Here is a 72,089-nt window from a genome sequence, read left to right as displayed (position 1 = left end):
CACTGTTAAACTAGCAGAGGAACCCAACAAGCCCTTGAGAATACCTACTGTCTGAGATGTCTTTTAAAACACCGTCTGAAAAATTAAATGCGAAAAGCAAGAAAATGATTCCAAAGTCTTCTTCCCCTTTGTTGTGTGTTGTAATGTTATATGCGATCGGCACTGCTCCACAGCCAAGCACAGAATTTACTGTGCCTGCTATTTATAACGAAGAAAGCAAAAGTAGATAGAGCCATTCAGTCTGTAGAGAAAAAAAGGCATTAACTTTTTTTTTTATATATGAATATATAGTCAATTAACAGCATAATTTACAGGCTTTAAAACGATTTGAGAGTTAATTTGTGCTTTTGAAAATGATGGGAAAATAACATAACCAGAACTGTTCTATATGATTTCATACTGAATAAATTTCCTTTAGAGATAACTAATTAAGAACATTGTCCATTTCTAATACAGAAGACAAAACTGCCCTGTGTTTTTATTCTGTTTTTACCTGTTAAAGATATTGCAGAAAGTAGGATTTTTGTTCGGTTTTAGTGATCCACAAAACTAATTACAAAGTAAATGCTTCTTCCTAAATCCAAGAAGATACTCACTGCCTTATTTTTGAGACTTAAGGAATCCAAGAGCTCATATGGACAATGCTGTGAATACACACCTGAGTCACATAATAGAGTTCCTGCATGATCTGCCTCAACACATGTAAACTACAAGTAATGATAGCATACACTATTTTTACAATATCAGCACTTACACAACTGAAGGCAAGAAAGCTACATTACAAATAAAGTGGCAACTAAAAGCTCTAGCACTGCTAGATAGCTACACCGTTCTGCTAGATGCCACACATGCACAAAAAAACCTATTCTCTAGACTAAAAGGTTCTCAGTAACTGAATAGACAAATATGAAAGATATAGGGGAAAAAAAACAACCAAACAAAATTGTCCCCATTTTGCAAGCAGGCTACACAGACACATATGTACAGCCCCTCTCTTCTCAGGAAGATAACAGAAACAAGAATTAAACAGAAAGGTCCCTCTGAAAGTAGTGATGCTAGAGGCTACAGGAATTTATCCACAAATTCTACCTGGGAGCACACCACTGAGAAGAACTTTCTTTTCTCCAGTTGAAACCATTTCACCAAAGTAATTTGCAATTTTTGGTTCTTCCAAACAGCCATTTCTGGTAAGTTCAGTATTCACTGGAAAGACTCCCTCTGACTCACTGGCCATTTCGTCATTGGTTATTCTTCAGGTTCCACAATAAGGGCCTATACCAAAGGCCTTCTACTTCAATTATATGAAGAGACAAAATTAAAATAGATAAAACAGGAACATGAAAAATAAAAATGAGTTGGCAAACAGCAATATGTGAAAAAATCTGTACAAAAATGAGCAAAGCTGTGCAGAACAATGACAGAAAACAACATACATCATGTGTAAAGTCAATGTCCAGAAAGAAAAATATGCCAGGTTTTGAGTGAAGGGCACTCACCTACCAATTTGTCAAAAAAGAGAACCATTATCCTTTAATATAAACCATGGGAAGTGTACTTTGTCACAACACAAACAGAATATGTTACTCCTGAGTTTATTACTCTTAAACATCATCCTTTTCTTGTTTTATCTTAATTTTATGTCATTTTGCACATGGAAGGCTTATGACAACTAACCAATAGTAGAGAAGCTCAAAGGCACAAACTAAAAAGCTATCTGTGTACATAGAGAAGTGATGGAAGAATGTATTTTGGACATGCATTTTGGACTCCATTAAACCACGTTCTCATGGCTCAAAGCAAAACTGAAAGGCTTGAATTTATGCGGAAGACAGCATTCATGAACAATTTCTGCTTTGCAGCTTCAGTGGGCTAGGAACACATGGATGGTCAGCTATCAGCTAACAAGCAGCAAATAAGCAAGCCGGATCTGACTGCCTGCACCCTCTGTTACAACAGGAACATGCAACACCCACGGACGCACCCAGACATTGCTGAGGTGGGGTAAGATCATAAGAATGAAGTATCATAGGGAGGATTGTAGCTTTCTGACATTGCGGACAAGTAAGCAGCAACACATAACATAAATGTGTCACTCTCCCCTGCAAACTATCACCTCTATCATTTTGACATAAACCTTGAAAACTAAATTTATGTAGACACTCAACCCTGGCCTACCAGCTATAGTCACACCCAGGACAGGAGAGCAAACACAGTCACACAGGTCACAGATAAGTGCACCTAAAACCCAGCCTATCTGCTTTGTGAGACTTGGACATCTTCTCTAAACACATTTTGGCAAGGATATTCTTATATTCCCAGTTCTACATTAAGGGCCACGTGGCATTTGGCAAGGCTCTCTTGGCTACATATGGCCAATATACTTTTATCCTACTAACTGTAGGAATCGTTCATCCTTAACATGAGGTTGAACGGAGGGAGTTATCCTAACATCCTCTGCATCTTACTAAAAATCCCAGGACAGTTTAGAGGAACCGTTTACATGCTGATACTTTGCATAACAGCATATTAACTGAAAAGTAGATAATGCAGAGACTATTTTAACTGGAAGTAATTACTATGTTACCAACCTTACTTTGATGTTGTTCACCACAGTATTCTCAGCCACATTATATCTTATGTTCAGCATTGGAAATTATGATGATTATTAATACTGTTACCAAATAAAGGTTAACAAGAAATAGTTTTTCTGTCTCTGAACATTTTTGACATATCAAACACTTTTTAATCCTGAATTTGGAGACAAAAAAAAAAAAACAGAAAACTAAAAAAACTTAAAAATAATAAATTAAAAACATCTGAGTGACTCAGAAGACTTAATTTTTGTTTTGAGCATGACTACTTGTAACACTGCAAATAACCATAATTTCATACAAAGTTGTTTCAACATGAATAGAGGAACATTTTAATAACAAATATTCAAATGGGATATATCTATATATTTTAACTGTTATTTCTGAAATAGAAACCTAATGAAAACTTATCCTTTTCTACAAATATTTTTGATTTCCCTACCTGCTCTACTGCTGGTAAATCTAGCTCCAGACTATGGAGTCAAGTGTCAGAAGTTTACAGAGAAGCAAATGCTGTACATGAAAACTGTTGCTTCTTTGAGATATTGTTTCTCCCTTCTAAAGGAGGACATCAAATAAATCCACTATAGATTTGCTAATGCTTTTAGCTAATGCTATTAGCTGACATTGCCACAAGAATTTAAGATTAAATATCTACATTAAGCTCAAGGAGACACAGGAAAGTCAAAACAGCACACAGTGTGAAATAAACAGAGGGGAAAAAAAAAAAAAAAAAAAAAACAAAAACCCAACAACAAAAACACTACAATCCTAAACTGTTATCATGGAAGTAAAAGCACAAGACATACTTAGAAAATTTTTGCACAAGTAGATGCTTGTTAAGTATGACATAATCTAAAGGTGTAACAAATAAGAATTCTTGTTTTCTTGGTGCTAATGCAAAATGGATATAGGAATACTCACAGAATGACTGTTTCTCTTTGAGCTTATTTCCCTAATCTTAGCAAATAAAAAGTGGAAGGGTGTAAAGATTCCAAACAAGCCATGACAGTTCATACAAAACAAAACACTTCCTTCAAAGTTTTTTCCTTGCATTCATCACTTTTATAGCTATAAAATACTAGTTATGACACACATGAAGTAAAAACTAAATATCTAAACTGTCAAAATGCAGGAAACTGCACATTTTTTTAAAGGATTTCCTTCCAAAAAAGCGGGTTTAATTAGGAAAAAAAGCAAAACAAACAAACAAAAAAACCCCGTGTATCCTAGCCCCAAGTGTGGAAAAGGGGACCAAGTTTGCCAATCATGATTTGTAAAAAGAGCAGAGAACATCCTCAAATACTTTAAAAAAATATATAAAAATAACAACCTGATAGCCTGGATAGTTATACAGTAACAATATCTGGAGTTAATCAAAACAATTTAGTGTATTTATTTTTAGACACTCCCTGTTCAGAGAAAGAAAACAGGCAGCATATTTACACAAGCTGTTTCACAACTGTTTATTTCATGATGACTCTTTTGCCTTCCCACAGTATCCTGTAAAAGGAGGGTGCTCATTAGCTCTGCATACCCTGCAGTAAGTTAACTTGAATACTGCTATTCCTATTTATTGGCTAGAGCTCCCCTAAAGTTTAATCATTTAAAAAGCTTACAGTAAACAAACAAAAACAAATGCAGAATTTACAGTGTAATTTTAAAGCCCAGGTAGAAAAGAAACTCTTGTTGGGCAAAGGAATTTCCTCCCTCTCCACCTCCCCTGCCCTGAATATTGAGAAGAATCCCAGATTAAAAACCGAGTTAAGTTTTTTCTGGGAATTTCATGACAAGTCTCTATAAATACTATTATGTATTTTCAGGCAACATTTTTAAACAAGAGTTAAGCCTACTAATTACTCATAAGCAAGCCAAACAGGCATTCTTTTGGTTACGTGTTACAAAAACTAGCCTGTAAATAATTACTTGTATTACATATTAGATATGTTTTATGTTTTGATTACACCCATGGCCAGATCGCCAAATACTCTATGTCTATATAGCTTCAGTGACTTATAGTAATGTAATGATCTGTCTTGTGTGAACAGAGGAATAAAATGTCTTAAAAGAGTCTTTTTTTCCTGCTTCAAGTGTCATACCGAATTACCCTCTTGCACTGTCACCATTTAGTGAAGGAATCCAAAATGAGCAGTAATGGCCAAAAAACAATATTGTGCAGTTGTTTTGATGAAATAACTTGCATGGACAACTAGGGTTCAGACATGGTCCTCATGCTGCCAGACAATTTTCTTGCTTAAAATACTGGCCCTGGGGCACTGCCCTTCCACACAGATTCATGCATCACCAATTCCGCCTGCGCAGCTTCACTTTGATGGAATTCTGTTACTTTTTGAATAACTTGGAAAATGTGTTGAGGGGCTATACATATAGTAATATGTTCCCCTACACCATTTAATACATTTATCACATGATTGGGTTGTCTTTGTCCCTTTTTTCTTTCCTCCTTTAAATCATCAAATTGTCATTAAGAAAGCTAAAACAGAATGCTTCTATTTTGCTTACAATAATGAAATACCATAAAATGTTCAAAAGGAAGCAAATGAAATAAAAACTGCAATTCATCTGCTTATATTGCTTTCTCTGATTACAGCTGAATTGCTATACTAATTTCTCTAACACATGTTATCTTGGAATTCTCCCCAAATTTCAGTTCTTTCTTACTTCCCTTTCCATTTCCTTGGAGAAACAACTAATGCTTTGTTAGACTAGGTGTCATTTCTTGATCCTGACTGATTAATCTACAGTCCCTTGACTCAATAAAAGGTAAAGCCCATACTTAATTCCCTCATTGGAATATATATGCTCCCTCAGCATATAACATCCAATAAAGCATCTCCATTCACAAGCTACTTTTGTATCAGTTTGTGGACTACAACATAAATTGACAGAAACATGTAAATAGTATCACGTAAATGTAATTTGCCACTGGTTTTTGATCAAAACTACATACAAGTATAATAAATGACTATAGAAGTCACTGCATATTTGGATAACTACAAATGTCATTATAGTAATTTCCAATCACATGCAAATTTTTCTAGATGTTGTAGATTATTAAGATCTTTATTTTATATTTCTTTTTAAGCATTACAGACTGCTTAGGCATCACACATCATATCTGTAAAAAGTTATCAGTTAAGCTGTCACACCTGCTTCATTACAAATTAGTACACTTAAATCTTTCTACTCTAGAGCGTATAATTTAAAAAGGTCAATTACTTCCCTAAAGAGATTTCATAATTTGTTTTGTATTTTCAGAGAATATCTAAGCATTACTGCTTGTTTTTCTATACACTTATCAGCAGCATTTAAGTTCTTCACTAATCAGTGGTATACACATCCTTCAGCTATAGAAACCAATATGAGATGTAATTTCCATAAGCTCTTAGTACGGGCTCACTGCTTCATTGTCCTTCATTTCAAGTCAATGGGATTCATGGTCTGAACATTCTACCTATGCTGTATGGGAGCCCTTGCTATTTGCTCTTTAAAATAGCATTTCTGTTTTCCATTTTTCCCTGTTCTGCTTCACAAAAATCCACTCCGAACAGATCAATGCTATGTGACCACATGGAGATAGATCTATCAGCAGGATTTCCAGGACAACACGGAAGCTTAGGTTATCAAGCAACAAATGAACAGATGGTCCTGTCATTCCTTATTTCAGAAAAGGTGATTCCAGTGATAACATCTGCTAATAAGCCTTTCTTGAGTATCCTTTAGAAAGTCAGCAAGCTATGGTGTTAGAAATGAAAGATCAAATTGGGTCAGGCATGCTCTTCTCAAGGTGCACTGTAGCTTTCATAAAGGTAATAGCAAAATGGATTGAATGTTCACTCCACATCAGCTTCTTTTAAAGGACTAAAAGTATGCCAAGGATACAGCACATAAAATGTTCGGATTGGAAGTGGGGAGTACTTGGACTATGCAGATTGCACATCATCATGGAAATGTCCCAAAGTTTACTTTTTTTTGTGCTGTCTCAGGTTTTTTTGTTTTTCATTTTTTGGGTCAAGTTTAAAATAATTTTCCTACTGCAGGAATAACTGATAAATAAACAGAGAAATCTAGAAATCTGAACACCAGTTTTCTCTGTAAATATATTGAACTAACAGGAATTGAATGCATTTTCTTTTTATGCTATTTGATGTGTATAAAGACAACAGTCTACAAAATATTACAAAAGCCACTGATATAAAAAAAAAGTATTTGAGAACAGTGGCTTTCATTTAAAATTTAGTCTATCAGTGACTATTTAATAGACTTTTCTTCTTGAAATTACAATACGATCAGACTTTTAGGGTATTAGACAACTATCAGATGAGCACCAAGTAAGATTTTTCAAAACTCCCAGATACTGATTTCCATAATTTTCCATGGGCTTAGGCAACTATGTACTTTGAAACCTTGATAGAAATTATTTAGGGCTAATTTAAAATATCTAGATATCTTTAAATATTTGACCCAAAATACTTCTCTGTATATTATCTCAGGTGAAATAATACGAATTCACAAATTCAGTGGTGGTTTGTTGTGGGGTTTTTTTCTTCATTATTCAAAGGAGACAAAAGGGATAGCTATAATATTCTTAATTTATTCTCCCATCCAGGAGACAAGCCCTAATTTTATATCGTCTCTTCAGTAGGACTCAAATTTCAGGACAGCTGGGTCTTTGTAATCAGGTTATTCTCTCTGCTGCTTAGGGAAAGAGTGAAAGAATTACAATTGAGATAAAAATCAAGTAGAGTTCATTTGAAATTCTTAAAAACTTATACATAAAGAACACTGAAAGGGCCTCTGCTCATTATTTTCACACAGATCTTCTATAATGTTTATGTTTTAATACAGATTTTTTTGTAAATCCAGTATTAGTGCTTGAACTCATCTGCCAGTAGAACCTAAGGAAACATATGTGAGGTCATGCAAGCGTGCAAGTCCTCGTATTCTGCCATGATCTTCACTTGAGAACAGAACTAACTGTTTCCAGAGAAATCCTGTCTGTCTCTGGTTGCTTCAGTAAGACAACTTGAATACAATCCATGTGATTTAATCACTGTCATATTTCAACAGACTGAGTGATTCTACTGTTATCTCAAGAATGTAGCTTATGAGAGAGCACAAATAGCCCCCAAATAACTTTGAATATCAAATTAGATTCATTTCTTCCTGTCATTTGCATGTCCCTCCCAGCCACAGACAGTAGCAGAGATCTTCTACTGAGCAACTTCCACAAAAAAAACTTTTTTCCTTTAGCATCAGTAACAGTTTAGCATCTACGGAGAACTGAAGTAGTAGCAAAAGAGATCAATACTCAGTGAAATGCCAGAGATAGAAGGACGCTCAGATAGACTCCACAGACTTCTAGAATAGAGTTCATAGGTGGGTGCAAAGCTCAAATAATGCAGAAGATTGATACTGGAAATTCTGAAGACTATTCTTTAAAAGATAAGTTTTAAATTAGCAAAGATAAGTGATGGGTTTAGATGTTCTCCCGAGGAAGAAAAATAGAAAGCCTAAAAGACAGAAATAGGACTCAAGCATTCTGAGTCCATCCACCAAAGCAAGTTTCCGGTACACTGTCAACATTAGTAGCTTAATTTATGTCAAATACCAAATATGAGGATGAACTATCTAAGAAAGATTTGCAGAAAAATTACTAGCAACAATTATCAAGCATGTCTACTTACTAACACTGTGTAAAATAAGATGACATTCACACAGCTTGCAATTAACAAATGGCAATACTAACTGCACCTTATTTCTAAACAGTGGTTTCTGTTTCTTCACACAGAGCTGTGTTCTTATTTATGGAAAAGAGATAGTGGGGAACAGTCATCAGTGGTTGTATATGTTTAACTGAATTGTTTACAGTAAAATTCATCTGGTGACTTTAGAAAAGCAGCACTGCTTTCTATAAGCTGAAGCTGAAGGTCTATATCCTCTTGTCAAATTAAAACAAGTACAACTGTGTAATTTTAACGAACAGACCAGGAAGACCATTATTGCTCTATGCCAATACACAGTTATTTTTGAAAAGGTTTCTCATATTGTGTCTACCATAACCAATTGCTTTTATTGATGAATTATTCTCAACATGTCTGCATTCAATTTTATTTGATTAGGAATTGTTCTTATTATATGGGTGAAGAACCACTGGTGAATTTCAGTTTTTCTTGTTTGTTTTTTAGTGATTAGGATGTAGTTTACAGACTAGCTAACCTTCCAGTCTGCTTATGCTGTATGGCAGAGAGAAGGTTAATACAGATATTTTTGCTGAAATATTTTAAATACAAGGGAATGAGTTACAAGCTTAGTTTTATTTAGTTACCGCAGCTTGTGGAGGCTGAGAAGGAAGGCTGCTGAGCTTGTTTGTGAGATCATAAAAAATGAAATGGTAATAAGTAAGCTCATAATCTGTTATTCTCTTTACATAAGATAGGGAAGCACAGGATGTTCAGTGAGTTGTGAAATATAAACACCAGCAGATATAATATCAAAAGAGGATATTTTTAAGAACATAGTTTCACTTTTCCATAACTGTTTATAGTGCATTCATGTGTTCCGGAAGACAAATATGAGTATATAAAACAGTGTGTCATTGTTATGTTACACAACTTTAAAAAAAAAAATAAAAAGAAAAGAAAAGAAGATGGAAAATAGACTACTTTAGAATTCTGTTGAAATACTTTTCCTGAATGTTAATACATTCATGAATATATATGTAAACAGTCAGATATCATGAACTATTTATAAAATGATAATACTTTACTAGGGAAATATCATCTTGATTATATTACCATGAAATGCAATCTGATTAATTTATTTACTTAATAACCTCTTTTGGAATTAGGTACTTCAATTACAGTCATTACAATCCAAAACAACAGGTAAATAAAGCCTAAATAAAATATGTGGGTCCTAAATCAAGCCTCAGTGATAGCAAACCCAGGTTCCCACTCCATGAAATACCTGGAAAGATGGTGGTTAGAGATGGGCCTGTCAGACCAGAAAGCCCTTCAAACCCAGAAAGAGAGCAAAACCTAACAAGGCAACGCAGCAAGAAGCAAATCTCCAGATTCTTCCCCGTCAGGGTGGTGAGGTGCTGGCCCAGGGTGCCCTGAGCAGCTGTGGCTGCCCCCTCCCTGGAAGGGTTCAAGGCCAGGTTGGACGGGGCTGGGAGCACCCTGGGCTGGGGGAAGGGGGCCCTGCCCGGGGCAGGGGGGTTAGAAGTAGATAATCTTTAATGTCCCTTCCAGCCCAAACCATTGTATGATTCTATGAAATACCAAGAGCAGCTATTCATTCACAAGCAATAGCTGTCACGACAAACACTCCTAAAGGTGCTCTAAAATGTCACTGTAGTCACCCAACATAGTCACGTTTCCATGTTGACCATATCACTGCTAGGTGTGCTGACAAGTATTCAAAGCTTTCTGCTGAGCTTCTACTTCTTTAATCTACTATATGTTATAACTTTAAAAAAGAATGCCAAAGAGACTGATATATTGTGGTGCTTATACCTTAGAGATACAGTCACACACTTCACAGACAACAGAGGATCATCACTATTTGGACAAATGGGAACTAGAGACTATTTTGGAAGTTGAGTGCAGCTCCAGAAAAATATGATGACATACCCTCTGTTCACTAATCTACATAAAGTAAGGACTGTTTTCATTTTATTGGAATATGCAAAATCTGAACTGAATTAAATTGAAAAATGGAAACAGGCATTTTCATACAGCTTGCACATCCACACTTCAGAGTTCTCATATTGGAGTGGATTATCAATCAGAGACAAGCAAGTCAACCCTCTTTTTAGATGAAAAAATCCACAAAATATTGGAGATTCTAAAGCACTACTTGGGGCAGTTAATCTTATCTCTACTATCCCATACATTTCAAAAAAGATAAATTCTTTACCAGCCTATACTAATAGTATTCTATTTGCCTTTTAGGGAATTTCACTTAAAAGTTTCACATACTGAAAGACATGGAAGAAAATATGGTTGCTACTTCTGTATTATGCTTTGCCGTAGACTAATGGGAATAGAGATTTCAGACTTTTTTTTTTTTTTTTTAATTTAATATTTAGATAAATATCTTCCAATCTTACCATTATTTATAACATGAAGTAAATGAAGATTGGACACTGAAGCTAGGAAGTACTGAAAGTCATTACAATATATGTTCATATTTGAGAATACTTTCACCTTAGTAGTAGCAATTTTGTAAAGAATCTTCAAGTCACTAATTAAACTGTGCTTCACTAAATTATGTTAAAGAAATAATGGGTCACAGTACACATTCAAAGCATTTTGAGTCACTGATCAAACTTCTGACACATTTCATGTGCTGAGCATCTGACCATTTTCAAACTTTTTTTGCGGGGTTGGTTTTTGGTTTGTTTGGTTTTTGTTTTGGTTTGTTGGGTTTGCTTTGTGTGTCCCTAAACAGTGTATGAAATTTCCACAGATAAAAAGCCTCATATTTCTTTATCTACCTTCCGGGAAAAGGAAAGAAAAAGGCTTCTTATTAATCACTAGTCATTGTTTGGATACTTTTGATTAAAGACCATAGGATATCCCAGAGTTTAAACCTCTTATGTTTCACTATTTCTCTTTATGTTTGAAAACCATAGCAACAAAACAGACAAGAGGTGTGACTACAGTAACATGGCATGTACTCATCACAGGTACAAGGAAACTCTCCCTGAAAAACTGTCACCCACATTTTCATTCTGACTTTCCTTTGTGGTTAAAAAAGAAAAAAAAAAAGTCAACAGTATTCTTGAAATAGAGCTATACTATATATCACCGTAATTGCCTAATTAACCTAATTTTGATAGACATAAAGTAAATGAATGGGAAAGTGAATGGACAAGAGACAATGGGCACAAACTGAAATACAAGAAATTCCATGTAACTCAAGAAATAATTGTGGGGAGTTTTGTTTGTTGTGGTTTGTTTGGGATTTTTGGTGGCTTTTTTTGGGGGGGTGGGGGAAGGGGGAGTGGGGGGGGAAAGGGTAAAGAAAACAAGGAAGTAATCTCTTTAAAAAAAAAAACAAACAAACCATGATTTAAAGATGCTCCAGGACACCTCTATATACAGACTCCCTAGAGGTTACTCCGCAATTCCATATCACAAAGGAAAATGAATTCTACAAGTCATGCTCAAAGCTTGTAAAGCACACAGGGATTCTGTATCTTTAATAGAGGGCCTCAGTCACAAATATGTACTGAAGATCCTTAGAGAAATATGTTTCAAAATAATTTTGTAAACAGATCTGTTACTGAAAGGATTAGACACTTTGTAAATCTATGCTTTGTGCTACATCCTGCTACCATACTGCTGATAACACATACTATACCATAAAAATAAAATAAAACAAACAAAAAAAGCAACAAAGCTTATAATTAATGGAGACATTCAGTGACTGAACATCAGAATGTGCCTTTTTTTCCAGTTAAAAAAAAAAAAAATATTTTAATGCATATCATACTGTTCATTGAGATGTCTAAGAGTGCAAGCGAACACAGTTCAGTTTCTGGGATGGAGGTAGGGTTTGGGTTTTTTTTTTGTTTTGTTTGGGGTTTGGGGGAGGTGTTTGTTTTTTTTGTACATGGAAATACAGAAGATCTGTCACAGGATGTGTCTCCTTACTACATGGTCTCCGACCTTCAACATCGAAACAGAGGAAGGATATTCCTGATGCTAGGACTTAAACTCTGAAGCTAAATTTTCAGGTGAGCTAGGAACTTACATGCAACTTCAGAAGTGACAAGTGCTGTAATAGAAATGGTCTCTACAGAATTTATGGCATTATGCCTCTGAAGTGCTCTTCTACAAAGATGAGATCACTCAAAAACACCCTACATCTCTATATATAGTATATATATAGTATGTACTGTATATAGTAATATATACAGTACATACTATATATTATTTTAAAAGTTTAAAGATAAATCATAATTATATCCCTGATAAACACACTACTTTTATCTCCAGTGTTGGTTCAAAATGGCCTGCCAAACTAGGATTATTAGTTTTTAGTCTCATTCCACCAAGTACAAGAAGAAAATCTTAGTGAGTTTGGCAATGAATATTGAGCAATGTTCTGGGAAACAGAATGCTTTGGTGCGAAATGGAAACAACAAAAAATGATGAAACAAAATATAGGAATGGATGATCTGCAAATGAATGGATGATATCAAATAAATACTGTAGCAATTACTGAGATTGTTACTACCAACCCAGTGTTAGAACTAATAAAATAATCCCTTGAATGGCTTGCTCCAGTCTGCTCCAACTTTTACCTTTAACCAAGAAAATGCAAACATGAGTTTATACATAACACTGTATGTAAATGCAGCACCACAAGTAAATTCCTTCATTCTTTCTTACAACAGAATATGTGCATGCTACACAGGGTAATCTAGAGAGATCCCCAATTAATAAGACTCACATATTTTGTAAGACAAAAGACTAATGTTTGTCTTCTCCGTTCACTCTTTAATTTATTAAAAAATGCAGTTTGATATGATTCTTGGACTGTAACTCAATCTGACTGTGTCAGTACTCTAACGGTACTTAATATACTTTTCCACTTAAAGTCAGAAATGTGCTGAAGCACTTGGCTGAACAGGGGCCAATATACAATAATCAATAACAGATCTCATCAGTACAGTCTATTAATAAAAGAGTACTGAAGTAGAATGGTAAGTATATTACTCTGCTGCTGTGTGTTATTAGCAGATTTGGGTCACATGAAAGACTCTTGGAAAATGGAACAGAATAAACACAGCTATAGCCTAGATACAGATCAGAGGAGAAAACACCACAGGCCACCTGCCAGAAAGTATTACTTCTCTTTAAACATTTTGCCATTCTGGCCAAAATGCCATGGCATGGGCATTCTATGTACTATTTTTTCAAAATGCTCTTGTCATAACCACATCATTAAATAACGAGGTATATGTATGGAGAGTTACTTTTAAGTGCAAAGTAGATATTCATGAGGCTTGATTCCAAGGTAGTGAAAAAGATTTAGCTGATTTCTCGAATATTCTTCGAGAGAATATAGCACCAGCAATAGATTTGGAAACTCTGTTGATGGCTCCTGAATTAAGAATTTAGAATGGGATTTTTAAAAGATCCTGAAAGCTAGATATCCAATTCAAAAGAAACACTTGAATATCCTAGTAATAACCTTTTGCACTAAAAAATCCTACATTTCAAAAAGAGTTAGGACTGCAGTTGGACATTTTAATGTCACCTAGTACTGCTTAAAGAAAACATTTCTATGGTTCATCCACATCAGACAAATTGGTGAATGCTTTAAGTGTATCTTTCAGAGAAAACAATCATATTTCTCCTGTTAAAAAGAATTAATATTACTTATAATGAAAATTAACAGATGCAAGACTCCAGTAAATTTTGTTTGAAATGTTGTCCTAGATTTAACAGTAAATTCTCACAAGAATCACTTTTAGAAAGGCAGAAATATGACAGGACGACAGGGCAATAGAGTGTGCCTAATTCATTCCAATTCACAGAGTAATGCATTTCTATTCACACAGTGATGCATTCTGGTTTCCAACATGAGAATCCAATCTACTTGATGTTTAGTAGAGTTGAAACAAAATCACAGCAGCAGAAAACTGACATTGTCTATTTTTCTAAATAGAGAAGTATTTTAAAAATGGCTTTTCTCTGTTCTTAAACAGTGTTGGGCTTTATTTATCAAAACACATATTATGACAGTAGATCTAAAGTATTCACAAAAAATACCAATATTCAGCTGTACCTCTCTTTTTATTGACAACCATGTTTTAGTTTGTTATAACTTGCACATTGGAAAGCTATTACTCTATGACATCTGTGGACTTGTCACTGAGATTTATTTTTTTAGTTTTGCTTCTTATGAGATTTTAATACATATCTGTTTGTTGTGATGTGTGCAGACTAATCAATATTCAAATTTGTGTTGGGTTTATGTGTGTGGTGGAGGTTTTTGGTAGCAGGGGACGGGGCCACAGCAGTGGCTCACTGTGAGAAGCTTCTCGAAGCTCCCCCAGCTCCAAGTCAGACCCGCCCCTGGCCAAGGCCGAGCCAGTTAGTGACGTTGGCTGCCCCTCTGTGATAATGTATTTAAGAAAGGGAACCTGGGAGGAGGAGTTGACTGGAGGACACCTCTGCAAACACCAAGGTCAGTGGAAGAAAGTGTGTGTGGGGAGGTACACCACAGCAGAGACCCCCCTGCAGCCCGTGGTGAGAGGGCAGCCTGTCCTATCCCCCTGCATCATATGGAGGTCACCAGTGGAGCAGACGGAAACCTGAAGTCTGTGGAGGACCCTATGCCAGAGCAGGTGTCTGTGCCTGAAAAAGCTAGGACCCAGTGGGAAGCCCCCACTGTTGTAGTTCAGCGCTGGAAGGACAGCAACACAGGGAAGAGACGCATGCTGGAGCAGTTCAGGAAGGGCTGCAGCCCATGTGAAGGACTCATGTCAGAGAAAATTCATGGAGGACTGTCTCCTGTGGGAGGAGAACCATGCTGGAGCAGGGGAGGACTGTGAGGAGTCCTCTCCCTGAGGAGGAAAGAGTGGCAGGATTGACTGCACACACGCACCCAATTCCCTGCCGCTCTGTGCCACTTGTGAGCAAAGCTGAGCTCGGGAAGAAGGGAGGGGTGACGGGAAGGTGATTTTAAGATGTGGTAATACTTCTCACTGTCCTACTCTGTCTGTTAAGTGTTGTTAATGTCTGAAGTAAATAGATGCTCTTCTTCTCCTAAGGAGTCTGTCTTTTGCCTGTGACCGCAATGCGTGAGTCACCTCTCCCTGTCCTTATCGGTATTCCTGAGCCTCTTGCTTAATTTTCTCCTTCCCATTCCTGAAGGGGAAAGGGTGAGTGAGCAACTGCATGGTGCTTAGTTGCCCTCTGGGCTCAAACCACAACAGTATTAAAAAAACCCCAAAATTAGTAGGTTACTTTGAATTGTATCGAGAATGCAACGTTTTTTAATAACCATCCACTAAAATTTTTAATTACAATATAACTAAATTACCTTTATATTGACCCATCTACTCTGAAGTTCAGTATAATATAGCTCCAAACTGCCTGCATAATGCTATTCAAAGTTATCTGCTGAGTGATTTCCCACCTGTCCTTTCTGCATGCTGAAAATAATATATTCTTAGTATTTAGTCTATTAACAGGTATAAGCAGTCTTTCACCATACACAGGATAGCACTTCTTAGCACACAAATATGCATTGTTGGTATTTTACGATCTTGCTCTTCAAGTCCATGTGTGGTGTTAGCACTGAGCAATTTACAACTTCCCAAAAGGTGTTAAGGCCTTGAAATACAACATCATTTTGATAAAACAAGATCTAAATATGAACAGAAGTGGAATCACATGTTCATTGTGGCATGAACTCTCCCACAAAAGCAAAGATGTCTGTGTCAGTGAATTCAAGTCAGGATTTACACCTCATATTTCTGCATATGCCTACTGTAAAAGCAGATTTGCTGTGTAATGGTGCAGGATCTTGTATTTGGTTTGCATGGCAAGGTTTTGGTAGCAGGGGAGCTACAGGGGTGGCTTCTGTGAGAAGCTGCTAGAAGCTTCCCCCATGTCTGACAGTGCCAATGGCATCCAGCTCCAAGACAGACCTGCCACTGGCCAAGACCAAGCCCATCAGTAACAGTGGTAGTGCCTCTAGGAAAACAGGAGCCAGGAGACATGAGTGAAAATAAGTGAGAGAAACACCTCTGCAGACACCAAGGTCAGTGAAGAAGGAAGGGGAGGAAGTGCTCCAGGTGTGGGAGCAGGCATTTCCCTGCAGCACATGCTGAAGACCATGGTGAGGCAGGCTGTGACCCTGCAGCCCATGAAGGTTCATGGTGGATCAGATCTCCACCTGTGGCCCACGGAGGACCCCACGCTGGAGCAGGTGGATGTGCCCGAAGGAGGCTGTGACCCCATGGGAAGCCCGTGCAGGAGCAGGTTCCTGGCAGGACCTGTGGCCCCATGGAGAGAGGAGCCCACAGTGGAGTGGGTTTGATGTCAGGACTTGTGACCCCATGGGGGACCCACGCTGGAGCAGTCTGCTCCTGGAGGACTGCAGCCCATGGGAGGGACCCATGCTGGAGCAGTCTGTGGAGGACTGTCTCCTGTGGTAGGGACCCCATGCTGGAGCAGGGGAAGAGTGTGAGGAGTCCACCCCCTGCGGAGGAAGGAGCAGCAGAGACAATGGGTGATGAACTGACCTCAACCCCCATCCCCTGCCCTTCTGCGATGCTCTGGGGGAAAAGATAGAGAAATCAGAAGCAAAGCTGAGGCCAGGAAGAAGGGAGGGGTGGGGAGAACGTGTTTTTTAAGATTTGGGTTTATTTCTCATTACCCTACTCTGATACGATTGGTTATAAAATAAGCTAATTTCTCCAAGTCGAGTCTGTTTTGCCTGTGACAGTAACTGTTGAGTAACCTCCCTGTCCTTATCTCAATCCATGAGCCTTTCATTATTTTTTCTCTCCCCTGTCTAGCTGAGGAGGGAGAGTGACAGAGTGGCTTTGGTGGGCAACTGGTGTCCTGCCAGGGTCAACCCACCACAGAGATAAACTGGGGAAGTGCTGTTCTTTTCTAAATGGTGCTTCTAGATCTCCATATTATTGCACAGCAATGCTAGAATAAATACAAGGACTAAAGGGAAACAATTCTAAGGAAAAATATTGCCTTATTTATTAATTAATTTCTTAAGTATTATAGCTTTCTCCTGTGCTGCAAGCTAGAAGTCAATTTCTATATAAAATAAGATAAATGTTTGTAATTTAACTACGCTATCATATTTTGCTCATTAGATGAATATGCATTCAAACTAATTTCATTCTTAAGTAAACCCAGTTCAGCCCCAATAACATAACATTCACATAGCAATCCACCCAGAATATCTTGCAATTAGAACACTGAGCTTGCCTGATCTTAAACTATCCTATCTTGGGTCACAGAAGTGACTGAAACACTGAAATTCACCTTGAATATTACTACATTACTAGCCCTTTTTATGACCTGACATTTTAACAGTACAATCTAAATGCTATCAGTAAGTATTAGTGAAAGTGTATCCTTGATCTGCACTTATTTTAGTTCACTAAAGGTCCCATTTGTTTTTATTGAGGTTAATGGATCTGTGAATACAGATCCATTAACCTCAGAATTTTTAAATGTTAAATCAGCAGCTTTAAATAAATGTTAACATGAGGCAGCAATTACTGATACCATAATACCAACTGGAGGGCAAAGTTTGGAGCATGGACTCCTGAGAATATGTTAAACAACCCAAATTCTTTTATTAGTAAGATTAAAGAAACAAAACCAAACCAAAGCAAACCAAACCAAACCAAACCAACAATACACAGCTGAATATTCTCTGGAGCTACAAGCAATAAAAACATATTTCCTTGAAAAAAAAATAGAACCATGCAGCTTTTAACTGAAGGCTTACATATCTGCTAATTCATCTGTTATTTCTGCTTTGAACAATTGTCTTAATGTAAAAACTGCATCCACAAAGTGATGATTTACACACTCACCCTGTGGGTATTATTACTTCCAAAATGAACATGTCACAACCAGCACTTAGGAAAGAAAGTTTGTTATCCCCAAAATGGTGATTATATAGTGTTTGAATAGTTTGACATTCAGAACCAGAGTTCATTGTAGACCAGCTATTTAATATCCATGGCAAGTGCTGTAGGGAAGAACTGCTCTCAGGGAAGTTGGTAAGAGCTTTATCATTAGTGAGAACAGTATTGTCCAGCTAAGGTAGCTGTAAAGCTGTTCGGGAATTCCTGAACAGTGATCTGCTGGCATCCCATCACAGATTCCCCCTGTTCTCAGCAACAAGAGAGAAGGGAGTTGCCACCATATTTATGATTAGATGGGGTTATTTTAAATGTAATGACAAGGTAGTTTTTAAAGGAATACACCTGCTTTTTAGTTACTAGAGATCTCTTTTTTTTTTTTTTTTTTTTTTTTTTTTCTGCTACCAGGCTGTTTTAACTTGATAATAAACACAAAGATATTAATGGCTTTTCCTAGAGACACATTTTGAATCAATAGGTTTTTTCAGATGAGATCTGTGCAACCTACAGAATTTCAGTTATAATCACCATGGTCAATGGGCCAGAGGGCCAGAGCCACAGTAACAGACCCACAGACTATCTCCAGTCCTCACGATGGAGGACAAACACATATGCAGACAGTGTAAGGACTGACCAAGGATAGTATGTGTGAAGCACATAAAATTCCACTAAGCAGACACTTGGAGGACTGTGGGTTTCTTTGCCCTTTATTGTCATAGGTTGAAATTGTATTTAGAATTATTGGAACTGCTTAAAATGTGCCCGGGTTTTTAAATGTTGGTTCCATCCAAACTGTCATGCCTTAGAAAAAGCAAACACAATAAGCTCTTATGTTTACTCATCCTAACTTTATGGAACCCCTGTTCATCAATCAGCTGCCAAAATTGACAGTGGGTTGGAAAAAAAGGCTCTTTTAGATTCTCACCTGCCTGAAATACTAATTACACTAAGTTAAGACTATTGTAATTCCACTCCGTTTATTACACTGATATCAACCTGTCACCTCAGGGATAATGATATCTGCAGAGTTTAGAACAGGATTTTTTCTACTCCATTTTGAATAAAACAACCTGTTTCAAGATTAAATCGATGTACAACATCAAAAATAGGATATACTCTAAATAGTCTCCCAGACCTTGCTGAGAGTGAGATGTTACGCTCGTAACAATATTCAATAAGACATTTAATAGAGTAGATAAAGAGCAGAATTTCTAATTTTCTTTAAGATAAACACATTAACAGGCCAAAATAAATGTTTACTGGGTTAATGTACTTTTACGAACTGCAAATGGTGCCAAACATAAAAAGAAGAGGAATTAATTGTTAACAAATGGCATCTCCACATTATTCTATTATATCTAGCACAATCATCAACCTGCCCTCTAACATCATCTGTCAGTATGCAGTACTAGTACTTCAGGTTGAGTTTGCCTTCATTCCTGGAGATGGGGAGAATGCTATTTGTGCAAGTTCAGATGAGGAGTATGTTTCCAGGCAAATTCTTGTGATGGAAGCCTGTAACTGGTCTCATAGGTTTGTGCCAGACCCCTCTGCCATAGATTTCATTCAGTCTACACAGCAAATGTTTTGTCTCATGCCAGCTTTCTAGCATTCCACATACCAGTGAATCAGTCCAACAGTATTTTGCAATATAACATCAGGTTTTGTTTCTTTTAGTAAGTTACCTTGTCAAAGCTGCCCAATAGACTGTGGTCCTCCACAGTAAAAATGTGATTTTATCATTAAACAGTGTCAGACATGGGATTGGCTTAATAAAAAGGGTACATAACCCATGCAACAGCATTGCACAACTCTGTACAGTAGGTGATCCCAGGAAAAGTGAATGAATTACTTCTGTGAGCTTCCTGGTCTATGACACACATCCAGCTAAACAAACAACAGTACGAACACAGAATAAAGACACTTGTTAGCTTGGTACTTTGAAGCAAATATTGGTCAGTCCGTATAATGAACACAATAAAGTAACTAAAAAAAACACCATACAATAAGCCTCCTTTCCACTTTAAGCTTACAGAGATCAGGCACAGCAATACTATTTTACTTTTCTGAGAACATGTGCTGTTTTCTGATAGAAGGTCAGGGGCCAACTTCAGTACAGGATAAACAGTGGAGGAAGAGATATTTGCTGGTTTTCAATCTTTTCCATTAGGTGGCCATAGAGGGAAGCCTTTCCAATTTTCACTATGAAACAATGTCTGCATACTAAACTTATAGTTTCATATTGGAGTAAAGCATCCATTTAAGAAGTGTTTTCTCCCTTGGAGGAAAAAAAAAAAAAAAAAAAAGCAAACCACAGCACAACTCAGTTGTTTGCTTGCTAACAGTCTACTACATGGACATTCACCACATGTCTCCATAAGAGCGCACACCTACAAGCACATATGTACTCTTACTGCCTTATGTATTTACCATACATCTCCTAAGTCTCAGTAAAATCCCTACAATTTTATATTTAAAAACACAACTAGCAATAATAAAAAATAAAGTTAAAACCTTTTATTCTTACTAAGCCTCATTAAATCCAGATAGTATTTATTGGATAGGACCATTCTCCCAAACACCAGTAAAATCTACAATTCAACTAAATGTTCATGATTTAATTAGCAACTTGACTAAGTGCAGGTGGTTGGCTGACATTTCTCTTGATCTGTTCCCTCAAGGTGCATACTGTGCTGTCATGTGATTCCTTGCCATTAATCCTTAACCCTGAAGAAACATTTGTTTACTTTACCGAACAAGGCAGCAGCTACAAAAGAAATATGAAGATTACAGAGGAATATTTCAAGATGTAATTTTTCTCATGTTAAAATAGAAAGCCAAAAGATACATTTAATGGTTATTTCTAACCTACAAGCTTCAGACCCACATGCATACTTTATTATACAGCCAGTTAACAATTAATGAAATTATATGAGCCGGCAGTGTGCCCAGGTGGCCAAGAAGGCCAATAGCAACCTGGCTTCTATCAGAAATAGCATGGCCAACAGGACTAGGGAAGCGATCGTCCTGCCATCTTCAGCACTGGTGAGGCTGCACTTTGAATACAGTTTTCAGTTTTGGGCCCCTTGCTACAAGAAAGACATTGAGGTGCTGGATGGAGCATGTCCAATGAAGAGCAACAAAGCTGGTGAAGGGTCTGGAGCACAAGTCTGATGAGGAGCAGCTGAGGGAACTGGCGGTGTTTATCCTGGAGAAAAAGAGGCTCACGGAAGACCTCATCACTCTCTACAATTACCTGAAAGGAGGCTGTAGCAAGGTGGGGGTTGATCTCTTCTCCCAAGTAACAACTACTAGGACAGGAGGAAACAGCCTCAAGTTGTGCCAGAGGAGGTTTAGATTAGATATTAGGAAAAATTTCTTCACCAAAAGGTTGTCAAGCACCAGGACAGGTCCCCAGTGAAGCGGTTAAGTCACCACCCTGGAGGTATTTAATAGATGTGTAGATGTGGCACTTAGGGACATGGTCTAGTGGCAATGTTGGCAGTGCTAGGTTAACAGTTGGACTTGATGATCTTAAAGGTCTTTTTCAAACTAAACAATTCTATACATGTCACTATGAGAAAGAAACAAATAAGCAAGCCACCCACAATTTCTCCAGAAGGACAAATCCTCAACAAAACTTCACATGCAAGAACACAGACCAGTTGTGTTTGTGTCTACATCTTTAAAAGGACAACTCAATCAGTCCATAGTCCTCAGAGAGAAGAGAAAAGCTACAGAGTAATTTCAGAATACATTTTATTTAGGCAACCCTTTTCTAAAATAAACACTGAAATTTATAATTCACTTCAACACAGATTTGTGACCAATACTGACATAATTTTATGTCAGTATAAAATCTTCCCAGTATGGTCTTTGAACATTTATTTAAATACCCTTCTGGCACAGACTGAAACTAGAGCCACTGTCAGATGAAACCATTTGTCATCAAACTGAAGTACAAATAGGCATATTGAAGTAGTCTATATATTGAAAACATACATAATAGTAAGCTGAACATATCTGATGTCAAACCAGTACCTGCTACACATAGTGAAGAAAACAGTTAAAGAAAAAAGGTTTCTATGGAAGAAATTACTTCAATCCCCTTTGCATCTCCTTTCCAGCCCCAGAACAGAGAGTAACACTTCTGTGATAATGAACAAACCAAGTAAATCAAACCTAATACAAAACCACTTGCTGTTCAACATTATCTGTAATTAAAGTTAAACTGGAATGGGAGTATGTTCCTTCACACAACTCCCCCTTGTTTCCCTTCATCCCAATCAACTAAAGCACAGTGCTAAAGTCGCTCTGTGACTGGGGATCTTCACACTGATAAGTAAAAGTCCTAATTATATAAGATGCTGTAAAATAGGTGCAGTTGCTACCTAGTCCTTTTACATAATTTTGAAGAAACTCATCTTACACAGAGAAAAAAGGGAGAGATGTTCTGAAGTTATCTTTCACACCATGCAAGACCGCTATTACAGAACTTTAAATATAACCCAACTGTTTGTTATTCAGTACCTATTGTACTTCATATGATTAGTGGCAGAGTAAAGGGAAACTGTGTTCTATGATACTACTGGAGACTTCTAACTCATAAAGGGCATAGAATAAAACACTTCCGAATAAAACCAACCTGATCTGGCAACAGTTTCACAGCCAGCCACGATATCATTGCTATTTTACTCTCTTGAAAGTAGAGAATATGTTTGAGAAAGCCAACATCTATTCATTCAGTGAGGTGATCTTTACACTAGCTTTCAGGAAATATTTATGTCTTTTTGAAGCACACCAAATATCTGCTGCCTTAAAAGAAGTCTTGAGAAATACACTTGATGGCAAGCAGGAAAGGATGGAAATAGTATTCCCATACCATTAATAATAAAGACAAGAGAGAATATTAACAATGTGCCTTCTAAGTAATGCCCCTGAACCATCTGCACCTTCAGAAGACAGCAGTTAACTTTGGAAAAGGGACATTTTAAGTGGACTCATCCTTGGAAATGGTATTTTTCCAGAAAAAATTACAGTATGATTTTCACCATGTGTGCCTAGTGAGGATACTGTTGTGCAAGACGTGCTTACTGAAAAATGAATGCAAACACTGGAAAACAAAGACGATTTATCTATCAGAAAGGAAGAATATGCTGATTATGGTTCCCAAACAAGTTGGATAATGAAATACTGAGTTTATTAATTTTGCAGAGGCACTGAAATGGAAAGAGATTGGAAATCCTTTGACAAAAACCCCAGCAAGAGACCTGAAGAACTCATTAGTTGCTGTAGGTGTACTGACTTGCAATTCCTACATGCAAAGCACCTGTATATTACCTGTGATGGTGGCACCTGTAACCTAGTAATTGGCAATAGATTCAGCAGTTGGCTGTTTGGCCACTGGCACAAACATTGCTGGTATGGTGCATGTGCCTCATTACAGAGGTGACATTCTTCTCAGGTTATGCATATATCTGATAGTGCTCTTCAGGTAAAATACAAATGACATACAAGGTATCACAGAGCATCTGACACCTGAATCTCCACATGGAAGAAGATGATTCATAGCCCCTGCACACTCGGTGTCCCGTGTTGCTGCTACAGAATGCTAGTGGTCGTATCTGCTCCATGTGGGGAGAAAAGCCCTATGTTTATTTTAACAGTAAACAGCAGGATTTAACAGGTGAAAGATTGAAAAATACTGGCAGTGCCAAAATCCACCTTGTAGAAATCCCTTTACCCATTTGCTTGTTTCCTGAGCAAACTTTTTAAATGTAATTGATTTTTTTTGTCCATTTTACCACTAACAATCCATATAATCAAGCTATACAGACCTAGGAATCTGAAGAATAGGACTGCTGTGCATTTTCTTGCTGAAGATACATTAGCTTTGCAGCTTCAAGTAAATAAATCCTCAGTCTTACAGAGAGTTTTTAATAGGTTATATGAATTTGTGGACTATAATATGTAATGAGGAAAATATGGGCAAGAAATTACAAAGGTCAGGCTTCCAAATATTAAACAAAAAACAGGATGCATGAAATAAAATGTCAAAAGGAGAACATAAAATTGTAATGCAATCCTAATGTAAAATAAAATATTTCTCAGAGCAGTCCTCTTCTTACTTGTAGCGAAAGAGTAACAAAAAATTGACCTATTTTCACGTACAGGTAATCACAAGTTTCTTATGATTTTTCTACAGAGTGACTACTGCAACTGGGTCTGAATCTCATACATGTATTGGGACCAACAACTTGTTCATCTTTCATTTTTCAGAGAGGTCAGGAAGGGAAGAAACAGAAGACCTGCTGCTCAAAGCTGACAGGCAATGGACATCAACTCTCCTGTATCACTTCACTACAGATGGACTCTTAGTTCAATAAGCCACAGACTCTTTATTACCAAGTTCTGGTATTTTAGGTTGTGGGTACACCAGGAAAATCAGAGTGTTCCTATCCACCACTGTTTCATCTCAACACCTTTCACCCCAACAGATCTTGGGAGAGTCCTATTTTACCACCTCCCAGAAAATGTAACTACACGTAACTTTTCAAGCTGTGTGAACTGTAACAGCAACGTTCTTGAAATAGAGGCTCTTGAAGGGGCTTCCCCATCTCAAACAGGTCATTTTCAGGAACTGTCTTTACCTCTCAAATGTAGAATCTTGTGCATATGTATATACTAACACACAATATATATGTGTATATATATGTGTAACGTTTATTAGCTTTACTCATGATACATTAGAAAGGTGGTGTTTTTTGAATACTAAAAGGAGTAGTTGGATATTTATTGGTTTAGATTAGGTCAGGCTTTATTGCAAAAATCAGTTAGACTTACAAGTATACTTAAAAAGATAACAAAGTTCCTGATAACATTGAAGATTAGGAAATGAAAGTGTATAAGCCTAGACTGAATGGAAAAGAAAGGACAGAAAGTGATTCCACTTAAGAAACAAAATGAAAGCGACAAAAATCTTTATTGGAAATTTTTTGCTGCAACCATTTTTTTCCAGTCCACATGTAAGGCATTTAATCTTTTCAACTCTAGACACACATCTAATAAAACCATTCAGCTATGATGCTCTAATTGACAGACCTAGACAGATTTGGTAGATGTGGTGCTCCATTGTAACCTAACAGGTAACTAACTGGTAGAAAGGCTGTTCTCTACTTTCTTTCTCCTATAGTGTTAAACATGTATTGACAGGATGCCTCTCTGTGCTGCTCAATGTTTGGCACTTAGGAGAAGTTCAATTAACCAACCTTTCATCTGCTTGTCCACGTACCATACAGCTTTACTTTCCTGTGGCTAATTGCTAAACCACAGTACTTACTCACTCTGCAATTCTAAAGCCTAGCCATTCACTTGGGAGCATTACGTACCTATGCTGCTGCAAAGAGCTGGCAGAGATAACCTGAATAACATTTCACACCAGCTTCTTGTCCTCTCCCTCTGGAAGTTTTTGTCCACTCAGGCTAGAACAAGCAGTGTGCCTAATTTACAGGACTCCCTGCACATCTGCAGTCTGTGAAGTTAACACATCGTACTTAATCCTGAAAGCATGTGGGTACTATATATCCTAGCATGAATTAGATTTAGAAACATTCATGTTTTATATAAGGATAAAAGCTGATTCATACTTGTAAGCCAATTAAAATGTTGTCTCAGTGCTCAGAGGTTAACATGGTTGGGAGCTTAGAAGTGGAGACTTCTAGTAGAAATAATGAGTGAATGCCAGACAAAGAATTAATAAATTATCTTAATCTGTCTTTGTGTACAAATACACAATCCCTGCAGATCATTTTGAACAGAAAGGGGTTTTAGTAACATAGATCAAGCATATACAAAGTGATTATCAGCCAAAACTTTAATCAGCAGTTTCTTCTTGGACAACTCCCTGCATGTCTTTGTTCCTGCAGAGAGCAGATTATTGTCTGAAGAGCTCCATTTATATTGCTCTCTGTATACATTCGCTCAGAGCTCCAAAATATAACTAAAAAATGATTGTTCAATCCCATTGAAGATAAGATTTAAATTTTTCTCTAATGCCATAGTTTGCCTGACAGAGAAGGAGCAGGAGAGGTTTTCTAGTTTCAAACTTAGTTTAGTTAACTTACATGATAGGTAGCATTCTCCTTAAAGTATCAGTATCTGAAAACAACTGATTAAATATGGTTATTATTTTCTACTTAAGAAATGGACTCAGTGAGTGTTCCTACCAATGTAGCCCTGGACAAAAAGTAATCCTGAAAACCTGAGTGAAATTACTTCCTGGAGTTCAGAGATCAGGGGAGAAATAGAAAATAAACAGTATTTTATTAATAATGAAAATAATATAGTGCTATTGTAATGCTTGGATAGTTGTGGTATTTCAGACTGCAATGGCTTCAATTATAGAAGCCACCAGAGTTTTCAAGGCTGAGAGTTTTTTGAACCTTGGACAAATTAGAAATGTGATTTCAGGAACTACAGTGAGTCCAGGTTATCAGATTGTCTAGAACTGTCCAGAAAAAACCCCTAGAACAATCCTTTTGCTGCTCCTTTTAAAAGTATGTAGCTAAAATAAATTAGGCAACCTTAACCTAGATTTGTCAAAAAGAACGAGGACAATGCTACTGAGCATATTTCCAAATACAGAAAAAAAAGTTTTAAAAAGCAGAAAGACCTATTCATCTATCTTAAAAGCATATGCAAAAAAGATGACTTATGATTATAAAAGTTATGTGCTTATTTTTCTCATCTTTAAAAGAAAATCCACCCAAAGCATCCACAAAAAAAATTAGCAGTCTTGCCTATATACATAATTTTGGTCTTATTCAGATTTTTTTCCATTACTGATACCAACAAATATTTTACAGCAATACCAAGTTCAGGACATCACTGAACTACACCCTTTAGGAAGTCAGAGCAAAAAATACTCTCTGCTCCTATGAGCATATACACAAAATAAACAAGCCCAGAAGTTAAAGGACAGAAAACTCCACTTCATATTTTGAAATTTAAGTTGGTAGGTAAATGTAACAGATTTCACACCAAAAGGTGGTAAGAGGGGCCAAAATGTACCTAAACCTTCACTATACCTTAAAATGTAATTTTTTCAAAGGAAGGAAACTGTAAAAATAAAGCACAGCTTTATAGTTGCATTTATGCTATAAGTACGTATCACTCTCCTTCAGAAAATCTGCATCAAGACTGGTCGCTGGTTATGATTAGAGAAATTAAATGAAAGCAAGTGAAATCCTTAAAACCTAACACATTTATTGTCTCTTTGGTGAGGAAGAAATAAAATGCTGTCATTTAAGCTTGACTGCAGACTTCCCTACTCCAAAATTTTCTCATTTCACTGAAGTACCTGTTGCTTGAAGCTATCTTGTCATTATGCCTTAACAACTTCTATTCGTTTAACAATGGGAAATCATTTTAAGATGTTTGTATCCTAGCTATCAAGGAGAGTACTAAATAGCATGAACAGTAATCTAGCATGAACAATATTTTATGAAACAAGTGACATACTCTTCTTTAAAAATAAAAGTTTGATCAGCATTTCCTCTTGTCATAGAAACCTATCCATTTACTTCCACAGAAATAGTAGGAATGAGTTACATGCAGGTTTTTTCATTGCCTCTAGCCATTAAAATGAGTCAATTCTTTCACAATTCAGTATCACTGAGGTATTAGCTCATATCCCCAGTATTTTAACATGAGATTGAAAGACACAACCTTCAACTTCTCAGACATAATTTTACAGGATACAATTACTTTCATTTACATTTCATTTGCATTTAATGCAAGCTTAAAAAAAAAAAAAAAGTAGTACAAGCTGAAATCACTGTTAAACATCCAGCACATATGCTTAAATTCCGGGCACCTGAAGCACAAGCAGTAATTGGAAGAGAACATATCAAACACTGTAGTCACAGATCCCCTGTCTCCATACATCCACTTTCTTGAACAGTTAACCTCTGTTGTAATAGATGAGGACAAGATGACACCTCATGTGAGAGACATTTTCTTTTCATAAGCACGTAGAAATAAGCACGTAAAAATAATTCCATTAAAGTTCAATTGGGACATCCAGCGTACAGTATCAGATGCTACAGGAAAAGTAACTTTGCAAAGATTTCATGGCAGCATTTGCTTGCCACCAAAAGATAATCCTCACAGCCATGTATCATGCTTGTTTTTGCTGTTTGCTATTTAAGTAATAGTTTCTCAATTCATATATGGTATATAATTTCTCAGTAGAGACTGTAAAACAGTGGACAGGGTGAAAAAAACCAAAACAGTAAATTATAGATTTAAGAGCTATTTTTCTTCTCAGAAAGACACTACTTAGCTTGAAATGAAACAAATTTTGTAACATTGGTGCTGAGAGGCAGAGAGCATCTTCAAGCTCAGTGTGTAAAATCATTCTTATTTGTCAATTCTCTGGATACAGTAGGAACTGAAAGATCACTGGCTATTTTTTTTTTTTTTTTTTTCCCAAAAACAAGATGATCTTCTGTATACTAACTGGTCCTGCTCAAGGGCTTACAGAAAGTGCGGTGGGGGGGAAGTTTGTAATAAAAGAGAAACTCCAAACTACTGCCACTTATTTGTTTTCTAATGCCCATTTACTCTCTGAAATTTACTACTACTTACAGAAACAATAATTAAATTGATATAAAGTTAACTCTATGAAATTACAGTAGCTATCCATTAATAATGTATTTGTAACTGCGCTATTTCCCTCTAGCCTATATTTTAGCAATAACATGAGAATTAAGTTGTACATGTTTAATTATTTGCTTTGTTTTAAAACAAGACTATATTAGTTTAATTGATTATCCACACATGTATGCTTGGCAGATTAATTTGTTCTGAGCTCTTCTGGGGAGATGTATTTGAGACTTTATTTTGTGATTTATACAACTACAGAACTGCCTAGAATCAAAGTTACCAAAACAGATTTTTCAGTTTTGCAAAAAGATATCGGAATAACTATACAAAGTAGGCTAATAATCCCAAAACACAGGTACAGAGTTTGGCCACCTTTGGAGCTGGAAGAATACTTAATCTCTCAAAATGGACACTTCTCATTTCAATACCCCAGTATATTCTCTGCCCAGGTAGTATAACAAGGAATAGGAGAAACGCCAATTAACCAAAATCTGCTAGTTAATTAGAATCCTAACAGTTGCATAATAATGGAAAAAAAAAAAAAAAAAAAAAAAAAAGCCCACACCCTTGAGATCATATATTTCCAAACATTTACGGAGAATAATAGAGTTATTGGGAAATTACTTTTACTTGCTCAGCTTTATCAATACACCTAAGCATATTTCTGTTTTAAAAGTCACTATCCAAAACCAGTATCAAAACAATTCAGCTGCAGAATCCAACTCCAGTGCAGAAATGTAATAGACGGATCATGATAGGAAAAATGTATCATTAGATTAATTAGGCAATTATCAGAATTCACAGCTGCTCTCTTTGACAACTGATTCAGTGGTTCTGAATTAATGAGGGATACTTTCTATACACTTACTACAAATAGAAGTTTATAAAAACACTCATTTCTTTGATGTTTGTCATGAAAGCTAATAAAAGAAGGGACTGAACACTCAAACTAAGCTGCTATTCAAGAAGCATGATCAAAAGGTACATCCATGCTTCTCTAACTAATATACTGCATTCAATAATGAATTGAGAATGCTTATGATGTCCATTTACTTCAACAGTACTTCTTTATTTTTTAAGCTTTATTGAAGACAGGATTGGGCCCAGTTTGATTTTCTAGCCAGTATATTTTTCAAGCGACTGAATTTATCAAAACAGGAGTTTGTACAGTAGCTTATTAACAAATTATCTAAAACGTAGTAATGAAATGTGACAACCTGATCCTCACAGTACAACTCAGATATAAGCTGAGATATGCCATGTCATCAGCTGTTCAGTGATCCTACTCAACCCTATCAACTGAGTTACAAGACAAAAATCTTCTAACCAGTAACATGCAGTTGCTTATCCAAATCATAGCTCTTGAAGTCCAAAACAATCTTGTAAAACAAAGAATTAGAACAGGATCTCTGCTGTTTATGCCCCTTTAGAAGTCTTCAATTTACCCTCCCTGGGGCAGAGAAATTAATGACTGGCTGACAGTACAGACTGCTCATCCACACAGCGAACATTCAGAGCTCCTTTCCTGGGACAGCATTCCTGGGGCAGTTTTCCAAGAATGCAGTGCCCTAATCCTGCTCACATCACTCTTCCTGTCCACTGTTGCACCCCTCGAGATCACTTGGGATATGCAAGGCTGTAGCTGTTGCTGAACAGGGCAGCTTCTTCCTAAAGTGGGGTTTTCTTCTCTCCCTTTCGTCCCTAGTACTGTTGCAAAGCATTAAACTGGTTGTACACAAGCACGTTATTTTCATCCACTGGTCACATTAGTACAGGCAATGTCTGAATGGGAATATAAATGACCGTGGAGATGCTCCAATTAAAAGTCATACTAGAGAGTATATGCGAAACACAGAATATCCAAAGGGTTAGAGCAAGTCAGTAGACACAAGATCAAAGCACTCTTCTACAGAAAACTGTTAATTTAGTCCTGAAACAAACATGTAACAAAAATGTTAAAAATATAAGTTCTGAAGGTCTTGGTAGTACAGCTTTGTTTCTGTCATCTGTGTATTCTTATATAAAATTTTCACTGAAACTTTTACTGAAATACTTGGGTTTATGTGAAATATTTTTGTAAAGTTTTATTCAAGTTTCAATTGGAGCTTTTTATTCCAACTCAAGGTAATTTCCTTTTTCTTATCTCCTTATATTCAGATAAAAAATATAATAAATATTTCAATCAGTAAAGGCATCCCAGAAACCCCCCCAAACAAACCCAAACCTTGACTAGAGGTTGCTTTCATGTGAATTTTCAAATTAACATCTAAATACAACTTCAATTACTTATCTTTTATTTTTCATTACGTGGGATTGATATAATTGTATAAGGACTTTCCTCTCTAGTTCTCAGAAAATGAAATATATCCTAGCCAGAAGAAAGCCCATGTTAACGTATTAATGAAAAATGAACACAGGATTGACACAGATGTAACAAGACAAGTTGGGTTGACTAATGGCCAAACAAGAAAACCAAAATAGTTATAGGGAGAAGTCCTTGCCTTAGGAGAACTGAAAAGCTATTTATTAATTTCTTTTACACATCTCTGCTAGTAGGCAGAGCCTTTGCATGCTCTCAGCTTTAGTCAGCATTTTACATAATCTCCTTACTTAAAGTTATACAAACCTCTCTGGCAAATTCTGAAAGCTGCTTTTAGATCTTGTACAAACAACACCAACCTCCCAGATTTACAAATTTTTTCTTTGGGAGTAATGATCCAACTTTCTTGGCCAAATCCCTGCTGAATTTTGTGGATATACATGAAGGATAAATACAGCACATAAAGGACAAAGCAAATTTGCTTTTCCAGTCAGTAGGCGGGATTGCTCAAATACCATTAACAGAAGGTGGGGGGGGAGGGGTAAGGGGAGGTAAGGAAGGGACACATTTCTTCATCTATGACAAGCTTTTAAAGCAAAGGCTTCACAGGGCAGTTTGCATATCATTTGGTAATATCAACAGAAAACAGAGAGTCATTCCATACTAAATTTTATGTTATCAAGTTTGATTGAATTCTCCTCCTGAATGCAAATGTGATACTCAAAAAACACCACCTCAAAACCAACCAAAGAAACCTCAAGAACAATAAACACCTATTTGTAACAGTTGTAACAAGACTTAATCATTAGCTGTCATTCTTTAAATTACTATAAATATTTACATTTCTACAGATTTGCCACCTTATACTCTAGACAGGAGAGTGTTTCTTTGCAGTTACAGCTTCACAAGGCAGATGTCATGTTCCATTCTATATTTTTTTAATATAGCCTTAGAGTTGATTAATTTTAATTTCATTAATTAATTTTAGCCTTAGTGTTGGTATCACAGAAACTATATGCTGAAGCATTGGCCTTTTTTTTTTTTCCTTCTGTCCACATCTCTGTTTTTTGCCTGCATATAGGGTCTGTTAGAAGACAGTAAAGAGCTCCCATGATTAGATATAAGTATCACTCAAAGATGTTTCTTAGCATATGTAAAGACACATGATTTACCTGACCTTATGCAAACCCTAAACATACTGGGAAAGGAAAAACAACAGGGAGCAGGGTAGAAGGCAGTGTGCTTTCAGTGCTCAGATAGAACAACTACCCCACTGGTACTTGGAATAAGTGCTGCTCTGAATATGTGACCATGTTCTATGCCCTCCATGGTGCAACATGTCAAAAAAAAAAAAAACAAACAAAAAAAAGGCAGTGTGTGGCTGTTCACTCAACTCCTGCTCAGATTTTGGCTAACCCAGCTCATGCTAAGGCCCGATGAATGCTGGGAGCACTGCCTTGGCAGGACAGGTCACCCGGAAGATCTACCAGGCCATTTAATAGCCATGATTATCTACAAACTGCTGTCTCCTACAGCCATTAGCTTTTGTCTGGCAGTTTCAGCCGAATTTGCGAACTTATGGTAATGGTATAGATCAAATCTCCAACCTAGAATGTATAAAACATCAGTTTACACCAAAATCTTTTGAAGCAGATCCAACAGCAGCTGGACTGCTGAGGCTTTCCTGCTTCCCAGTGTGATACACAGGACACCCACACCCTGTCAGAAGAGGAAGGAGGAGCAATCTCGCCATCTGCTAGGTAACTATTTTTTTTTTTCCTCATAAATGCACAGATGAGTTATGGATTATAAAGGTATTAAACCTTATGATATGAATGGTAAATAAATGCATTCATATTAGTCTGGGCAAAAGGGGATTCAGCCGCTGTTTGTCACATTTGTTTAACGTATTTCTTAATGAGATCATGAACTAAAGTTTAAATCACAGAGTATATTGTCTGTAAATTTGAGAACTCCAAATGGACCATCACAGCAGTGGGATGGGATATTATGGCTTCTTACTGTTTGGTAGACAGAGAAACTGCAATGCCCCAGTCTTTCCTCTAGGCAAGCCTCACGATGGCTGCTTTTTTCCCCCCTAATTTCCTGATCCTTTTTCTACCTCCCTGCCTTATACCTACTTGTTTGGCTTTAACCCCTCCTCACCCCTTGAATATAATCTTGCGTTTTATCAGCTGTGTCATGCTACAGATTTCCCCTTTATAGGGCAGGGCTGTTTCCAATGAAAAGTCCAAGCTACAGGGTTGGTACTTGCTTGCTGCCTTGGGCTTAATTTTACACCCTGTCTTTAGAGATGCACAGCTCACTAGCAAGGCACATTTTGTAATTTTCTGCTATGGAAATTTCCCTTTTTCATAACTCAAAGTTTCTTACAGGGCTTGCAACCTTTGTACCAGGATCACTTAATAATGTTTTCAGTTAGCTTTTACTCAGATACTTAAAGGTCAAGAACCAGTTTTTCCATGTCCAAGGAAAAATTCTCTCATATAACCAGAATCTTATGATATAACAGTGTAAAGCTTCACAGAAACAGAAGCTTCTCCACATGCCATGGTCACCTGCTACTGGAGTTCTGGCATGGGGACTTCCCACCCTCTCTTCTACACTGTATACTGCTGAAACACACCGTCTCAGAAGGATCGTAAATGCTGTAGTTCAGTCTAAACCTATTGACAATGATGGTGACGAACTGAAGAGCCTGGAGAGAATTTTAACAGTGAACAAAATTATATAGTTTCTAATAGAAACTGAGTACATTTCTTGCACAGATGTTTCTTCTTTATAAATTAGTTTCTCTCACCTGACTGCATGATTCACTAAGCACAGTCACTAGCGAAATACTGCACAGCTTTTTTTTTGATGCTGAATTAGAAACAGAGATATTCTGGGTTTAACTATAACAAAATTAGTAAATGCATAGACTTTTTATTAGGAAAACAGAGAATGTAATATTCCATTTTTTAAAAACCCTACTACATTACGTTTCTCTAGCTGCATGTTAAGTCTTGATAGATTCTACAGTGGTACACCTCATATAGATGAAAGATTCTACAGTGGTACACCTCATATAGATGAAAGATTCTATTATGCTTTGAAATAAATATTTCTTTCATCAGAACTGGTAGTAAGATAAGCCCTTTTATAAAAATTTATAGAAGATATAACTATACAGATACACTGTCACATGTTTTCCCAAACTACTATCATAATGCTGGAGTGTGGAGTTCTCATACCTTCATTCAAATGAGCCTAAACTGATATTTGATTTTGCTGATACCAGAGACCCAATTATTACAGTGTGCCTGATTGATAACAGAATGTACCTAGGGAGTTGAACTTGTCATGAAATTTCCCTTCTACCATTTTCAAGTTTTCTTAGTGTTCTTAGAAATTTTATTGCTAAATTCTTTGCAACAGTCATACTTCAGAAAGTCCAATTTCTTTTTAGATAAATTACGTACACAGGTAAATATATTGCCTTCCATATTCCTGTACAATCTTATACTGAGAGCTTCTGGTCTGTTTTCTCCTTGTTGTATTAGTTGCAATTGACATACTGTAACTGTATATCCAAAGTCTACAAAAGCAACTCAAATTATATGTTATTCTCTCTGAAATTATCTTTATTGTATTTTATATCAAATCATTGCCAGTTACAAAATTAAATCTTTGTAGATGTTTGCAGCATGTCCAGTTCCATATTGAAGCAAGAAGTTGTTTACTATTCCACTGTGTAGAAGAGATATGCTTTTGTTTGACTAGGAGTTATTTAAATATCTAAATAAAACATACTTATTTTAATTAAAAGCCATCCAGACTACCTCTTACTTAAGATTAAGTTCTGAGGTTAAAGACTAAACCTGCCTGGGTCCATAAAGAAAAGTGAAAGAGTAGCATACCTGAAGGTTTTTTCCCATGAAAACTTGCTGAAATAAATTCCTATCACAGAGATGTTCACATAGGGACTAAGATAAAAGGCAAATGAAACATTTGAAATCCTACCATACTGTTGGTATGAAGTTATCCAATGAGGAAGAAGGACACACAGCTTTCTGCACCAGCCATATTGAAGTAGGATAGACTTTTTTCTCTTTATTTCTTCAAATTGACATACTTTTCCAAGTGTTCTAGAGCTTGGATGTAAATAACGAATGCTTACATTTTGATTCTAACTTCTTCCTCACTTAGTGTGAGCAGGGTGTGATATTTGACCTGAATAAACCAGGTGAGGAACTGGAACCTCATGAGCCCAGACTAAAGTGTCTTCCAGTGACTGTTAGTGCCCAGGAGATCAATAACAGCAGAGAGCAGTACTCATATCATCTCTGATTGTTAAAAAGGATACACATCAGATGTGTCTTCTGGTTACATTCCTTTTACATATCCCAATTTTGAGTGGTTGTTTATGACATGACTTTTAACCTCAATTGAAAAAAAAGTGAAAAGCAAACAAGTCCTTATAATCAGTTATACTATACAGGCATATATTTCAAGAAGAGAGCTCCTTATGAGAAGACAGATAGACATTTTGACTGATAGTAGTCTGCTCCACTTTACACATGTTTAATCTAAAAATTAGTAAAGTTTGCAACTAGAATATTTTATCAATATCTATTATTTTATTTAATAGGGAACACTGCCTCTTGATGCTGTTGAGATCTTTATTTCAATCTATCCTTTGCCAATTAAATTATAAATATCACCAGCATAAACTCAACCTCTGCTAAGTCTTCATTAATACTATAATAGTGCTGAAGAAAATCAATTGTTCTTCACTTTTAAGGACAGAACTTGTACAAGTTGACTTCTGAATTATGTAATATATTTCTTTGATTTCAGTTTTTCACAGCCAAAGGGTTGTTAAGTTGTATATATAAAATACTTTTAACGACACCAATGACCAACATCTCTAATTGTATTAATCTCAAATTATACACCTGTATGATCTACAAGGTAGCCCATTATTTTTTTTTGGCTAGGAAACTGGAACACAAAGACAGGGACATGAAAGCCCAAGGTCAGCAGCAGTATCAGTAAGAGAAAACAGACCTCCTAGGTTACAGTGGAGTTTTAGAGTCTGGAGAACATATCCCTCACCCAGTCCAAAATCCTCACAATTTGCCTGCTAACCTCTCAGGCCTTCTCATGGGGTAAAAAATAAACTGGATTGAAATATACTGGAGAATAAAAATAAATAAATAAAACTGCTCAGAACAGGATAAGGATTGTCACTTAATTTCTTACTCAAAATAGACACTGAGGGATAAAATCTGACTTGGCTGAATTTATCTTTCAGTTATATGAAGGATACAAATACCTCCTAAATAAGGAAGGCAATCTGTACCAAGAGGTATCAAGATATCATCACTAGGTTATTTCTATTTTTAAGGCCCTTTAATCTTAAATAGTAATATATGTACATAGCTAAAATTGCAAAACAAATAATTCAATTCTCTTTTCCATCAGGAAAAGCAGTATTATGAACAACTTCAGAATTCAATGTAATAAAGGGTTTTTTTTTCTGCTCCCTCTAAGAAATAAAGGGCACTCTCATATTATATGATGGCAGTTCATGGAGCAACTGCTGAGATGGCTGAATAGTTCTAAGACTACTTCTGCTATCAAAGTAAAACTTGTTTTCACCATGGGATAACTAATATCTAAAAGACTTACCATTGCAAGAGAACATTGGAGTCAAAGCATTTTACACAAGGTAAGCTAAGCAAAATGAAATGAACTCATCCAGAGGAACACAGTTTATCATTCTGCTGTTTATAGCAGCCTCAGAGGAATCAAAATATCCTGCTTCTATTTATGATTTTGCAGTAGTAGAGCTGATACCCATTTATTTGATAAAAAAGCCAAACAAACTATACCTGAGCCAGTGAGGAAAACACCTAAGTTAACAAATACTGCAGATATCAGTAAGCTTTAGAAGCATAACTACTATGTGTGCAGCACAGCCACCAAACAGGTAAAAGGTAGAATGCCAAAAGTAACACAGAGAAACAAGAAACATTATTTGTTAAGCAAAACTTGGATGGATAGCAAGACGACAAAGCACATTATTGCTTCTTGATTTATACCACAACATATTTTTTCTACTAGTCACAACTACACAGATATTAAATTATTTGTATTGTCCATACTGGTTTCCAAATCCCCATCCCAGGTCTATTCAACTGAATTTCCACCATATCAGCCACTGTTGCTCTTGCTTGCCAGCAGCTGGTGAGTGAGGTAATAGTACTTTTTATTTATTTTTGTGAAGGGAAATCCATAAGTACAATAGTACAGTCTATCTCTGGGCTTTGCAACTTTTCACAGCCATGACTGCATCTCTTGGTTTCTACACTTGCAGCTATATACGTATCTAGAACTTCAGACTACTAAACTGTGTGCCCTTCTACATATTAGGGGCTTAAAACAAGAACATGTTCATGTGTACACAGAACTGACCGGTTGGGGTGAGCTCCAATAACACATGTGAACACCTGCATTTAGACATATCAGCATCTTTCTTCTTCCCTCTTGATGCTGCCATGAATTTCTGACGATGTTCCCTGATACTCAATATGACTAATACAGGTTAGACAACAACAAAGGACCTAGATAAAGCATTACTGTATGAATAAATACATAATGAGCAACGCATTAATATTGATGAGAGTCTTATCTGGTAGAGCTGATGTCCTGACTTTGAATCTGTGGCAATTTAAGAGTTTCGGTTTTGGGATTTGATTTTTTTGTTCTGGTTTGGTTTTTTTGTTTGTTTGTTTTATTCAAGAGGTTTTTGAATAAGGTCTGGAAAACCAGTGCTCTAAACTTCCACAAAATATTCTCACTGGGAAGACTAGTATACAAATCAACTCTCAATACTACAATCATGCTCACTAATACACTCTATTACTCTCTTCTGGTCTACTGAACCAAAAGCACCTTCTGCCTCATAATAAACTATAAAAAGAAGTTAAGTGTTGCAACCTCTTCTTGACCTACAGCTGGCTGAAAATACAACTGATGTAGATATAAATATCTTGGAAGGGAGAAGGCACTGAAACAAAAGCTGTGATTCAGCCATGGTGTTGCAGGAGGGTACAAACACTTTTCGTGCTGAGAAATAAACAAATCAGTAGCTGATGACCTATATTTTGTGTGTGGCATAGGCAAGATCCAAGCTGTTCAGTCCTTTCAAGAAAAAGGTTCTCTTAAAGGCAATATTAAGCACCAAAATACAGTATTTGTTTTAAATGCCTTATCACATATCTGTGGATTCTGATCAGAGGAAAGTTGAGGAGAGATTTTTAGGACAGCAGTTTTGGCCACATATTTTATTTCGCCACTGTCTCACCTTCTAGCACTCAAATCCCATCTCCCCTTCTTTTCCTTATGAAATGGACTGCTTACTGCTAAAACTGAAAGAACAACATTAGATAAACCATTTCTAATGCACATATAGACCAAAACCCCACTTGAAATTAAGAAACTAAACTATTTTTACATCTGAGACCATTGGTAAAGAAACCAGATGTTCAAGCTTGGAAAATTTTTGAGGCTTCCATGACATGGCTAGTATGAATCTTATTAGCCAGTTAATTCTCCATAAGCATGTGAAAACTAATTGGTGTTTTTGAAAAGAATCACTTCAAGTGCTAAAGCTTCAGTCTAGTGAAGTAAATTGCACGTCTTTAATTATGAAGGATTAATTCTTCCGTGTATCTTATTTTTTGGGCAACTTGAGAAATGGGCTAGTCCCTCCACACTCTTTACTAACTTGCATTTCATCCTTCATCACACTCAATATCAGTTTTTTATTACGGCTAAAGTTTTTTAGGTGGAAATTCTTCATCATTATCTTCACATTCTCACCCTCACTATGAATTACTTTGATACTTTTTCCTTGATCATCCTCATCAACCTAATGCATTTCTGTCAGTTACAGAAACTATGACTCCCTTGAGAATCTGGCAACTAGAATATAGCCCTCAGTTACAACTCCCCTTGGTGATCAATTCTCTCATTGTTTTCATGTATAGGTGTTTTTTCCTTGTTTTGTTTTTTTTGTTGTTGTTGTTGTTTTGTTTTGTTTGTTTGTTTGGGGATTTTTGTTTTGTTTTGTTTTTATCTTTATCATTTTAACAGCATAGTCATACATTTCCAAAAATCAATATTCAATTTAATCCCTTTCACTGCACATCAGGCCACATGATATAAAGAGAATTTTTCTTCTGCTCCTGAAGCCCTTCTTTTAAATTCATGTTCACTCTGTAAAGTCACTTTTGTCTAATTCGTTTCTTGGCTCTCCTCTTCCTTTGGATGTTGTTTTTTTGGGGTTTTGGTTTTTTTTTTTTTTTTTTTTTTTTTGCTTGTTTGTTTGGGTTTTTTTTGTTCTTTTTTGGTGGTTTTTTTTTTTGTTTAGGTTTGGGGTTTTTTTGGTTGGGTTTTTTTTGTTGTTTTTTTTTTCTTTGTTTGTTTGTTTTGTTTTGTTTGTTTGTTTTGGTTGGTTGTTTTTTTTGTTGAACGTTTTTATAAAAGACTTACTCCAGCTGAGCTGCATTCTATCCACTTCAGGAAAAAAATTACATTTATCAAAATACTAGCCCTTCAGCCTTCAGCCTCATGTTCAGGGAAAAATTATCAGCTCAGATTCAAAAGCGTTTTCTGTGAAATAACATGAATAGGTCAGAATAGTTGAAAACTAGTATTTTCAGAGAGGACTAATTTGCATATACCAAGCTATTTCTACCATGGTACATGGTAGAAGTCATCACTTTAATGAAACTCCCCTGGCGAGGAATTTTTGTTTATAAAACAATTAGTCACAGGTGCATATAGGATTTCACAACTCAGTGTCTGCTGTCTATTCCAGTCTTATGAGAAAGAATCACTGAGAGTTAAAATGTCAGCCTTGAATCCATGGCAGTTGAAGTTGCTGTGATCTTGGACACATCACATAACCATTCAGCCTCAGTAGGAAGGAGATGGGAAAATTAGCAAATTCTGAAGGAGTAAAACCATGGGACTCTTAACCAATGCAGCTGTAAAGCACAGAACAAATCTGGTTTTGGAGATAAGAACTGACCTTATAAACTGATATCATATGGGGTCATCACTCCACTAATCCCAACAATCTCTTATTATCTTAAGCATCTTATTTATTGCCAAGAAATTGAAACTGCAGAGTTAGACAGAATCTAGGAAGATTTCAGTTCTATGCAAAGTTCTCATAGTCCAACCAAGCTATGAGATGCATGTATCCTTGACATGGGTCACCTAAATGACCTGCAGAGACACAGAACTCCTTTTCCTGTAGCTTTTGTCACAGGAAAAACAATATTGAAAATATGGATATCTAAAGATTGTATCCTACTAAACATACCATGCAAAAGCATTCATAAAATTGATGGCAAAAACCAACAGCTGTGAAGTTTTTGCTATGAACTTCTGATTCTTCTTTCTTCTGTTACTGAGTGAAGTCCTGGCAAATTCATAAATGCCAAGCAAACACAAAAAGCCATATCCTATTGGAAAGAAAGTGAATAAGGAAAAATACTCTGCATGAAAATGTACAACAGTTAAAAGGTCTGTGAAAGGTGAAGCTCTTGAGACACAGAAGACAGCAGGAAAGATTTTAACAAAGCACATTTGCGCATCACTAAGTTTGAGCCAAGTCTGGACTTACAGAAAGGTATGAGCATCTCAGAATGCTGAGCTATGCAGGAAAGTTACTAATTTAACTTGATTCAGTCACATGAGAGCTAGAAGCGATGAACAGATGAAGGTGGGATATTTAACACTAGTCGCAAGTGGATCATTTCGAAAGCCACCAAAGACTGACTTCTCTCTTCCCAAGCTGAGAATTACAAGGGTCACTTACTCTACTGCTTGCTTGGAGGACTAGTAACATAGCCTGATGCACTGAAAGCACACTGAGGAAGTAAAACCACAACAGCACTTGCAGGTAGGTTGAACTCAACTAAGGGTTTAAGAAACTAAGGGCAGACACTGCAGCCCTAAATCTATTGTTACAATATATATTAAATAAGTAAAATGAATACATAGCACATTTCTACTTAAACAAAAATGGCTGAGAAATGTCACTGCTCCAGACTATGGCTCATTCAACCTGTCTGTTGTATTAGTACAATATTTTGTGAGACCATGCTGTAAAAGGGATCAGTAAATTAGAATTAAAACCAGCAAACAAACAAAACAGAAAAAAGCAAGACAGTACCAACAAGAACAAAGCAAGAAGCTATTTGTACTTCTCTATATTTTCCCATATAATTTTTTTATAATTTATATAAACCACCTATTCTGGAAAATTTCTATTTGCTTCTATTTAGGGTTGTTATTAACCTCCACTATTCACTCCTCCTGTTTCAAAGATAGTGCAATAAATAACTATATAAGTAACAGATATTGCAAGAATGACTTAAAACAGTTATGTCAACTTTCACCCCCACCCAAATCCACCCAACCCTATGGAAGTGTAAAGAGTCCTGAAAATGGTTAGTAGAAACTAATTCAAATAATTTCATTGTCAAGACAGATATGTAGCAGCTTCTACATCATGATGTTGTGGTTTAGGCCTGATTGGCAGCCAACCACAATGCAGCACCTCTCTCTCCCTTCCCCTCTGGCAATGAGAAGGGACAGAGAGCCAGGCTTGGGGTTCAAGATAGGACTGGGATGGGGAAAAATCCCCCCTTATGATCACGAGCAAAAGGCAGACTCGTTAGGGGAAGAAAAAAAGAACATACATTTATTACAGACACTAACAACACATAACAGAGTAGGACAGTGAGAAGCATTGCCACATCTTGAGAACACCTTCCCCCCACCCCTCCCTTCTTCCCGGGCTCAGTTCTGCTCCCGATATCTCTACCTCCTCCCCCAGTGGCGCAGGGGCAGGGAATGGGGGGTGCAGTCAGTGCTGCCACTTCCTTCAGCTTCGGTGAGGGGAGTGTCCCGAACTTGTTCCCCCTGCTCCATCGTGGTCCCCCTTTCACAGGAGACAGTCCTCCACAAACTTTCTCTGATTTGAATTCCTCCCATGGGCCACAGCATTCCCCACACTGCTCCGTCATGGGTCACTAACTTCCTCCGACTGGATTCCCTCCCACGGCTGCAGCCCTTCCCGAGCTGCTCCGGCGTGGGACTCCCCCGCATGCTGCAATCCTCCCAGCACTGAATTACAGCAGCGGGGCTGCCTTTTCCCATGAGACCCCGGCCTTCTTTGGGCACAGAACCTTGATCATGCAAGCAGGAGCAACAGGCCATAAATCAATGTCTGCTCCACCGCAGACCTCCATGGGTGGCGGGGGGGGCCGCCCTGCCGTCTCACCACAGGATACAGGGGGGTCTCTGCTCCGGCACACCTCCCCCCTCCTTTCTTCCTTCGTTCCTCCACTGACCTTGGTGTTCACGCAGCTGCAGCAACTCCTCCTCACAAGTCCCACTGCTCCTCACCACATCCCTTCTTAAATACGTTATCGCAGAGGCGCAGCTGATTGGCTCAATTTTACAAACAGAAGTGGAGCTGACGTGGAGCTGGGGGAGCTTCGAGAAGCTTCTCACAGGGGGCTGCCCCGATAGCCCCCTCCCCTGCCACCAAAAATCTCCACCACTCACTCAACCCAGGACACATGAAAAAGCAAAAATTTAAGTTACAAATCCAGAAATTTCCCATATTAATAGAAATGCAGAAGAGACAGAGTTGGGGGGGTTCAGCCTGGAGAAGAGAAGGCTCCGGGGAAACCTTTGAGTGGCCTCCCAGGGCTTAAAGGGGGGACAGGAAAGGTGGGGAGGGACTCTGGATCAGAGGGTGTGGGGATAGGATGAGAGGTGGTGGTTTTAAACAAAAAGAGGGGAGATTTAGATGAGGCAGAAGGAAGAAATTCTTCCCTGTGAGGGTGGTGTGGTGCTGGCACAGGCTGCCCAGAGAAGCTGTGGCTGCTCCGTCCCTGGAAGGCCAGGTTGGACAGGGCTTGCAGCAACCTGAGCTGGTGGAAAGTTGAAGCTAGATGATCTTTAAGGTCCTTTCTAATTCAAACCATTCTATGATTCTATTTAGTTGGTGTTTAAAAAAAAAAAAAAAAATCCAGCACTAGGACTGTCAGTAAATCAATTTCTTAAATTAATTATCTCAGGAAGCAGATGGACCGATATTAGGAAGATACCAAAATCCTCCACATTTAAATACCTGTGTACTGTCAAGCTGTCAGCAGTAGATATATTGTAAAACATTATCATATTGAACCCTAACATTTCTAAGTAATATGCTCAAAAAGGACATGGACTTCTCAATACATAGATTGCCCTTCTAACAGAAGGGACAGATACTCTTTATGGACTTTAAATTGTATGCCAAAACCCCAAAGTTAAGATTTTTCCACACTTTAAAATTAGAAAGTTAAAGAATCCATTATGGTGGAAGAAAAAAAAAAAAAAAAAGCACATGCAAACCAGCTCTTCTTTTCTGTGTGACACTGGCAAGTTTCTATTGTCAATGCAACTGTCAGTAGGGAAAAAACATACACACTTAGCCTAGATTAATATTCTCCTTATCTCTGAAATACCTTTACTAGAAGAATCAGCAGATAAACAGGCAAGTATGCTTACCAAGTCTATTCACACAGATGGGGTATGTCTGATGGTATGAGTTTGGCAAACTTCTGAGGTGAAAAACTTGAACAGGTAATGAACATGTAACTATTGATTCCTAAACCAGTAAGGTTGTTGCAAAAAAAAAAAAAAACAAAAAAAAAAAACAAACTTTAAAATGACAAGGTGCCTTGTGAAAAACATGAATCAAGTGTGCGCCTTGTTTGCACTATGAAGATAGAAAACAGCAAGTATTAATCGTCCAAGTTTTTGTATTTAAAATAATTCCTAAACATTTGCAATACTTAAAGAGATTGTGAAGGTTAATTAATTCCTTCAGCTTCAGGGGTTTTCTCCTCATAATTTCCAGTTGTAACTCAACAGTGAATTTTGACATAAAGCAATCAACTTCTTTCTCCGTGAAACTAAATAAGAACACGACACATCCCCTTTTTCATGTTAGAAGATACTAATTTGCATTTGTGATTTGTCCTGAACTGGGTCTATACCGAGTCACAGAATCCTGTGACTTTTTCTCAGTTCCAGTTCTAGATATTCTATATGCTCTCAGCACAAGTGAAAGGATGGATAGTCACACTGCTGCTGATTTGACTCTCACCTAAATAGTACTTTTTACTTTGCCTTCCACTGTATTCTCCATTCTCAAGATGCAGAGGAAACATTACACAATGTCTTTGAATTTATTTATCAAAAAATTAAATAAAATCTAAAAGCCTTATGACTTGATATGATTTTGCCACAACTGCAGTAATATTCAAAGACTGTAATTTTACTGAACATCCCTTACTCTCCCCAGTACTATCTAAAACAAGTTTTACAACAGTCCACAAACTAACTCAGACATGTACTAACTTTAAATGGGTAAGCACATCACATGGCTTTTACTTAGAGTACTTGTTCAGTGCACTGTAAAGCACATAAGAGCTTTGCTGAATGTGTAGACTAACACCAAGCTTCCCAAATATTCATAATAATGTACATACAATAATAATAACTTTTTAAAAATCATGCAATTTTAAGAAAAATAAGACAGTATTAAGACTAATAGTATTCTGAATACCTCTGTCTATTTGGTCTAGTAATGAGAGCAACCATACAAAAACATAGTTATATTTAACAAAAATTTCCACGATTCATTCATTCCAAATAAACTTAAATTATCCTGTTAAAGGGAAATTCCCATCACAAAGTTCCCATGTTAAGCCATAGATAATGTAATATTTTAAATCCGTTTTCATATCTCTCAGTGATATTTTAAATCATTTAAAGAATGATCTTCAGAGTCAATATTTCTTTAGATATATTTTACCCCCAAGATGAAGCCTTTCTTACAATTGCAAGCAGAGTCCATAAAACAAAAATGTAAATTAACTACTCTGGAGTTTCATTTTTTTTTTTTTGTCCTCATTGCAGTTATAGACATACTAAGAAATCCAGCTTCTACAGTTTTAAGGCACCTAGACAGTCTGCTAATTAAATAAAAATAGAACTTGTGCATGTTTATTGACTAAGACATATGAGCCTTAAACTTTTGTAAGGCATTTATAGACAACAGCAACAAGAAATCATATGGAGTCATAAACCTTACAAGCTAAACAAGATTATTTTTGTAGTTAGAAAATAAATAAAAAACAAGTCCACGATATCATTAGGTATAATTAGCAAATTTATTCCAAAGAAACCTTGCAATATTCTGCATTTCATATTGATTCCAGAGGGAAGGGACAAAGTTTAAAAAAAAAAAAATAAAAAGCAGCTGGTGAAGAGAAGAGCATGAAGCAGTACATCACATTCAAAGAATAAGACTCCCTACAAAGAACAATTATCCATAAGAAGCACAGTCTCAAATTATCAACAGCTCCCAAATGAAAGCAGCGTGCAAGTCTGCAGCACCACCAAAAGAGACAGAAAACAATAAAAGCATTTTAGTTGCATTATAGGGAGCCTTTAGAAAATAATCCTTCACACGAAAAACTGACAAACAAATATATCCTTCTTTTTCCTAGTGTTTGTTTTTTAATCCATACCTTGACCTTGGTACATGGTACTTTTTCTTGTACCTGCAACAGCTCTTGTACTTTAGGTTAGAACAAGAGTTTATTCATGGTTATTCTTGCTCTACCAACAAGTTAACTATTCCTCCCAGACATTACAGTTTCTCTGACATACAACCACCTCCTGAATGCTACATTCCCCTGAGACTGACTGGAAAGTAACAGAAAGGAGGGGGACAATAGTCAGAGTTACATAAAAAGACCAGTAACAATTACACCTGTCACCTAAAATTTCAGGAGTGAGCTACCTATCACGTCATCTGAATTCTTCATAGACAATTTGACAAGTTCCTTCTCACCATACTTTTTTTTTTTTTTTTTAAGAGAGAAATTATGCAAAGAAAAACAGCAAACACAAAAAATTGTGAAGATGTTGACAGATGGAAAAGCTACCTGATCAGCTAAATCCTGTAAACAAGCACTTGAAACAGGTTATCTTAAGGCTTCACTGAATGTTGTTTTACTTAGTGATATCTAAGCTTCTACAGAAAAACTGAAAACAAAACTTAATTTTTCATCAGAAGTCAGGATCATGAAGTTAAGATTGCTGATTACATCTGAATTAAATACCATTAGATATCACTGACACTTTAGAAAATTTATTTTTCCTGAAAATGCAAAGCACAGATACAAGAATTAGAAACAAGCACAGACAACTAAAGTATATTCTTCAATATTTTCCCAAGAATGCATGTATCACAATTACGTAAGCCTTAACAGACCCATAGACATTACTTTTGTATCATTCTCAGCAATAATTGTATTATTTTAAATAGATTAAGTTATTTGCACAAGATCCCAGATATGAACAAGTCAATATAACTGCTTTGAATTGCATGTATCCAGTCAATTCTTTCTTGAGGTTTCCAACAAATATATATGCATCTATACACTATAAGTATGCACACACGTGCATGTATAGACCTCCATTTAAGGTCTGTAATGCGCATATTACACAAGAATATTTCAAGTGTGACTTCTCTTTTAGAAGCTGTAGACTTTGTATGCCACATAACCAGTCTGAACACAGATAGTAATTTCCGAACAAACGGAAAAATAACTGGCTTGTAGCACAAGATTAGCTTTAAATTATTTCTCCTTAGACAAGCATATATGTGATAAACTACCAAAAGTCTTTTGGGATGTAGGAATGTATCTTTCATGCAGTATTTTATAATTCTTCTTTACCATTTTATATATAATATAATATTCTCCTCTTAAAATGCAACCCCTTCAAATAACTATCTTGATAGATAAAATGTTTTCCTTTTTTCTGCCACATAATTCTGCTTTCCCAAGTTGCAGCAATTAAAGACATTTACTTTCCCCACTAAATGTATGCAAAATATGTCAAGTGCATGTAGCTCTTCATAGAATATATGCCACTTATGGCATTGAAAACACAGAATTTGTTATCTATAGTTCTATAAATTTGATGTAAAAGAAGTTAAAAATAAGGACTATTACATTCCCCTAAACATATTTATTAACACTATTAAAAGCAGATCTAATACTGTACTTTTTTATGATATTGTGCTACTGTGATGATGTTCTTTAAGCAGATCAGACTTGTACACAGAAATAGTATCTTTAATTAGACCAACAGTTGTACACGGAAAATTAAAGAAATAATGGGGAAACTAAACTCTTTGGGTGTTTAAAATGAAGTCTATCTAGTATGTTACAGGTTTTAAAATGTGTGCTTCTATCTGAAGATCTTAGAAAAAAATCTACAGGAAACTAACAAAACTAAGGGGAGGGAACTATAAGCAACAAGAATATAACTATGAGTACAATTAGCCATGAATTCAGCAATGTTTCCTTTTGAGCAGAGACTGAGCTGGACTCAGGCTCATTTCTACATTTACAGGTCAAAGTCAATATAGATAACAAGTACAACAGAGAAAAAAACAGCCCTCACAAATTAAGCTGCATTTGCTAGCAAACTAAATTGGAAGTAACTGGAGATCAAACAGCACACAAAAATAACAGCAAACCTGGATGCAATGTGTTAAACAGGTTATAAAAAACCCCAGGTAAAACAAAATTGGCAAATAAAATATCAGACATGAAGGACAAGAGATTTGATTGAAGTATACAAAATCACGAATACAGTGTTAACCTGTGACATGCAACATGGATAATTGAGCAAAGTACAAAAAAGGAATTGAAGAACAAAAATGAATTAGAAGCTGAAGCAGGTGAGAGCTGAAGCTCACCTCTCCCCAGACTGTATGAGAGTGCTATGGCCTTGCAGGGATGATGCTGAAGTCACTAGTGCGAGCCCATTGTTATCTCACAAGAAGGGAGAATGGAGAGAGGATTGCAGTAAGTGAAATGGTCTTAAAACATTCAGAAGAAAAAGAAGTCACTACTCAATTATATTAAATAACTACATTAATGTTTATACAGAAGGTTCTCTCACATTGAAAGCTGAATCGCCACAAAGATTAAATACTCCTGCTCTGTCCAGAGATCCTGATTCAGTCTTAGCTATACAGTATATCAGAAATAGAGATTTAGCCATCTGACACAGCTGAGAAAACTACTGACCCTGATGATAACTAACAGGTCCAAATTACATTTCAGCCCCAGTTCTCTAAAAGGCCCATAAAAGAGAACACGGGCTTGTAGTAAAGAAGCCTGTTGAGGCCAGATACATAAGGTTGCCAGCTCCACAATCTTAGTGTGAAGACAAGCTACAGAGGAAAATTGTCATTATAACCACAAACTGTTACAGCTGCTTGTGTTGGAAACTGAGTTAGCACAAACACATCTGAAGGCAGCATGCATGGCCATAGTATAGGACAGTGCTGGTAAGAGGTCTACTTTGTGTATAAGGAAAAGAACATAACTTACATCTACTTTGTTAGGGACTCACAAACGAGAAGAAACAAGCTCAATAGGTTAACCACAAAATAACGAATTCTGCTTTTTCATCTAATTTGTAAGCAGGCAATGTGGAACTCAGCTGTGACATTTTGTTTGCAATGTTCCTGATGAAACATCCTTGAAAAAACATGTTACAGAAAAAGGAGTAAGGCTGGTCTCTGGTACAGAAAGACCACTTTGTGCCTAACACAAGAGAGGTATTGCTCATCATCCTCTCTCTGACACGTAAAGTCAGCTACTACTGCCAGTTAAGGTCCCTGTGGCCTGTTAAATATGTACAAGTAAATGTAAGTAGCAGTAATTTATCTAAGCAGCTAAACAATCCAAAGGTTATTTCCATTAGCTTTTGAAGTGGGAAGTATTAGTTTCATAGCAAGAAAAGTAATGAAGTCTGTTCTATTTTTGTGTCTGTCCTGGCTGGATATTGTATTTAGTGACAGTGCAAAATCTCACACAGACTCACTGCACAGTTAGGACATTTGTGGGTTCTGCATATGCAGTCCATGTACCAGCAAAGTCTAAGCAGCTAGGTCTAAGTTTCCAAAATTCCCACATGCACTCTATTTTAAGATTCTTATACTAAATTTGGTTGCAATTGTGACCCGTTGATCAGCTGCTGTGAAAGGATGGAAAATATCAAGAGGCATTCAGACACTCTTCACTCCCAAACCTTGTTTCCTTAAGAAACAAATTCCTTAAAGTTGTCAACTACTGTGTTCACCATTTGACACACGCAGTCCTGTCAAAATAAGTCTCTAAAAACTCGTCCCCCTTAAAACCCTAAAACTAAAACCAACTCCAAACTAACAACCAGAAGTTTTACCTAACTGTGAGACTGCAGCAAACTACTGATGCCAGTAAGTACTTAATCTCATTTGATTGAGCAGTAAAGAGGACCTCAATTCTAAGTCAAGGAGCCACTCCCTCAACATCTGATTTCCACAATTTTGGAATATGCTCAGAGCCCACTAAAAATACACACTCCCCATATGGCATCTCTCCATGAGGCATCCTGCCTGGGTAAGAATAAAATTTTACTTGCTGCTATAGCAAATGTAGTCCTCCACTGAAGGAAGAGAGCTTGCATTAAATCTTATGAAAATAAAAGTACAGCATGACAGAAGAAACAGTATAGTTACACAGTAGTCCTTATTCACTTCCTTTAACTTATGTGGCTATATAAGCTAAAGAGTATAGTCCTCAAAAACAATCTCCAAGGTTAATTGGAATGTGAATGGAATACAATACAGAGCACTGTATCCTTTTGTAGTTTTATTTTTCCCCTACAACAATAGAAATTACATTTTTAGCTTTTCTTTACATCTAATGAATACACCAGGACTTTCCAAGAAGAAAACAGGCTACTGTTTTTCATGGCCTTATTTACTCAACTTTTGTTTATTCAATTGAATACAGCTGGGGAGTTTGCATTCAGCATGACATATTTACTGATGCTGGTACACAGGATTCTCTAGAAGGCATTAAGTGTTGAAATAAAGTAACTGCTTTCACTGCTTAAGTATCCCTGGTTCACGCACCATGTATAGCACATTTCAAAGGCACACACAGTGCACAAGCAGAAGCTTACAGAATAAAATCTTCAACTGAATATTTTCACATATGTTGGAGAAAATGACTATTCTCTGTCAGAATAAATCAATATTTATACCATCTAAGAAATCTGACTAATACTAGCATTTACTGAATAGACAACTGAATTTTAGATACAAATGTAATAAAAGTAGCACAAGACAGGTAATAAACACAGGATGAACAAAAGCTATTTCTATTTCCTTTAGGCTTATGCAATCAAGAGATAGATTTCTAAGTGGTTGTAGATGTACTGTGTTCTCTAGGATGTTACTGTTCAAAATTTAATAACCAGTTCTTATTTTTCCCCTCAGAACATTTACAAGCATAAGGCAAGTACGTGCAGATACAACCAGCTAGAAAACGACTTATATAAAAAAGCATAAGCTAGTAAGAAAAGATATGAAGGGTTTGGAAGTTTGGATTAACTATTTTAAATAAAGGGCCTCAACACACTGTCATTTTCATCATTTGTGTTATTCAGTCCATTGTATTTAAAGATGACAGTTCTGTAGTATGTATGGGAAAGTCAACCTTCAGTGGATGTAGAGATAGCCAATCAAACCTACAGACAGCAGATGTTTTTGGATACTATTACACTATCATTTAAGAAATTTTCCAAAATACTGCTACTGCTGTACATGTCCTTTAGGTGGCATGCCTTTCTCTCTCCTCCCCAACCTCCCACACCACCCCCATCCCCCCCGCAGTGGACATCAAGGTTTTGTGCAATGGTAATTCTACTCTTCAACTCAATGTTCTATTTTGCAGCTAAAATGACAAAATTCTTAGATGAACAAAAACATCCTTGAAAGACATTTCTGAGTAGCCATTCTTCCTTCTGTATTCTAGATAGTTGCTGGCAAGTATACCTAGTCAGTCCGAAATACTTGCCAATCTGGTGCAATGGACCCTTTCCCACTGAGGAAATTAAAAGAACACTTTAGGATACGCCACCTCTCCCCAGGAAGACACATGATGCCTCTCCAACTTCTCCAGCTGACAGAGGGATCCTCTGTACAGCATCCAAATCTCACATAGATCACAGCCACATGCCAAGCATCAGAACTTTCAACACTTCCGATATGGCAGAGAACATAAACCCACATCAACTCTGCTCACAGTTCTGAATGCCTGAGTACACCAGCCTCCAGCCCTCAAAGTCCAGACCTGCTTGCAGGCTCCAAAAGTAAAGCCTACTTTCAGCTGAAGAATCCTTTGCAATGAGCTATCTGTGATGAGTCTTAAAACAGGAACTACTATATAAGAAGATTAAGCCCTAAAAGCAATCCTCTTTGTTCAAACTCAATCCCAGTGACTTCTCTAAGGTCACACATTAGATTATCTAATACTCTGTGTAGAAAATGCATCCTAATTTGGCATTCCTTCGAACCAACAGGGTGTTGGACAGGACTCCCCAAGAGGGATTCGTGTTGCAGTTGATGGCAGTTTGTCTCAAATTTGACCGAAACTTCCCTGGATAGGTTTGTTTTTTTTTTTTTTTTCTGTAATACTCCAGAATTCAAGTCAGTTTATATTCTCAGACACTCTTATATGCCTAAAAGCTACAAAGATTTTCCTTTAAAATGTTGCCTGACATCTACTAAGCAGTAGAAGCATGCATTTTTTTTTTTTTAAACATTTACTTAAAACCTTCACTGTACTTGGGAAGTTTTCTCTGTATAAGATCCAGTAACGTTCTTTTAAAGAGAATCAAACAGGGCTTTAACCAGCCATAGCCATCAGAGCTCCCATTGCATTTATAACACTTACTGTACACACAGAGAAAAGAAAGATAAATCTGATATTGGTCAGGTCTTGTGGGACTTGAGAGAGAATATAAGTTCTCGAAACGTCTGGTGGGATATATAAGTGGAAAGGCTGGTGCAAATGCTCACTCAGAACATTTCGATCAATGCATCTTTCAACAGAAATGCCAAATGGGACACACATTTCACTTCCTTTCATGGTTGCCACTGTTTCATATTCTACTTGATGAATAAAATGAAACAAATTTTGGTAAGTGTCCTACATCACTCTAAAGACCTGTCACAACACAGACCCTGAAATATTAAATCTCCAAGAGAAATTTAAATTATTTTGAATTAAGAGAACTACAGAAAGAAATCAGACTCCAGTAACCAGATAGAGGAGGAACAACATTTCACCTAAAACAAACAAAAGCAAACCCAGAAACTAAATGTCTAACAAATAAGAGGGGGCTCTCCTTCACAGTCAGGACCATGATTACTTGCAGCATCTGAAGCAGGTGAGTTAATAATTACTAAAAATGTCACTAGAAGGAATTTGAAAGATTTGTTTGTAAATCTTCTATATTTAAACCAAAACAGAGCCAGGTGAAAAAGTGCATCTCACTTGTTCATTTCAGATACGTTTCTCAATTTGCATTTATTTCCAGTGTCTGCTTCACTACTGAGCACAAGGTTAGAGGCAAAACTTTGTATTTCTTCCTTCAAATCTTTCATAAACACTGAGCATTGATTAGCCTGCTTCAATGCCTTCTTATTTCCAAAAGGTACGATGGCATTGATTTTTAGTTTGACACTTCCTTTGAAAGTACAAGGTAGAGTCTGTCTCATTTTCTAATTTATCAGTCTTCACTCTATACCTCCATCTTTTTATGACTTACTTCCAAGCTGTCTCTTACGTAGCATATGTTTCTATGTAGACAATGTACTAACAGTATCTAATTTTTTACGTGTGCCAGAGTACACCCTGCACACTCTTCTAGGTTCTTATTCCTTGTTTATATATATATAAACATATCTGAGACTTTTTATGTAGCAAAACTACTAGTATTATCTTTCTTTAATTTTCACATGACTTTCTTTGAAAGGCCAATTGACTTATACACTATTTTGATTAGCTATACTGGTCTTTCACACACTACCAAGAAGCACATATATATATATAGTCTAATCAGATTTGATTACTGTCTGAATCAGGCACTGCACAGTTCACTTATAATTAGTTTTTCTGCTGGTTATTTCCTCATGTATTTCTATGATCTACTTTATAATTTTTAAGCCCTTCTAACCTATCTCCTACCTACAGCTGCAGTTCTCCTTGGTAGAAATTCCAGCACCTCCTTCTGTGTTGGATGTCACTTCAAGTTCTGTAACTTTGGTAATAAACCTTCAATGTAGTTTACTTAGACTGCCAACCTATGTTATCATGGACCAGCACAATGCTGAGACAGAGGCTCAATAAATGATACAGTTGTGGGATTCTTTACAAAGTCAGATGAGCTCTTTGTCGTTTAGGTAGACAGGAGAAACTGACATTAAAATACGGTTCATTAAAAGTGAATTTGAGCCTCAGCATTCACTGTACCAAAACATCTGGAGACAGTCTAATTTATACTGTAGTGCCTTAGAAAATATTTGAGCTCCTAACTAAGCACAGGGGATTTGGCAAGTAAAAGGCTGCTGGTATTATATCACTATATACTTGAGGAGGATTTATTTTTATGAATGCCACAGTACCTCCCATCAACTGAGAAACCATAGACAAAGTACTATGGACCACTCATATTAAGAACTATTATTTCAGGAAGTACTGCAAACTGTTTGCTTTGGCAAATTATCCACGAAAATACGCAGTTGAGTAGGTAAGCTCCTGTGTATTCTTCTATTTATGTTACACATGAATCACTTCTGTCTAGATATAAAAGTAAAAAGGCAAAGTCAGGGAAGAAGAGAAGCAGAAGACATGCTCAGGAATTGAGATGATAGCTAGATCACGGATGTGCCTTCCCCTGTCTTTGCAGCACAAACATTAAGGAGAGATCTTTTCTAAAAATAAAATATCAGTTTATTGCTTTTGTCTACTCTGAAAGAATGATGTTATTTATGTAATGTTCTTAACTCCTGACCTTCACATTTCATTATTATAGGTACCTTACTGGCTCACTAGGACTACAGACAGGTCAGATAACATAAAAGAAAACTTTAAACACTTCAGTAAACAAATCACAGTCTAACTCAAAGATCCCTTATAGATTGACAATCAAGCTTTCGGAGTGCCTTGGAAACAGCTAACATCTGTTTTCTTAATGCTTTTCCCTTTTCTTTAAGAGAAGACTTGTTACTACATTATCAAAAAATGCAAAGAAAAGAATGGGATCAAGACATATGCTAAAGACATGACAATGACAATCAGTGCACCAAGGCAGGTGGAAAGACCAGTGACATTGTGATTTCTTAATCCATCAGAACTGTTCACTCAAGTTGAGCATACACAGCTTCGCACTTCCTGATTTGATCAAGAAAGGCACCAGAAAAGACAGAGGCATGAACACTCATGTAGAAGAGTTGGGATAGTATGCATTGTCAACTAATTTCAGAAGCAAAAGGAAAACACTCCAAAAACATAAAGTAAATATTAATATGTTGCTACACATTAGAAATACCAAAATCTTTCATTGCAACATTGATTTGCACTTACCTATTTATGCTTGTTTAAATCATGAGACCTTTGCCTGAGAATTTCTATCTTAAAATATTTTAATTTAATGCTTAATTATACATTTTAAAACATGTAATTATTTAGATAAGTTTAGAATACTGAAAAAACGTAATGTGGATTAACTTGATGATTAGGAATGGAGTGTCTTGGGGCTTTGAGGCATTTTGTTGTTTGGGTTTTTTTTTTTGAAAAAAAGGATCAACACCCATTATCTTTCCTAACTCACTCTGTGTTTTCATAGCTGCTTAGCTACAAAGTTATTTACAAATATGCTAACTATTAACAGTATAGTTCAAATGCTTGGATAATACTAATTACAAATTACACAAATTAGCATATTACCTTTCTAGGCAGCATCACATGAGGAGCATCTTAAACTAGTAATTCCTGCTGTGGTATTCTTGGTTAGTAATTATTTAGGGAGGGGAAAGAAAGATCACTGTAAAAATAACTTTAACAACAGCTGTTTACCTCTTTAAAATAAACTAACAGTGTAATGACAAGAGTCTGCCATTGACATCAGTTCCATTTTCATAGTCAAATGAAGAGCTGGAATCATAATGAGTCTCAGCGCATGCAGAGATACCGTTCAAGCAGAACTTTAAAAAATTCAAGTCAAAGAAGCTGCACTTGGTGTGAGAGTAGAAGACTGTGACCCAAAGTAAATAGAATGCACTATTAAACTACAATTGTAGTAAATTATTTTAACTCAACAATATCAATTGTGAGCTTTTGTATTTAGCAAATGATGGAGCACAAAACACAGAAATCCACTGTGCTAATCACTTCACAGTTCAAAGGTAAACCTTACACTTTTACAACAGTATCAGCTGTTGTCGAGATGCAAAACATATGTGAAAGCAAACAACATAATGCAATTAGTTAATTTTGGTAGATTTGCACAAGTGCTACCAAAGCAGAGTTTGTTCCAAGTACATCACAAAATTATAATTTAAAAAAAATTCTGCAAATTCATGAATGTGCAAATATATTACCTTTTATTTTTTAATACCACTTATTTTTGATTCACTGAAAAAGGAAGATAAATTGTTCAATATTGCTTCTTGAAGTGTCAGACAGAATGACTCCTTATTGATTTTACTGCTGCTGTTCTGCTGACAGTACAATTGAAAGACATGCAAGTACTTTACACTTTTCTAAGGTAAGTAAACATTTAGACACTGAATCACAGAACGAGGCCTTGGAGGTAAAGTAGTTGAAAAATATTGAACAAATTAAATCAGTAGCCTTAACACTGTCTACCTGGCAGTAAAGTATTTAACTGAAATTTGAGCAACCACATGTGCACCAGGTACAGGTGTGACCCATTATCAGTAACGCTAGGGATTTTGCACTGTTGAAGTGAATTCCCTACTGTTTAAAATATGACCAAACAATTTCTGATCATGGATGTTAATTTTTATATTGAAGTTATACAAATATACCCTCAAACAAGAAAAGGACCCCAGAAACTGTAAAAGAATTTATAAGGTAAGTAAACAACTATTGCTCTATTTTACAGAAAGCCAACTAAAGAAAACAGGAAAAATTACAACTGATTTAGTCCAAAGTAGCATAAATGCTTCTCAGCTAGCTCTTGCCTAACTTCAGTACTGACAGCAGCATAATCACAGCAGTACAATTTGCAGTTCACATAAACTACTCCAGTATATACTCATTGTCCTAGGCAGCTGCATAGCCGTCACTAAGTTCTGCGCTATTCAATGTGCCTGATCAAGTTTTATCTCTTAGTTAGCAGTGCAGACCTGTCCTACAACTTCTGGCTCTGCTATTAATTACAATTCATTAGAATTTCACTTATAACTGGCAATTTCCTGTTCCGTGCCTTGATCCTTTCTGAAAGTACTGTTGTAAGCACTATTTCTTCTAAACATCAGTGAGGTTGATAAATCATACCAAGTTGTTTAAATATCAAAAGCATCAAAAACTGTATTTTGGTTAAAATGCCTTTTTCAATGATACTTATTGCGTAAGCCTTAGAGCGCAAATTTACTTTTTTTGAATTTACAAGTGTGACTTCACAGCTGTTGCTCTCAAATGCAGTCAATATTTGTATATTACTTTAATGAGTTGCTAGTAACCCAGGCTCCTAAAGCACAGCTGTGCTTTTGGAATCAAACATGCAATTCCCATAGATTTCAGTTACCAGAACTGCATTGCTTCTTCTTCACCTCTTCTACTTTAAATTTCTGGCATGTCAAGTTGGGACTTAGGCTTTTTTTTTTTTTTCCTTCTCTTCCCTCCACACTTTTCAAAGGAGTCCTGTATGAAGAGATAGTGTTTGGTGGCTCTACTGAGCAGCTGTGATACTTTGATATCTACTGGAGTCCAGCTGTGAATGTGGATTAAAAGGGCAAGTCAAAGCCCAGCAGACTATTATTTTTAAGATTTATACTATTTTTTTTCCAGGCCTCTTGGAAAATCTGAGGCAAGCTTATTTATCAGTGCACAGCTCCAGAGAAACAAGCCTTAGCAACACGTTGATGAGTCTTGACCACTACTTAATTTTTTTGAGTTTGCGGACCAGTTTACCCATGTTCTTCTTAACTGCCATTTGGTTGTGTGTGGAAAGATTTCTGTTTAAAAATTGAGAACTAGTGATATAATGCATAGCCATTTTAAATAGTCTTCACGTTTATGAGAAGTTCTGCTTCTTTTCCCTGCTTATAAGAAAAATATTTCCCCTTCCCTATTTATACTGAGAGGCCAGTCATGAACTCAATCATTAATGATGCTCAGCAGTACACAGCACAAAGCTCAGAGTATCACTTTCAGGCATGCACATCAGGAAAAAATGGTTAATTCTGAAAAATAATTAAAGCTGTTTAGAAAATAGGAAGAAGGAATTCTGTCACAGTCTTTCCCAAATACATATATACTTACTTCTTAATATAAATTGTCTGGGCACTTCTTCTAAAAGAGTAAATTTCTGTTTTCACTAACAGACCAAATTTCAAACACTTCATAGTGCAGAGTTAAGGGTATCAATACTTGTCTCAGGATAAAGGCTACAAATTCACATATATTCCTCAGGTCTTCCCTTGCTCTTCCCACCATCACAACAAAACCTCAAAACCCTAGAATAGCAGTTATGTTTGTCTGTCTCCAACTGTAGTTTCGCTTACTCAAATCCTTCAAAGTAGCCAGAGCTATATCAGGAGCACAACATTAAGCATATGGAACAGAAATGAGGGCAAGAAACCATAAGTTCACAGAAACCAAAAGCTGAGTTCTGTGCAAAAATCAATTTTCAGTGAAGTTTCTCTTTTGTATCTACACATTTACTTCCAACTTGCCTATATCTTTCTACATGCTTAAAATATAACATATATTTGGTTCAGGCTTAAAATGTAACATATATTTGGTTTAGGCTTTTTAAAATTAAATTTTATTTCTTATTTTCAGTTATGATTCTGTCAAATATAGAATTCAATGTCCTGTCTTTCACTAACACTGTTCCACCAAACAACAATAACATTTCAGTGGCTAGATATACACAGAAGCAATTATAACAGAACTATCTGTGACCTGTAAAATGAATCTTAGATTATTCAAGGCATTTTGGATAGCTGAAAAAGTTCTCTTGGATAACCAACTAAACCACATACAAGAAATACTGCCTCTTCCGTTACATTGGTTTTATATAGAAAAAGCAAGTTTTGGGAAAAACAAACCAAATCAATACTGATTAATATTGGGAAAGGGATCCAAGCACATTTTTTTCTGGAAGGGTTTTTTGTGGTGACAGAATAACTTGCTATTTGTAATGTGGGTTCCTACTTCTTTAATCTGCATAGAGAAACATGCATCAGGTTTCAGCTACCCAAAAAAAAAAACCAAAAGGTGGGGGGAGGAGTGGGGAAGGGACAAAATGATCTTTCAAGGGAATAAATAAAAGCCCATCGAGCAAGCTGGCTGCATTGTTTCAAATAAGCTGTTTGCCTGGCTAAGTCAGGGGAAAATTCTTGAATATGTGGCACTTCCTTGAGTGTTTATTTGATCAGATCTGCATCAGCCAAAGCTCAAGCTAAATGAACTGGAAGTCATCCTGATTGACAAAACCTGATCCTCACATATCAACATAGTAGTTTGGGTTTTTTTTAAAAAAAAAAGCCAACCTATCATGGTCATGACCTGTGGCCTTTAGCTGGCTGGAACTAGGCTACTGCAGTCAGATTATCCCTATATAAGTATTTATCCTTTTTTAAAGCAATGCATTTAAAAATCAAGCATGTAGAATCAGAGCATTGTGGTGACTGTAAGGAGGGAAAGGAAAATAAATAATTGTTTAGTACCGTTCCATTTAATCCCATTTTCCCAAATGAGAGATACTCATACATACCCATCTAGCACTGTAATTTGGGGGAGGTGGGGGGAAGAGGAAGATGAGAAAGATTATTGGTAAAAATATGTGCATTGTTTCTATGTAACATCCATCATAGAAGTGCTCTTTTAGAAAGGACTTTCAAGACATGTCTGCCATAATTGAATGCACAGATCTAAGGTGCTATTTCCTATAATCAGGCAGTTAATTTATTAATTTTCATGCAGCATTTTATTGTTATGTTTTAGCATGTTTGTATTGGGTTCTTCTGACTGAATGGGAGAACCCTACACCACTAGATGTCACTATAAACAGAACATTGCGAATCACACATTCCTGATACTGGTTACACAGTAGCCTGCTTCATTACTAACTTTTTTAAAAATAAAAGAAAATTAATTTTCAAGTCATATAGACTTGCTTGTTTTCTCGAAGATGAGTAATTGCCAAATACATATTGAATCCCTAGTATTTTAATCTAAAGGCATGATGAGTAAAATCATTGACAATATAAAAGTTGAAGGACGGCGATGATTACAAAAGCTACCACTATCTTATTTATTAGATGGTAACGTCATGCATAGCCAGTCAGCTTCTTATTATCTCTTAAGAAAGTATTGTAAGTATCTGTCTCATTAGAGAGCAGAAGTAGCAGACAGATTAATGCACATATGCTACAACATTAATTAGAAAATAAGATTTTGCAGAAGATTGATAATTTGATAGTGACAATCGTAGCTGCAATTAATCGAGCCTTTTCTGGAAATCTTCTGATGAGACAAAATGAAGAGAAATAACAAGGATGCCAAGATCCAGATAGAAGTGGAAAGAAGGCAGAAATTATCTTCATCATAGACAAAATGTGTCTCAACAAAGCAGAATTTGCACTATGATTTTGCAATTATATTCCATTGTCTGCACTGGCTTCTAATGGAGGAAAAGAAAAATCAGGCCACATTAAAAGCAGCTTGTTTTTAACATAGACAAACAAAGGTTCCAATCAGTAATATAAGCAATCAACAGTTAAAATGTCCTTAATAATAGGATAGTGGCAACAGAATAATGGTAGGAGAAAATAACTATTCAAATTACCCTGCTCAACTGACATTTAATAAATTCATATTTAAAAAATGACATTTAGAGAACTAGATGATAATGCAAATGAGGGCTATATTTACGAAGGGGTGAAAAAACAGCTTCTAGTCTCAAGTGTAAGAATATCCTAGGTTTTGGTACCTGGCAAAAAATATTGAAACATGCTGATGGATAGTGATCTGGTGCAGTACTGCAATTATATACTATTCTGAGCTAAATGCCATGGATTCTCCATCTGCCCTTACTGCCATTGCAGAAATAACTTTCTAGCATTGGCACGTTCTTGTTTATCTGTGTCACGCTCTTGACATGAACTATCATTTTCCAAATATAAAATGGTTCCACAGGCCAAAATGTGCTGCTGTGTTCTACACATTGGAACATTGCACTGTGCCAAACAGGAGTTTGGCTACTAAATTTCCTATGGTAAATTAAGTATGTAGATATTTCAGTCCATTTATTAATATATATTATACATACCTATCCTGCCTAAGAGTTTCCACTATAACAAGGATATTACAATTCTTTAAGAGCATTTTCATTGCCTGGAACAGTCCTCTGAGATTTAGCAGAGACTTTCTGTGCTCCTGTTTACCTGGCTGCAAAAACATATTAGGAGCATTTTCAGCAACAAAGTCAAATTTATTTTGGTTAGCATTACAAAATGCAGCACAATGGTGCTCCTGCCCTTGGTCCTCTCATCTGTCATGAAGTGAGGAATGCAAAGGAATTCCCTTGAGTCAGGTCACAGTTCTTTTTTCCACCATATTTCCCCAATGAATATGTCTTTTGTAAAAAAAAAAAAAAAGTTTGGTGTTCACTTGGGTATCATTATTACTAACAACAATTTTATACTCCTAAAACTTTATTACTAAATGGGGCTGCACAGTTTATGGGACTTGGCAATAGGGTTTAATATTATAAATATTACCTACTTAAATCTCAGATTTAGTAATATTGTCTCTCTAAACACCCGTTAAGTATTTTCCCTGGCTTACAGAAGGTGCTGCCTTTGCAGACATAAACTATTAGATCATTTATTTATTATATATCTTTGACAGAGCACAAGACAGAGATACCAGTTTTCTTTTGCTGCTTTAGAATGTAGTTAATCCCTCTACCATATTAGAGAGCCATGATATACTAGAGAAGTTTTAAACTCTTCTGTTGATATATGACATAAAGCTTAGGAAATAAACAATTGAAACCATAATTGTGACAACGTCAAAGATGTGCAGGGTGGTGAGAAAGGAACTGGGTTAGACATTTCAGAGCAGCCTTAATTCTGTTCCCTTGTTTATGTGTTTTTAATTACATGATCACTCAAGATTGCCCCATAGGGCACAAGCCTCACTCAGTGAGGAGATCAGAAAGTGCTATTATCGGGTTAAAATGATGGGTAAGAAAGGTTTGGGAAGGGTACTATGTTTCTATGAGCATAAATAGGATGAGATTTTGGGGGATGCATTAAGACGTTATACAAAGAGAAAGCTCTCATTCTAAAACTACATCAGATATTTAATTATCCCCCCAGTTTTTCTCAGACACAGCTAAAATACACAAATGACCAGCCTCTTTGCTTTTAAAGAGTCCATATTGATTCTGACATACATGCAGGACTGGAATGAAGATACTTATCAGGCCCAGAATACACATGCTACACAACAGCTTCTTCATGCAGCTATCATATCACTCATTAGCTGTCATACCAGTAGATTTGGGTTGTTGTCCTTCAATTCATTCTTCATAGCAATCCCTCTAAACATACATATTGGTTATACAAGGCCTTCCTTCAAAATTTAAAAGTGTTCTCTTACTACTCCATACACTGGCAATTTGGAATCAATTTTTCTTCTTTCTAATCATATAAACTCCTTAAAATACTGTAGGAATGTCCTTTAGTAACTACCATCCAAGTATAGTTGCTTCCTTAGTAATAAACAGTGACAGGAAATTGTGCAAGAACTGTGTCTACAGAAATTAACGGATGCTAATGGTTCACAGGATTCAGAGGGTTATGATTATTAAGAGTTCACATGGCTAGTGTCATTATGAAAAGTGCAGAAATAAAGACTGAATTGTAGTGGAATAATCAAATACGTAACTGGCTTCACTGCTGTTTTTAAAATCAGTTGGGTTAAAAAAACAAAATTAAGAGACCATAAAAAGAAAAAAAAAACCATCTTCATCTTAGTCAAAATTCCACAAGATGCCTGGTAACTGATTACTCCATCTCAGATTAATATAGACGCCATTTTGCTATTCACCACCACTCTCACTGAAAAGAATAGTGCTATTGTTCTTGGGGGGTTTATCTTTAAAGAACAGATAGCTTGCTTTAGCACCAGTCAGTGCTGGGTAATAAGTGACAGTGATTTCATCCAGCATTGGGTTAAAGATATAGTTCATTTTATACTGTACTTGTTAGACAGTCTCCTAATTTATTTATTTAAAACCATAAGTGACTCATGTTTTAGCTATACACTTGGAAGTATTTTAAAATACAGAGACGTTATGTATGGAGTCAAACATTAATTTTATGTTTTCCTCAGGGAACATTTATTGTAATTAAATCTTAAACTTTTTTTTTTTTAAAGAAGCCTTGCATCATACTCAGCTTGCAAGTCATCTCATTGCACACTTGAAATTACATCCCCTTAATAGAAAAGCCAGTTTCAGTTTGTCAGAACACAAATGTTAATTAGAGCTTCAAAATACATGTCTGAGTCTCGGATAAAAAAACACTGATACGTAAATCAAAGCAATCAATGCAGCTGCTGTAGTATTTGTGGCATTCATTTCAATATCGAGATAAAAATCTCACATAAAAACAATTCAAAATGAAATAATCAATATCGATCACTGAAATCAAATTGAGAAGCTTTCAGACTGCGTAAGACTCATGACTACAATTGATTAAGTGGAAACTTCAGGCATACCATTTCATTGCACAAATGAACCCCATCCTGTTTGTTGGTATTTAACGTAGTAATTTATTATTTCAACATATTAATAAAGTAATACTCAATGAGCTTAAAAGTCCTGGAATATGGTCTGTAAAAGCCTGGATACCACCTTAGAAACAATACTTGAAAGGAAAGACGGGAAGAATTCAATCTCTGCACAAAGAATCAATGTTACAGCACATTTACTAGTTAAGTAATCTTTCTTAACTTTATAAGTATCTTCTGGCTCTGCTCACCACCTCTTCTGGTCTTATCAGAGGTAGACTTTCCAAAAGGCTGATGTTTTGCCTGTTTCAGTTCATGCTAAAAGAAACATTAAGTCTCTTTGGGATTATTCACTCCTTGATTCAGTGTTACAGTCATTCAAGACACATTAATATTCACTTAAGAAAGATCCATTTTGTCTGTATCTACAACTGGGAAAGAAGGGGCAAAGAACCTATTTCACTTGTAAAGAGTTGAAAGAAGAGGGCAAACCCCACAGCTCAGAGCAGTCTTTCATCTCCAGATCAGTGAGCTGGATCTAAACTGTATCGAAATGAAAAGTATCTTTTACTCTGCTGAATTATAATGCTACCGAATGTAAGCAACAGGTGTTTACTAAGTACTCCTCCAAGTACTTGGTCATTCTGAAGGGAGCTTTTCAACCATGCAAAGTTATAAATGGAATCCTTAATGAAGTTATTCAAAACCTAACAGTAGACTTTACTGCAGAGCGTTTTGCTCAAGTTCCTCTTAGGAGGGTGAAGCCTCATTGTTTTTCCTATCTGACATCACTCTCGTCAATGTCTTTTGCCTTAGAAAATCCACAAAAAGATTACTAAAACTTGCAACTTTACCATCAGACTTTTAGGTGGCAAGGTTCACTGTTGACTATGAACACTGAGGTATTAACTAATCTGTGAAGTGACATCACTAGTAGCCGTAAATCCAAGAATTTCTCTTCTTATCATGCAGTTTAAATTCTCTGCCACTTTTGCAAACACTTAAAAGCTTTCTGCCAAATTTGCAAAGCAACTACTGGAAACTGAAGTCATACCATAGTCCTCTGAATTAATATAATTCTCAATGCAACATTTTTCTAACTATTCACACATCACGGAAGCACATAGTGACATAAAACATATATCTGCACCTTGACTCTACAATTTTTAGCCACCTAGAGGACTTGGGATGTAAAGGCATACAGGCACCAGGCTGATGTAAAGAATCATGTAACAGCAGCCAAATGACACTGTAGTTGTTTCACATTTGCCACGAAACAAGCCCTTGGTCTTGCTCTGTGGGAAGTTTACTGTATGTGTCAATAAACTATAATCCACCTGACTATAACAATTTACACTATGGAAAAAGATCAGTTATAGTAAAACAAACAAATCATTTGCTAATTACAAGACCAAGCTACCTCAGCAGTAGATAACCAAAGTGAACTGGTGAAGAAAACTGAAGTGCAAACAAACCCCAAAATGCATCAGTACTATTGCATCTCTGTAGCAGTATAGACTGATAAATAACATGACAAGGTAAATTCAAGTTAATGGCCAAGTAATAATTTAGGTATTAATTGCATATAAATTAAATATGCAAATGAAAATCTTTGTGACAAATTACATACTTAAGGCTTTTAGGCAAGTCTCTGAACTTTTCAAGGATCCTCATGTAATTCACACCAGGTCAACTCTGCTCAAATATGCCAATTTAGACACTTAATTCAGTCTGCATAGCCCATGGTCACAGTGCAAGAAACAAAATGAACCAAAAATGAAAATAAGATATTTTATTTTCTTTTCTGTCAGCATTCTTAGTGGTGATGAGCTATGTATTATACATGGTCTTTGGATCAGTCTTTGTTAGTTTAGATCAGTTAACACTGTCAACAGACATTTTGAACTTTCAGTAGGAATAGAGCAGCAGTATTAGAACATATGAAAAAATATTGTGCCAACTATTTTTGGTGCTTAATAATTATGGGTACACTGCTGAAGTATAAGGTCAATTCACAATGGTCATGGAGGATGTAATCACTAATATACAGTTAGGAAGTTGAAGACAAACTCTTTAGGAAGGGTCTGTAATTAATTAAAAAAAATTTAATAGGGAAAGGAAATCTATTTACAAAGACAGCAGCTGACTATGAATCTCACGAGTCAACAAAACCATAGGTAGCAAATTATCATCAACTACAAATGGTTCTTTGCCATTATTCAGTTATTCTTAGAATGCAAGAGAACTTCAAGGAAAATAAGTACATATTCATTGCTCTACAACATCAAGGCAAGTAAGAAAGACAACTCCAAATAACCCTGAATAAGTCCAGTAACTTTATTTTTTCAATAAAGAGAACAAAATCAGATATAAATTTTGCTGTAAAGAGGACTGAAGCTGCAATAGCTTCCAAAACTTCAATGAACGTGACCACATGCATGCAGCCACACGACTTCCGCTCAGACTTTATCAAGTTGGCTTTAAATATAGTTTGCCTCTGTACTACCTAAGGTAAATGAACATCAACTGGCCAGCAACCCTGGGGACGGTCTCATCTATGCCACCCAGACTGCAGTCACATACCTTAGAGTATACTTACCCTTCCATGATTGAGTAAAGCTATTAATAACTTAAACTGCCCACACTAATAGTCTGACAGAGCTTCTTGGAAGTTCATGACTTACGTGTTGCATATACCAGGGTTTGACTGTAATATCTTTTTTTTTTTTTTTTTTTTTTTTTTTTTTTTTTTGAGTAGTTGGTGTTATGGTTCTGATTTACTAATGGATTTTAAACTGTTCCCTCCCCCTGCCCCAGCCTGCTTTTCTCCCCACAGTGACTTACCAAGCTTGGATAAAAACATTAAAAACATTACACATAGTTGTTAAACCTTAGATTACAAAATACTTTATAGGACTAATCATAGATATTTATAGCCTGCACAAACTTTGTTTGCTCATCCATGGCAAGCATTTAATAAAGCTAGTTCATCTGGAAAGAAATTAAATTAAATAATCCAAAATGAATGTGATGCATATTCAGAAAAATATGGTGTTCAGAACTAACAATAATGAAATTTAGGCCTTAGGAAAAAAAAAAAAAAAAGACCACAACAACAAAGTCAGTAATTTGTTTCATTCTTTCCCCCCATTTATTTCTCCCTACCAGCAATGAGAAAAAAAAAATATATTAAAGGCTAATATTTTACCAGCTTGGTACAATTTTTTTTCTAATAAATAGAAGTTCTTATAATTGTCCCTATTTAAGTGCAAGCTAAGATTCCACATCTTTCTGATGGAGAAAAGGGAGAGTGAAAAATGAAATAAACTTGAAATTTCAGTCAGATAAACATAAAAGAAACAGGAAGTCAAAGATCTTCATTACTTGGGGTGAAGTGCACATAATATCTTTTTATGCATCTATGTTCACATGTTTGTCTCCAATCGGCCTCTACAGTTATTGGGCACTTGTTAATGACTTGAGGATTGGATGAATGCCCATGAGTAAATGGCTGCTGAAGAGATGGAAGACCCCAAGAGCTGTACTGAACAAGAGCACTGAGCTTAACAAAAGCCAGATACAGTTTCTGGGTTTTGTTTGAAAGAGCATCTATGAAAGCTCCTCATTGCTGTCACCTGGCTCTACCTGGGAGCATTGGCCATTCAGGAGGTGAATGCCAGTGACATAAGCCCCATCTCTACTAGACACTAGACTCCATGCTCCTCCTCCTTGTATCAGGAAGCAAATTATAGGCCCAGGTCCGTAACAAATGGGCAGAGAGTATCAGTACTATCTCAGTCTAAAATCTTCCAGGATATAGAGCCCGTGCTAGGAAATCCCTCTGCTTGCAGTCACTAGTATCAGCTAAGCCTAAATTGTTTCTTCTGTAGCCATGGAAACATCAAATTAGTGAATGATATTTGTCTTTACCTCTGTCAAAGACAAACTGATTTTTAAACTGTCTGATGATAATGACATTCTATAACTTTTTTTTTAATACTTAATTGACAGTGTTTCTTGCCAACCAAATATAGAAAAAAAGTCTTCCTCAACATTCTTCATTTACCCTTCAGTTATTTGATTTCTCAAACTTCCCAATTACAGTGTCTTACACAGATGTAGTCCTGTAGGCCAACAATATCTTATTGCCACTCTTATTAACAGGACACAGGTACTGTGCTAAGTTTGCAAAGCCTCAGGATGCACCTTTCTTGAATCACCTGGATTGTTTTTACTTGGTTTAACTATAACAACAATTTTTCTAATGACCAAATGGTATGCTACAACTAACATTTGTACATAGGTAATAGTAAAAAGCAGTTACTCTGTGTAGAATGGGATATTTACAACCAGCACAGTAATACAATGCAGAGAAATACAGATCCAGAATGGTAGTACAGGCTGTGAGAAATGGAGACACGGGATACTGTGGAGTACAGACATAAAATAAAGAGATAGGGCCCAGGCTTTGCACCGAAGACCCCAGGGCTGCAAATTCACCAGTGGCCAGTTAAATAAACACAAATCTGGAACTGGACAGAAATGGGTTTAGGTTTAAGAAAGGCTTTATAAAAATACTAAAAATTACATGTAACATGGAGTTGCAGATGAAAGAAAAGCAAGGTGTAAAAGCATGTTAGCAAACTTACAAGAAGGAACGCATGTAAATGATAAAGTGAGGAAGACAAAAGCATCATCATCTTCCTCCTAGTAAAGGACTTAAAATGCTGACAACTTGCCAACCTACTCACTGCCACAAGCTCTCCAGACAGAAACCATCAGCTGAAGGACCCAGATGAAAAGGGTGAGCACATCACCAGGAAAAGGGATACGCAATAGGACGTCTGTGGTGTGGAACAATGTTAACTATATTACAGAGACTCTTTGTGGGTACTGGTTTTTTCTACTTTCTGTAACAATTAAATACACATCAGTAATAATAATCCTTCGATTTGACTGTTACGCTTTGGATATACTAATTATACTCTTCTCTTTACGTGTAAGGTATGTCTCCTTTTTGCCTGTAACAAGATTTGGAGTGTAACATCGTGTTGTGCTATCTGCAGTCTAACTCATTTATGAGGTTTTTCTGTATACACTGAAGTCAGGCAGAAATTCCTTAAGGTGAGAGAAATGTAAGGATTTCCTTTAATATACTGTATTAACAAGAAACCTCACAATTATTAAGCTGATCATATTTTCAGGAGATCATGCAAGAGTGAAAGTGATACATAGCAATATCCTACACTTTAACAGAGCTCTTAAAAGGCATACTCGCCATAAGTACTCCTACTGTTCTATGCTATTTATCATAGAACAATTCCTAACTTCCCATATACTCCCCTTCTTTTTATAGTTTTAAGAGATGGTATACGGCTGCAGTCTCTGTATCATACTTCAAAAGTTGTCTTTAATACTCTAGCATATCTCGTAATTTTTAATTTAGGATCCTGTCATTCTTCACAAGAGACTGTGATTCATGATGACTTTAGCAGTAATATGAAATTCAAGAGTTAAGAGCAGAATGTGGAGATCTCAGTCATTCAGAGGAGCAGACATTTCATGACAGCAATCAGGTCATTCCAAGCTAAAAAAAAGTGACACTTTTCCTTTAAAGAAGTGGAAGGAAAGTGGATCATTACAACGCAAGAGATGCCTCCACATTTTTTTGGACAGGATTGGGGAATTAAAATTATAGGAATGATTCAATTTTTGATGGGTGCTCATGAGACTATCAACATACCAGAAGATGCTGAGATAGTTATACTAGCTAGATTCTGAAAAACAATTTCAAAGTTACTATGGATTTTCTTAATATTTTTTTTTTCCACTTTCTCTTAACAACACTTCTGCATTGGAACCTCTGTTCTTCAACATTTCTCTTTGTCTTCTTGTAACTGACAGTTTTTCAAGACAACAAATATCACTAATATTTTGTTTAATAGCACGTGTGTTTGTCTTCTATTCTGAGTTTAAATTAATAGTGATATCTATTCTACATTTATACACGGTGAATACAAAAATACTACCTTATACATACTGACAGATCTGAATTTTATATCAGCTTGTCTCATTACATCTGTGGTAGATCCAGGGCACTCTATCTACTCTGATAGGTTTAAGTTTCTGCTGAACAACATAGTTCTGAGCCTGCCATTGTTCAAATACGGGGTACACACAGTCACTGCAGGCAGCCTGAAAATTATACTGGCATTTATTCCCATTTAATGTAACACAAAGCACTTCCTCTATAACCTTAGTGTTATGAATCCACATACCTAATCAAATTAATTTTTAATGACAAAAGTGAGCTCTTTCCACCCCAAACAAACCTATTCATACTTTTGGGTCTAAAGGTAATGAGCCATGTCCCTCATAATGAAAGGCAATTAGAATATGCAACACACACAGACTTTCAATATTGGTGATGTATAATCATCGCTGGGTGTGCCTGTATCAGGACATTGGGTCAGGAGTGCGGTTTGTTTTGTTTTTAATGAAAATTTCATAATTAAGTCTACTGTATTATATGAACCAAAGTACAATAAGGGGACAGAGTACACAAACAAGATGCCTTTCATCTGAAAGGAATCTAGATGTGCTCCAGAATTACACATAAATCCTTCCCGTCCTGAATGAATGTTCCATTTAGAAAACCATACTAGAATTAGCACAAAATATAATCTCTGCAAAATATGTACTAGTGTAAATGTCCCAGACACTATCTTTTTCACTTTGCACATTCACTTAATAGCCTGCACTACCTCCTAACATGACTTTGTCACTGGGTATTGTCATGGCCTGTGAAGATTGCTTTGGGGTTTTTTAAAGCACCAAAAAGAAAGTTCTAATTTGGGTTTACAGATGAGCATTATTTTTATATTCTGTCAGAGCCTTAAATGAAGAAGCATAGTCCAGTATTGAAACATGACTTAAGTGTTCCTGAACAGTCTGCATGTTTGGAAAGCAGCTCCTGTTCTAGTCTTTTCACCACTAGCTCTGAAACAAAAAAAAAAAAAAAAAAAAAAAAAAAAAGTTTTGTTTCTTTTCCTCCACTTTAGTCACCCCACTCGTGAAAAAAACCCAAATAGTATCAGTTACTTACTATCACATATGTATCTTTACTTGACTTTGGCAAAATGTGCTTTCAGCTAGGATGCTGGAGAATTACTTAACAATTTTATGAAGTAATGCTTGTATCACTGACTTCAAATTGGCCATGAAATATCATAATTCTAGGCATCTGGATATTGTCAGAGCATATTTTCTAATTTAACTTCAATATTCAGCTCATGTAATATACAATTTAATGATAGCAGAGAAGATAATCTTGAACTGTTCTTTATAAAGATAAAGAACACTTTTAGCTATTAATAGCATTAGAATTTGCTGTGCATACTAACAGATCATCTCCTTTATTTTTACTGCTAAAATATAACTCTTCAGAAGAGGCACAAGTCAACTACATGCAAAGAGATCTAATATGCCAAAACACAAAGCAGATTAAAGATCTGCCAGCTGACTTCCAGATTCATAGGTGTCACTCAGGAAATTTGTGCCTATATCAGACACGATACCAAAGAGTACACAAGTTCAGTATGTTTGAAATTACAGCTTTTGACCTGGCACATAGCATGACTAGAAGCATGCAAAGGCTCTGAGAGTTGTTTGTGGATAACTGAGTCACATTTGTTAAGTTCGGATTCTAGGGTCCGAAATTTCCCTTTAGCATTTCCTTGGCATCTCTACTCTTTAAGTAATTCTAAAATGCAAGCTATGGAAATCTTGTCTTTTTTTTTTTTTTTTTTTTTTCAGACCATTACAATAGGAACTTTCTTCCTAGACCCTTTCATTTAATTTTTTTTTTTTTTTTTTTTTTTTTTTTTTTTACTCTCCATTCCTAATTCTGAGGGAAACAGCACTAGGGAGCAAGAAAGGAAATGACAGGAAGCCAAATACAAGAGAGACAAAAGATAGGAGAACGTAATAGGAGTAAAGATACAGAAAAGCAATTTTTTTTTTTCAGTTAATAATATCAAATCCAACAGCTAGTGAGATTATTTATTTGGGTTTATATAAACAGGATATGATCCTTTTGAAGTGTCTAACAGGCTTCATACTCCTGAGCAAGAAAAAGCAAAATTTGTGTGTCCTGGTCTACACATCAAGAAATTAAAATCCATCTACATGAAAACATGCAAATAGATGTAATTGCACCTAGTTAACATGCTGAACAGGTTCCTACAGTGTTTTTCCAGCATGTTAGTAAGATTAAAATTAAAACCAGCTGTCCACCTCTTTATCCTTGCAAAAAAACATGCATTTAGTGGCAAAAACTTAGGAGATAACCATAAGAGTTGTAGAGCTCTATCTAGATACCTGCATTAATTACTTGACTAATTTTCAAGCTTTTCTCAAGTTCACAATTTTGTAATTGTATCACTCTGCCTAGCCTCTATTTAAAAATTAAGTAGTCACATGCACATTTTTCTATGCATCTGTATTCCTTCTCAAGCTCACAGACCTGAAAATCTTACCTTGTGGACATTAAGACTGGGATGGATAAGCTATTGTTATGTTGTTAGAAAACAAATACAAATAAGCAACAATATAAATTTCATTCTTTCTCTATTCAGTTATTATTCCAGCAAAAATAAGAAGAGAGGAAAGAGAGCAGCAGGAAAACGCCCTCTCCTTGCTCAGAGGACTTTTCCATCACTGAAAGATTTGGACATAAAAAGAAAACATCATTCTGCAAATTACACTATAAACAAAAGAAG

General features: G+C 36.3%; 1 long non-coding RNA gene across 1 annotated transcript; it reads right to left on the bottom strand.

Annotated features, from left to right (window-relative positions):
- Positions 1-44,353: 44,353 nt before the first annotated feature.
- Positions 44,354-63,560, bottom strand: LOC122153254. Its single transcript, XR_006165111.1, has 3 exons — positions 63,533-63,560; positions 61,294-61,299; positions 44,354-44,365 (listed from the first exon to the last, which is right to left on the bottom strand). It is a non-coding gene; the product is annotated as an uncharacterized LOC122153254 (long non-coding RNA).
- Between the last annotated feature and the right edge of the window lie 8,529 nt (positions 63,561-72,089).

Source organism: Tyto alba, unplaced genomic scaffold (genome assembly GCF_018691265.1).
Source record: "Tyto alba isolate M040663 unplaced genomic scaffold, T.alba_DEE_v4.0 Super-Scaffold_17, whole genome shotgun sequence".
Lineage (NCBI taxonomy): Eukaryota > Metazoa > Chordata > Aves > Strigiformes > Tytonidae > Tyto > Tyto alba.
The sequence above is the reverse complement of the archived record's forward strand: the minus strand, read 5'-3'. Positions and strand labels throughout refer to the sequence as shown.